At 48.0% G+C, this 72,089-nt stretch overlaps 2 protein-coding genes across 5 annotated transcripts; both read right to left on the reverse strand.

The window, feature by feature from the left end:
* Window positions 1-1,738: 1,738 nt before the first annotated feature.
* On the reverse strand, window positions 1,739-31,054 carry LOC149437944 (uncharacterized). 4 transcript variants are annotated; one of them, XM_089660416.1, is made up of 8 exons: window positions 30,912-31,054; window positions 27,087-27,342; window positions 25,274-25,357; window positions 16,499-16,587; window positions 10,708-10,893; window positions 8,716-8,853; window positions 7,008-7,200; window positions 1,739-2,278 (listed from the first exon to the last, which is right to left on the reverse strand). In XM_089660416.1, the coding sequence occupies exons 1-8, from the start codon at window positions 30,954-30,956 to the stop codon at window positions 1,986-1,988; spliced, it is 1,284 nt and encodes a 427-aa protein (XP_089516542.1). In that variant the 5' UTR covers window positions 30,957-31,054; the 3' UTR covers window positions 1,739-1,985. The 4 variants fall into 4 exon arrangements, with proteins under 4 accessions (XP_089516542.1, XP_089516541.1, XP_089516543.1 ...); XM_089660415.1 differs by lacking the exon at window positions 16,499-16,587 and adding an exon at window positions 22,516-22,604; XM_089660417.1 differs by lacking the exon at window positions 16,499-16,587 and adding an exon at window positions 22,516-22,604 and having other exon boundaries at window positions 30,898-31,035.
* Window positions 31,055-60,971: 29,917 nt separating this feature from the next.
* On the reverse strand, window positions 60,972-65,765 carry SOCS3 (suppressor of cytokine signaling 3). Its single transcript, XM_089660421.1, has 2 exons — window positions 65,614-65,765; window positions 60,972-62,517 (listed from the first exon to the last, which is right to left on the reverse strand). Exon 2 carries the CDS (start codon window positions 62,448-62,450, stop codon window positions 61,851-61,853), a length of 600 nt encoding a protein of 199 aa, XP_089516547.1. The 5' UTR covers window positions 62,451-62,517; window positions 65,614-65,765; the 3' UTR covers window positions 60,972-61,850.
* Between the last annotated feature and the right edge of the window lie 6,324 nt (window positions 65,766-72,089).

Consider the following 72,089-nt stretch of genomic DNA (forward strand, 5'->3'; position numbering starts at 1 on the left):
CACAGGCTGTGAGAAGCTCCTTGGAGAAGCTGGACAAAGAGGACCTGGAGAGGGATGACTAGGAGCTGCCATTGCCGATGGGAGGGGCCCGCCATTGCCGATGGGAGGGGCCCGCCATTGCCGATGGGAGGGGCCCGCCATTGCCGATGGGAGGGGCCCGCCATTGCCGATCTGCAGTTTGTTACAATGTACATAGTGTTTATATTCTCTGTCCTGTACCTCTCTTGCAATCTCTCGGTTTTAAAATATTCAATTAATAAAACGTTTCTTTTCATTTGTAAACATGTCGCCATTTAATAAAAACGCACAACCTCCCTGATCCGTACTTGTCGGTCATCCACCCTCCCATGTATAATTAACAGGTTATAGAGGAACTCCACTTTTGTTGAGATAGAATCCCCCCCCCCCCCCCCCCCGCAGAAGCAGATTGGATCGTGCTTTGCTGGGATTTTTGCCTTCCTCTGGATCAAATGTCGGTGTAGGATTGTAACTTTTTTTGTTTATGGTTGAACTGGATGGGCTTTTGTCTTTTTTTCAGCCAGACTAACTATTTAACTATGGTCCCTTTGCTTCTAATGAGTGGGGACATTTTTGCTTGGCAAAGTGAAGCAGCATCCAGGTTATTACTGTCCTATTGAAACCGCTGTAGAGGGTCTGCCCTTGGGATCTGCACCCTTCAGCGCCATCAGGCCTGAACCCGAGGTGTTGTGGCGTCTTACAGCAGAACATGTCATTAAACTTTATGTTCGCACTATAATTTAACTTCGGCTCTTCTTACAATGTCTGGCTGCGCTTGTACAGGTATGTGCACGCTGCATCTTGTATTTCAGTTCTTGGTCTGTTTTGTTTTTGCGTCCAAACATCAGGGAAGCAATGGCAGGTGTCCCTTTATTTGCTTGTTTTTTGTTTGAAGTTGTAAACCTTGCCGTTCCTCAACCCACATGGAAGAAATACATATTTCAATAAATATATATTTATATATGTTAAGCACAGGGCCAATCATTGCTGTCCAGACTGAGGCTCCAGGGAGAGCGGATCTAGTGAATGTGGGGTCCGGGGAGAGCGGATCTAGTGAATGTGGGGTCCGGGGAGAGCGGATCTAGTGAATGTGGGGTCCGGGGAGAGCGGATCTAGTGAATGTGGGGTCCGGGGAGAGCGGATCTAGTGAATGCGGGGAGAGCGGATCTAGTGAATGCGGGGAGAGCGGATCTAGTGCATGCGGGGAGAGCGGATCTAGTGCATGCGGGGAGAGCGGATCTAGTGCATGCGGGGAGAGCGGATCTAGTGCATGCGGGGAGAGCGGATCTAGTGAATGCGGGGTCCGGGGAGACTGGATATAGTGAATGCGGGGTCTGGGGAGACTGGATATAGTGAATGCGGGGTCCGAGGAGAGCGGGTATAGTGAATGCGGGGTCCGGGGACAGCGCGTATAGTGAATGCGGGGTCCGGGGAGAGCGCGTATAGTGAATGCGGGGTCTGGGGACAGCGTGTATAGTGAATGCGGGGTCCGGGGAGAGAGGGTATAGTGAATGCGGGGTCTGGGGAGAGCGGGTATAGTGAATGCGGGGTCCTGAGTTTAGTAACCCACAAAAAAGCCTGGAAGCTGATTGGTTTCAATGCAGAGCTGCACCAGATTTTGCACTCTCCAGTTTTAGCAAATCAACCCCAAAGGGACAAGAAATGTGTTGAAGGGAAAAAAAAACTAAAAGAAAAAACGAATGCAGCCACCACATCTAAGTAAGTTGCAATATATAATTTTTTCTTTTTGGGTTTAGTGGTTAGTAAAGAAATTCCTTCAAATTGAATACAGAATACACAAAATCAGTGGAATTTTCAGCATTTTCATCCTTTTACAGACAGCGTGTGTGCGCTTATACCCGGATAATGACCGTGGCTCAGATCCAGGAGGAATGGGAAGAGAATGGGTCATGTAGGGACATCGCTCCTCTTTTCTGGGCCTGTCCCAATCTGCCCCGACTATGTTCCTATGCGGCTTCATTGCTGTACTTCCCAAGCACGGATTTCAGCTTCTCTAATGCCCGCTGGGTGTCCTGCGCCGAGACGTCGCGGTGCCAGACAAGGCGCACTTGGCGAGGCGAAATGCTTAGAGCCTTCACCACCACCCCCCGTCCATTTTCCTGCTCTTCAGGGTTCACTGCCCCCAGCTGCTCACATAGCTCCTCTGCCATGAGTCTGCCGGGGAGCGAAAGTAACACCATATTACTCTCCACGCCGGGCGGGTCCGTGAGACAGAGCGAAGAACCCAGTTCCTGCACAGCTGAGGAGGCAAAAAGAGACACAAACCTGTCACATGCTGGAAAAAGTACATGGATGATGAACAAAAACATGTTTGATACATATATTGGTAGAGTCGCACTCTGCATCTTGGCAGGGGGGATTTAAATGGCAGTTGGAAGAGCATCTGGATCTACAAAGCGCCCAGAAGCTTTCTGTGAGCTCATATCTGCTCTCCCCTGGGAAGCATGAATCCAGACTTCAATGGTCTGCTATGTCTTCAAGTGTTCACCAAGCTTCATTGTGTCCTGAGATGTGATTGGCTTGTAAGCGGGTGCCTACAAGATTGGTTACTGCTGGCTAGGAATTCGGGGCTGCCCAGCTAGGGAAGTGTTAACTACGGTTCTGCAGTTTCCCGGGGTTTTTTCTGAGCTCTGCCCTCCACCCTTTGATGAGTATGTAAAGGAGAAGGTGAGAGCCAGGGAACTGCATGGGAGAAGAACGAAGGGTCCAAACAGTAACCACAAGTAATCTCTACCATTTTAAGGGAACCTACCTGCTAAGAACTTTGCCATGTATGGATTTCTACCTGCAAAAGGTATGCCTGGGCAGCCTAGCAATAGATAGTTAGGGACTTGACTGTTCATGGAATGTACTCTTGTGGAGTCTTCAAGTGAAGTGTCTTTTAACCATTTCAAAGCCTGGTCTGAAGTTTCTCTAAAGGGGTGCCCGGTGGTAATGTCGTATGGAAGAGAACAGGGCCTGCTATGCACACATACGGGGTGAAGTGGAGAACATGCCGTTGTTAAGGGAAACAAGCACAAGGCAATGACAATACAGGCAGACATTGGGCAGGAGTGACGGGTCTCATGAATAATGAGGAAAGTGGTTTGCTGCCTCCCTCCCAAGCGGTCGATGACCCAGCAACCGTGAATGGATCCATGTTGCAGAGATACGATCTACAAGGCGGACTGAGTGTATCACTATAAGTGCTCCAGCTCTAATGGACTATTAAAAAGCTTCTAGTGAAGTCCCCTTATCTGTACTTGCCTGGAATTCCCTCTATGTGCTTTAATCGGAACTGTGGCCTGTGGTCCAGTGGCAATTTTTTTCCCTCCTCTGGATCCTGCCACACCGTAGACCAGGATTTCTCATCCATGTTTCCATGGAAACCTAGTGTTCCTCCAGAAGGTTCCCCAAGAGGGTTCCTTGAGCAAGGAACAATTTACCTCTCAGATAAGTTCCAACTGACACCATTGATGTTCTTAGCTATCTGTAAGGGGGTAATTCTTCCCAATGACCTCAAGTGTAAGGAGCATTCTCACTGATCATCAATGTAAGGAGCATTCTTCCCACTGATCACCAATGTAAGGGACATTCTTCCCACTGACCACCAATGTAAGGGACATTCTTCCCACTGACCACCAATGTAAGGAACATTCTTCCCACTGACCCCCAATGTAAGGGACATTCTTCCCACTGACCTCCAATGTAAGGGACATTCTTCCCACTGACCTCCAATGTAAGGGACATTCTTCCCACTGACCTCCAATGTAAAGGACATTCTTCCCACTGACCACCAATGTAAGGGACATTCTTCCCACTGACCCCCAATGTAAGGGACATTCTTCCCACTGACCCCCAATGTAAGGGACATTCTTCCCACTGATCACCAATGTAAGGGACATTCTTCCCACTGACCACCAATGTAAGGGACATTCTTCCCACTGATCACCAATGTAAGGGACATTCTTCCCACTGACCAGCAATTTAGGGGACATTCTTCCCACTGACCAGCAATTTAGGGGACATTCTTCCCACTGACCCCCAATGTAAGGGACATTCTTCCCACTGACCCCCAATGTAAGGGACATTCTTCCCACTGACCCCCAATGTAAGGGACATTCTTCCCACTGACCTCCAATGTAAGGGACATTCTTCCCACTGACCACCAATGTAAGGGACATTCTTCCCACTGACCACCAATGTAAGGGACATTCTTCCCACTGACCCCCAATGTAAGGGACATTCTTCCCACTGACCACCAATGTAAGGAGCATTCTCCCCACTGACCACCAATGTAACGGACATTCTTCCCACTGACCATCACACTACTGTATCATGAGTTGTAGACAATTTTTAGCAGGGGCTCATCAAGACCAGAAAGTTATTTCAAGGGCTCAAAAGGTTGAGAAAGGTTGCCTTAGATCAGAGGTCTCTAAACTTTCTAAACAAAGGGCCAGTTTACCGTCTTTTGGACTTTAGGGGGGCTAGACTGTAGCTTTTGGGAGTAGAAAAGGTCCTGACATCAGTGGGAGGAATTGTGCTCCACCGTTGGTGTAATTTGGAGGACTTGTTCCCCATCATTGGCATCATTAGGAGGACTTATGCCTCATCATTGGTGTCATTGGGAGGAACTGTGCCCCATCATTGGTGTCATTGGGAGGAACTGTGCCCCATCATTGTTGGTGTCATTGGGACAAATTGCACCTCCTCTTTGGTGTCAACGGGGGGAATTATGTCCCATCATTGGTGTCAGTGGATGAAATAGTGCCCCAAGGGTCAGATAAAAACAAGAAAAAGGGCTGCATCTGACCCCTCAGCAGGGGTGGACTGAAAACTCATGGGGCCCCCGGGCAATAGGGGATCATGGGGGCCCCTGTGTCCTTACCCACACTCAAGCCACACCCAAAAAAGCCTATGAAAAAAGCCTATGAAAGGTGCCAGAGGCATCTCATGGGCCCCCAGGCAATAGGGGATCATGGGGGCCCCTGTGTCCTCACCCACACTCAAACCACACCCAAAAAAAGCCTATGAAAGGTGCCAGGGGCATCTCATAGGGCCCCCAGGCAATAGGGGATCATGGGGCCCCTGTGTCCCCACCCACACTCAAACCACACCCAAAAAAAGCCTATGAATGGTTCTAGGGGCATCTCATGGGGCCCCCTACTGACCCTGGGCCCTTGGCAGTGCCTGAGTACCCAAATGTTCAGTCCGCCCCTGCCCCCCAGGCTACAGTTTGGAGACCACTGCCCTAGACTGACAAACCTGTACCCCATCCTTCATCACCCCATAAAATATTCAGGAATCCTTGTTTCTTCACATTTCAGCTTAACAGACATCCTGAGGTGTCCAGTATTCCCTCCTGGAATTTAAATGGCGGATTGGAAAATCTTCAACACCATTCACTCCTTTGTAACCCTTGGGGGAATTAAGCCTGTTCAATATTTTAAAGACCACCATGACTCCATCCCATGAAATATTCTGCTGGATTCAACCGAGACTCCTCCTTACTCATACCTCGTCTTTCTTCATTTGAATCTAGACGCCCATCAAGACCTTCATACCTCCGGCCTGATGTCTCCTTTATTCCTCTCTACAAAGAAACTCCCTAAAACTAAGATGCTCGATAGAATGGGTGGAGAGATTGGGGAAACCTGACAGATCGTGACCAGAGAAACAACTGGAGAGCCATAGGTAAAAATTCTATAAACATTTCATCTCCAGAAGATGCACATGAAGTGGTCCTCAGATGGTGCTCAACCCCTCATGTGTCCTCTCTGGATTGTTTCTGAAGCTTGGAAGGGACCTTGAGTACATCTGGTGATCCTGCCAGCAGGTAGACTGTCTATGGTCGGTCTAACATCTGATCAATGCCGACCTTCACCACCACGGGAGCAAGAGACCTGACGGAGGCAAGGCTTATCAGACCCATCGAAGGTTTCCCCCCATAAATGAATCTCTCTTCTTTACAGCGGCCAAACGATTGTTCCTGGAAATGCTGACGCTGAATACTGAAGAAGTCAAAAGACGAAGAAACTGAAACATGAGTATCCACCCTCTCTTGTTTCCTCCTGAGATTGACTATAGACTGTGGAGTAAGGACTAAGGACCAGGTACTATGAACTATATCCTAAGGACTATGGGCTATGACCTAAAGACTAGGGACTATGGACTATAAACTAAGGACTAGGGATTGAGAACTAGGGCTATGAACTATGACCTAAGGCCTATGGACTAAGGACTATGACCTAAGGCCTAGGGACTATGGTCTATAAACTAAGGACTAGGGACTATAAACTAGGGACTAAGAACTAGGGGCTATGACCTAAGGACTATGGGCTATGACCTAAGGACTATAAACTAAGAACTAGGGACTATAAACTAAGGACTAGGGGCTTTGACCTAGGGACTAAGAACTATAACCTATGGACTAAAGACTATGGACTATGAACCAAGGACTAGGGGCTATGCACTAGCGATTAAGGACTAAAGACTAAGAACTAGGGACTATGGACTATGACCTAAGGATTAGGGACTAAGAACTAGGGGCTATAAATTAAATAATAAGGACTATGGATTAGCGATTAAGAACTAGGGACTAAAGACTAAGAACTAGGGGCTAAGAACTATGGGCTATGACCTAAGAACTAGGGGCTAAGAACTATGGGCTATGACCTAAGAACTATGGGCTATGACCTAAAGACTAGGGACTATGATCTTTGGGCTATGACCTAAGGACTAGGGACTATGAACTATGGGCTATGACCTAAGGACTAGGGACTATGAACTATGGGCTATGACCTAAGGACTAGGGACTATGAACTATGGGCTATGACCTAAGGACTAGGGACTATGAACTATGGGCTATGACCTAAGGACTAGGGACTATGAACTATGGGCTATGACCTAAGGACTAGGTTCTATGAACTACTGAATTTCACAACTATGAAATGTGTTGTGTGCACATCACCCGGCGTCTGCACTCTTACCTTTGGCAAATGTTTTGGCATTTTGGTGATCCAATGTCAGGTTTTCCCGCGCATGTTTCAATGCGACCAATCCAGGGGCTGCCATTACACCAGCCTGGCGCATCCCTCCTCCAAGCATCTTCCTGATTCGCCGTGCGTCTGCCACGAATTCTGCCGTCCCGCCCAGCAGTGAGCCCACTGGAGCCCCGAGTCCCTTAAAACATTGATGAGGAAAAAAAAGTAATTATAATGCGTCAAAAGCGCACCCGGAATGCATCTGGACTGCGTTTTTGCACTCACGTTTTTGATGCGTGTGTAAAAAAAAAAATTCTTGTTGCTAGACAGATTTAAAACACAAAACTCATCAAAAACGCACTGGAACGCACATGTCCCTATTGACCCTTGCACTATGTACATTGCACATATTTCTGACCCCTGCACCATGTAGATTGTCCACCTCGGACCCTTGCACTATGTACATTACATACTTTTGACCCTTGCACCATGTACAGTGCCTACTTGACACCCTGCACTATGTACATTACATACGTCTGACCCCTGCACCATGTACATTACATACTTCTGACCCTTGCACCATGTAGATTGCCTGCCTCGGACCTCTGCACTATGTATATTACATACTTCTGACCCTTGCACCATGTACAGTGCCTACTTGAGACCCTGCACTATGTACATTACATAAGTCTGACCCCTGCACCATGTACATTACATACTTCTGACTCTTGCACCATGTACATTGCCCACCTCGGACACCTGCACTATGTATATTATATACTTCTGACCCTAGCATCATGTAGATTGCCCACCTCGGACCCCTGCACCACGTACATTACATACTTATGACCCTTGCACCATGTACATTACGTACTTCTGACCCTTGCAACATGTAGATTGCTCACCTCGGACCCCTGCACTCTGTATATTACATACATCTGACCCCTGCACTATGTACATTACATACGTCTGACCCTTGCACTATATAGATTGCCCACCTCGGACCCCTGCACTATGTATATTACATAAGTCTGACCCCTGCACTATGTACATTACATACGTCGACCCTTGCACTAAGTAGATTGCCCACCTCGGACCCCTGCACTATGTATATTACATAAGTCTGACCCCTGCACTATGTACATTACATACTTCTGACCCCTGCACCATGTACGTTGCCAACCTCGAACCCCTGCACTATGTACATTACATACTTCTGACCCCTGCACCATGTACATTACATACTTCTGACCCCTGCACCATGTACATTACATACTTCTGACCCCTGCACCATGTACGTTGCCAACCTCGAACCCCTGCACTATGTACATTACATACGTCTGACCCCTGCACCATGTACATTACATACGTCTGACCCCTGCACCATGTACATTACATACATCTGACCCCTGCACTCTGTATATTACATACATCTGACCCCTGCACCATGTACATTACATACGTCTGACCCCTGCACCATGTACATTACATACTTCTGACCCCTGCACTATGTATGAAGCCATAAGTTATAAGCCCCTTCCACGGACAGCACAACTTTGCCACAATATGCGTTTTGCTATTAGCCCCGCCCTCTGCCCCACCCCTATTATCAAAGGTTCCCAGGCATGCCAGTAAGGGGCGGGGCAGTCCATTGCATTCAGCTGACTCTACTGACCGGTTACTTCCTGTAGCATCACTCTGTAGACCGCCATACCTTGGACAGACAGAGGGACACGGAGTCGCAGTATTTCACAATCTCTGCAGGCTCCACCCCCAGCGACACGGCGGCATTTATCAGCCGGGCCCCATCCAGATGGATCTTCAGCCCATAGCGATCAGCGATGTCCCGCACCTACAGGACAGGAAATGACATCAGCGACTTGTAATATTCAAATGTTTGGGGGGTTTTGTAAGAGTTGTCACCGGAACAGGAAGAGAGGGAGAATCCTCCAACGGGGGCGGGGACAAGGAACTTTGGAGAGATTTCCTCTCATTTCCTGTTGTCTTTAGGGGACAGAAAGTGAACAGAAATCTCCCCAATGCCCTATGGAGATTTAAACCCTCATGTAATCGATCCAAATGTTTTCTAAAGTTTGGCTCCAAAAAATGAAAGGAAGACTCTGACAACCCATCAGATTTCAATGGGGAGGAATCTCCTGCTGGATCTCTATACTGACATGGATGGGGGATGGGTGAGGAAGGTAAGGACGCCCCATCGTTGATGGAAATGAAAATGATCGACCTACAGAGGACTGAATTCAAAGACACCCCAAAAATCAAAGTGAAGAAATGATGCAGCAGGCAAGTCCATTGTGCTGAAATGTCATTGCAGCAACTCAGAATGGTCCTCAGTAGTTTGTGTGGCCCCCACGTGCTTGTATGCATGCCTGACAACATCGGGGGAGGGTCCTAATGAGACAAAGGATGGTGTCCTGGTGGATTTCCTCCCAGATCTGGGCCAGGGCATCACTGAGCTCCTGGACAGTCTGAGCTGCAACCTGGTGGCGTCGGATGGACCGAAACATGACATCCCAGAGGAGTTCTATTGGATTTAGGTCAGGTGAGCGTGGGGGCCATTCAATGGTATCAATTCCTTCATCCTCCAGGAACTGCCTGCATACTCTCACCACATGAGGCCGGACATTGTTGTGCACCAGGAGGAACCCAGGACCCACTGCACCAGGAGGAACCCAGGACCCACTGCACCAGGAGGAACCCAGGACCCACTGCACCAGGAGGAAACCAGGACCCACTGCACCAGCGTAGTGTCAGACAATGGGTCCAAGGATTTCATCCCGATCCCTAATGGCAGTCAGGGTGCCATTGTCTAGCCTGTAGAGGTCTGTTGGTCCCTCCATGGATATGCCTCCCCAGACCATCACTGACCCACCACCACGTCTGTCACATGTGCTCAGGGGGAACCTGCTCTCATCTGTGAAAAGCACAGGACGCCAGTGGTGGACCTGCCAATTCTGGTGTTCAATGGCAAATGCCAATCCAGCTCTATGGTGCCGGGCAGTGAGCACAGGGCCCACTAGAGGATGTCGGGCCCTCAGGCCACCCTCATGAAGTCTGTTTATGATTATTTGGTCAGAGGCATTCACACCCATGTCCTGCTGGAGGTCATTTTGTAGGGTTCTGGCAGGGCTCATCCTGTTCCTCCTCGCACAAAGAAGCAGATACCGGTCCTGCTGATGGGTTAAGGACCTTCTACGGCCCTGTCCAGCTCTCCTAGAGGAACTGTCTGTCTCCTGGAATCTCCTCCATGCTTGAGACTGTGCTGGGAGACACAGCAAACCTTCTGGCAATGACAGGTAATGATGTGCCATCCTGGAGGAGTTGGACTGCCTGTGCAACCTCTGTAGGGTCCAGGTATGGCCTCATGCTACCAGTAGTGACACTGACCCTAGCCAAATGCAAAACTAGCGAAAAACAGTCAGAAAAGATGAGTAGGGAAAAAAATGTCAGTGGCCTCCATCTGTAACACCATTCCTGTTTTTGGGGGTTGTCTCATTGTTGCCCATCTAGTGCACCTGTTTCATGAACACCAAAGCAGCTGAAACTGATTACCATCCCCCTCTGCGACTTCCCTGACCGGATCCATATCCCATCCATGGACCATGGACTTGATCCCAGACTCGGATTACAAAGTCCTCCTTTCATGTTTTTGCGCCGTGTGTACAATGGAATGGAAGACGTTGCGCACCTCTTTCATGTAGGAGATCGGAAGGACGCGCCCCCCCATGCGGTTGTGGCTGTTCTCCAGGCAGATGAGTTGCGTCTGTGCGAAATGGACATCCGGGTACCAGTGCTGGATTTTACTTTCCAGGTCTTCCAGGTCCAGACGACCATCTTTTAGTGTCCTCACTGGGCGAGGAAACACTCCCGCCACCTGCGGAAAGAGGGGGAGGGTACAGCAAATAAATCGGATCCGCCCCTCAACTGCCACTTCATCGCTCTGCACCTCTGTACAATTCATCTTAAAGCCGTATTATATCCAATACCAAGAATGCCATCTTATTAGATGTGGCGGCTGCATTCGTTTTTTCCCGAATGCAGCTGCCGCACCTGGTGATCTGGCCAGTAACACCCCTCCTGTATTAGAGCGCCCCCACTCTGGAGGAAGGAGCACAGCAGCATTGTCAGTGTGGGGGAAGGGGAGTGTTTAATGTCAGATCTGACTACAAAGGAAAGCCAGACTCCATGGAATATTTCATCCGCAGTCATAGCAAACAGGTTTGTTCCTTTTGGGTTACAAATTTTCTATAAATAAAAAGCTGAGCATTGTAAGCACCCCTGTCAGTGCGCAATGCTTTATCTCAACCTTCTAACTCAGGGGTGCTCAGCCTGTGGCCCTTAGAGTGTTCTGATGTGGCCCTCGACCTCTAACCAGGGAAGCGCACCTCATATATTCTGCAGGTTTGGTGGACTTTCTGGAAGAGCTCCACACTTGCAGGTCTATGGCACTAATAATGCGCAGGAAAGTCGCAGGGGCACTGCATTACATCCAGGGTGCGGGGAAACCGTAGCACATCGATGTGAAAGCATAGGGGGCTCGGGCGGGATAGTAAAGGCTTGCCTTTTTTGGGGGGCACAGGCCAGGGTTGTGGGGAAGAGGCCCTTGTCCCCATCAACATGGGGGGGGGAGCTGCCCCAAAAGCACACCCCTCCCCATGTTGAGGGCATGTGGCCTGGTATGGTTCGAGGGGGGGCACTCACTCACTCACGCCTCCCTCCTTTTCTGTCCTGCTGGGCTGCATGCTCGGATATTGTGAATCCGGGCTGAATGTTACAGCAGGGTTCCCCGCTGACAGCTGAATGTAAAAAGAATTGCTGGCAATTAAAAAAAGGGTGTGGGGTCCCCTTTAGGTCTGGTGTGGATTTTGGGGGGACCCCACGCCATTTAAAAAAAAAATCTGGCCCTTTTTTTTAATTGCCGGCAATTCTTTTAACATTCAGCTGTCAGCGAGGAACCCTGCTGTCAGCTGTAACATTCATCCCGGATTCACGCTGCATTGTAAGTCACACCACACCGCATTCCTGCGCAAATTACACGCAAATACCTGTGTGGTGAGATTTGAGCCACAGACTTTGTACGGCTGTCACGCCGCACAGGCCGCGAGGAAGGCCGGCAGACATCTTTACTGTATATTTTGTCAGATGTGAGTGCATTCTCTTACTGTACCATATTCATAAAAATAAAATACTGTGTTATCAAGAATTTCTTCTTTGGCTCGTTATTTAATGAGCCCCCCAAGGTGGAGTCCTGCAATATACACACTGTGTTCCCATCCAATTGGTCTACAATATCAGACGTGATGTCCCTGGAGCCCATGTGTGAGGTCTGCTGATCACCTGATATGCTGACGTGTGCCAGATGATTCTCTACCAGGGCGGACTGACCATTTGAGCACTCGAGCACTGCTCGAGGGCCCGGGCTCAGTAGGGGGCCCCATGAGATGACCCTGGTACCTTTCATTTGCTTTTTCATAGGCTTTTTTTGGGTTTGGGTGAGGACACAGGGGCCCCATGATCCCCTATTGCCCGGGGCCCCATGAGTTGTCAGTCCGCCCCTGTTCTCAACCCCTTCACACCAACATCACACAAATATGCATCCTCACAGAACTGGGCTTTTTTCCGGGGTGCCGCATATTTGCGTACCTGTCTTTGTGCATGGCGTGCTCCCAGCCCAAAGAACGCAGTGTCACTGAGAGCCCCAGGTCCAGTTCTAACGATCGGGACCCGGAACTCCCATGATCACTGTGATAGCCTCTGATTGGCTATCACAGTGATCAGTCACTGTACAGCCCGGCTCCCCTTGTTTTTTTCTCTCTCTATGAATGGAGAACAGAGATACATGGTATCATTATATACATCCTATTATACATTGTATCATTATATACATTCTATTATACATTGTACCATCATATACATTGCATCTCTCTAACTCCTTGCATAGAGAGAAAAAAATAAGTTTGTGAAAAAAAAAGATACATAAATAAATATTAAAAAATAAAAGAAAAAAATTAAGAAAAAATACCTAGATCAAGGTTTGATCTAGTTCAGTGCCAGGGTTAGGGTCAAGGTCAAGGTCAAGGTCAAAGGTCAGGATTAATTGGTTTCAGTGTCAGTTACTGTCAGTGTCAGTGTGTTTTAGGTACATTGTATCTCTCTAACTCCTGGCATAGAGAGAGAAAAAAAGTCTGTAAAAAAAAAAGATAAATAAATATTAAAAAATTAAAGAAAAAATAAAGAAAAAATACCTAGATAAAGGTTTTATCTAGTTCAGTGCTAGGGTTAGTGTTTGGGTCAAAAAACCCCCAAAAAACATAAATAATAATATACTATAAAATAATATAAAATAAATAAAAAAAAAGGTTTAAAATTTATAATTTTGGTTATAAACTAATTTGTTTTTTTTCTTTTTTTACTAAAAAGATATCGGAATAAATTTTGGCCAAGATTTATGATGAAATATTATTTATTTGCAAAATTGTATAAGAAAAACACTTTTTTAAATTTTTTTTGACATTTTCATTTACATAGCAAAAAAAAATAAAAATCCCAGCGGTGAATAAATACCACCAAAATAAAGCTTCATCTGTCTCAAAAAAAGGCTAAAAAATTCATATGGGTACAGTGTTGCATGACCGCGCAATTGTCATTCAAAGTGTGATAGCGCTGAAAGCTGAAAATTGGCCTGGGGGGAGGGGGGGAAAGTGTCCGGACTGGAAGGGGGGAAAGTGTCTGGACTGGAAGGGGGTGAAAGTGTCCGGACAGGAAGGGGGTGAAAGTGTCTGGACTGGAAGGGGGTGAAAGTGTCCGGACTGGAAGGGGGGAAAGTGTCTGGACTGGAAGGGGGTGAAAGTGTCCGGACAGGAAGGGGGTGAAAGTGTCCGGACTGGAAGGGGGTGAAAATGTCCGGACTGGAAGGGGGTGAAAATGTCTGGACTGGAAGGGGGTGAAAGTGTCCGGACTGGAAGGGGGTGAAAGTGTCTGGACTGGAAGGGGGTGAAAGTGTCCGGACTGGAAGGGGGTGAAAATGTCCGGACTCGAAGGGGGTGAAAGTGTCTGGACTCGAAGGGGGTGAAAGTGTCCGGACTGGAAGGGGGTGAAAGTGTCCGGACTGGAAGGGGGTGAAAGTGTCCGGACTGGAAGGGGGGGAAAGTGTCCGGACTGGAAGGGGGGGAAAGTGTTCAGACTGGAAGGGGGGGGAAAGTGTCCGGACTGGAAGGGGGTGAAAGTGTCCGGACTGGAAGGGGGGGAAAGTGTCCGGACTGGAAGGGGGTGAAAGTGTCCGGACTGGAAGGGGGGGAAAGTGTCCGGACTGGAAGGGGGGGAAAGTGTTCAGACTGGAAGGGGGGGGAAAGTGTCCGGACTGGAAGGGGGTGAAAGTGTCCGGACTGGAAGGGGGGGAAAGTGTCCAGACTGGAAGGGGGTGAAAGTGTCCATACTGGAAGGGGGTGAAAGTGTCCGGACTGGAGGGGGGTGAAAGTGTCCGGACTGGAAGGGGGTGAAAGTGTCCGGACTGGAAGGGGGTGAAAGTGTCCGGACTGGAAGGGGGGGAAAGTGTCCGGACTGGAAGGGGGGGAAAGTGTTCAGACTGGAAGGGGGGGGGAAAGTGTCCGGACTGGAAGGGGGTGAAAGTGTCCGGACTGGAAGGGGGGGAAAGTGTCCAGACTGGAAGGGGGGGAAAGTGTCCAGACTGGAAGGGGGTGAAAGTGTCCATACTGGAAGGGGGTGAAAGTGTCCGGACCGGAAGGGGGTGAACGTGTCCGGACTGGAAGGGGGTGAAAGTGTCCGGACCGGAAGGGGGGGAAAGTGTCCGGACCGGAAGGGGGGGAAAGTGTCCGGACTGGAAGTGGTTAATGCAAACGGCTTGTTGCCTAGCAATCGTATTTTTACCTTTTTTATCATAATGCATGGCTGCGACTCTAACCACTTGCCAACCACACTATAGCTGAAAGACGGATATAGCATGGTTGCCCAGCAGTGCCACCCACCTGTGCCCATCAGTGCCAAGTAGTTCCACCCACCTGTGCCCATCAGTGCCAAGTAGTTCCACCCACCTGTGCCCATCAGTGCCTTGTAGTTCCACCCACCTGTGCCCATCAGTGCCTTGTAGTTCCACCCACCTGTGCCCATCAGTGCCGCCCAGCAGTGCCAGCAGTCAGTGCCGTCAGTCAGCTATATTTTAGCAGCCATGCATTACTTTGGTGCGACTTTCATTCAACCATAGACTGCAATATAAACCCTCAAAAGTTGTATGAAAGTCGCACCTGAAATGTTATACATGCATTTGTTGTGCGACAGCGACAGTTGTCCATTGCCATTCGTTCGTATCCAAGTTGCTCCCATACAAAGTTGCGTCAAAGCTTCACGCCAAAGTCGCACTGCTTTGGATTAGTACAAGTGTGAATGGAGCCCAAACTTTTATTTTTTTCCATTTTGGATGGAGTAAAGTCAGTTTTTTTTTTTGTTTTTGCTATATGTGTCCCTATTGGGGAGATTTCCCTTCACTTCCTGTCCCATAGCCATAACAGGAAGTGAGAGGAAATCCCTCCAAAGTGAGGGAATCTCAGAGCTAGTGTTCCCATTGGAAAATTTCCCCTCATTTCCTGTTCTGGTGATTTTCTTTCACTTTCAATGGTAAATAGGACAATTAGAGGGGGGGAATCTCCCTATCGGGGGGCACAGACAGCAATAAAAACCTGACAGGGGGTCTCATCCCTCTCCATTCTTTCCAAAACTAAAAACAATTTAGAATTTAGTTGAATTGTAATGCCCATCCCCCACACATATACATGCATAGGTGAGGGAATCTCAGAGCTAGTGTTCCCATTGGAAAATTTCCCCTCATTTCCTGTTCTGGTGATTTTCTTTCACTTTCAATGGTAAATAGGACAATTAGAGGGGGGGAATCTCCCTATCGGGGGGCACAGACAGCAATAAAAACCTGACAGGGGGTCTCATCCCTCTCCATTCTTTCCAAAACTAAAAACAATTTAGAATTTAGTTGAATTGTAATGCCCATCCCCCACACATATACATGCATAGGACTCTGAATGCACACAGTGCGCGCTGGCCCAGCTGTCACCGAGAGCTCCCGGTCAAAGTTTGCAACTGGATGAGATCCCAATCATGTGATCAGGAAGCCGCCTCCCCCTTCTAGCATTAACCCCTCGAAAGGCCTCCAGCATGACAGGGTTAAGCAACCCATCGCAGCCATTTTCAGCACTGCATGGGGAGCTTCTCGTCACGTGATTCCATGCAAGCTCGACAGCCAAAGCAGCGTTTGCAGCATATCCATAAAGCGTGACTGGACGATGACATTAACTTTTTTTTTTTTTTACGTTTAGCCATGGCATTCATTTTTTTTAGAAAAGCGGAGTTCTGCTTTAATGATTTGTACAGAACATGGCCCACCAATCACGGCGCAACGTTTGTAATGTGGTGTCATCACACAAACCACCAGACGGTGGCAGCACACCTCTCACCTGCGCCATGTTCCCCTGCTCATAGATGTACATGTGAGATTCGTCCCCCAGCAGGACCTCGGCCCCTCTCCTCCGACAATGACTCATCACTGAAACAAGACACAAGTCAGAACGGACAGAAAATTTCCGCCTCACCTCTCAGTGTTTAACAAGCTGGATGTTTGGACTGTTTTATTGGGATCCTGTTCACGCTTGTGCAGTTGAATGCAGCGCCCGGCGCCATGGAAAAGGGAAAAAGTAATTCTTTCTTTGCGTCAGAGCTCTGGGGGCAGGATGCGGTACGTCGCCTCTATCAGGACGATTTTTTAGAGGCACAGGATGAGATTCTAAAGGTGAACACTAATATATATATATATATATATATATATATATGTATATAGTCCTTTATATTCCCAAAGGATAGAAATTGCCAAATGCCTCTGCAAACCCAGGTATTACCTTGTAAAAAGTAGCAGTGACATCATCACTGGGTTTTACACAGCCTGTGCAGAGAGCAGAGCTGTGAGAGGTACCCACCCACTACTAGCAGACAGCCACAGGAGGGGGTGGAGACAAGACCAGTCCCCCTGCACAAGGAGAAAGAGCAGAACGGTGGGAGGGACAAACAGGCCTCACCCACTACTAGCAGACAGCTACAGACTGGGCGGAGACAAGACCAGTCATCCAGCCACAAGCAGAACTGTGGGAGGGGCCCAGCAGCTTTAGTCCACCCCTGAGGCGACCACTCGTATGTGTCCAATCCAACAAACCAAGTGGGCATCTGGGACAAAGTCGGGGTTTTCTGGGTGGGAAATGAGAATTTATGGTAAGTAGCAAATATGCTAATTGGATACACTGCTCTCTCTAAGTTAAATAGTTTGGACAATTGTATCTAATTAGCATATTTGCTACTTACCCTAAATTGGGAAACTGAGACTAGGATGATGCATCATTTCTGAAATAACATCACATCTGAGTCTCTCAATGTCATCACAAGTTCCCCCCATCCGTGGAGAGGGAGAGAGAGCAAATATGCTAATTAGATACAATGCTCCCCCTAAGTTAAGAGAGTATTGTCCAAAATCATCATTATTCTTGGAAGCAGTGCATGGTGGGAGGTGAAAGAGCAGAACAGTGGGAGGGGGCCTAATGCCCAGGGGTGCTGCTCCACTGACTCTTCCTCCCTTGCCCAACAAGGTAGATCCATTTGAATCAAGAGGAATTGGGCCCCTCTTGTTTTCCTAAAGGAATTACTCCCGGGCCCCAACTGTATGTGGGCTCCGTGGTTTCTGTTCCAGCCGGTACTAGCCCCCATCATACCAGCAGGAGTACTATACAGCCAAGAAGCAGGAATGATGGCGGAGTGCCCCTACTGGACACTGATAAGAACAGATTTTTGTTTTTTGTCCACGAACGTGCGAAAAACCGTGCAAGTGCAAAACAGTACACAACAATACACAATTGCATGGCCACTTATTTATTTATATTTCTCCCCACTTTTGTGTGTTTTCTTTCTCACAGGATGGTAGGGTGTGGGTCCTCGGGTCTACCCTGAAGTCTAGGGGGAGGATGTGTGGCCTTTCGGTTCCTTCCTCCCCTGTCCCTGGGGGGTTTTCTCTTCGGGAGAGCCCCCTTACCAAGTACTTGGTGGCTGGCTTAGGTTGGCCACAAGGAACGGGGTCTGCCAAGCCTTTTGGCTAGGTCAGTGGTCGGCAAGCCGCAGTTCGCGAGCCACTCTTTACACGCTTTAATGCGGCTCTTGTGTGCCGGGCGCCCGCTCCCCTCCCTCCTCTCGGGCGGCAGGGACTCTGCAGCGTGATCCAAAAAAAAAACAGCCAGGGCAGCGCGCTCAAATGCAATGATTGGCCAGTCTCGCTGCCACTCACATCCTGATAGCCAGTGATTGGCTGTCAGGATGTGTGTAGGCGGGGCAGCGTGACGAACGTGAGGGGAGCTAGGCTCCTCTCACAGTCTGCCCTGAAGACCGGAACGGCGCGGGAACACGGCGAGAGGAACGCGCGGAGCAAAGGTAAGTGAATTGACACAGGCGGGACTTGGCTTACTACTTGCTACTTACTACTACTATATGGGGGATGAATTACTATATGGGGGATGAATTACTATAGGGGGGATGAATTACTATATGGGGATGAATTACTATATGGGGGATGAATTACTATATGGGGGGATGAATTACTATGGGGGATGAATTACTATATGGGGGATGAATTACTATGGGGGATGAATTACTATATGGGGGATGAATTACTATAGGGGGGATGAATTACTATATGGGGGATGAATTACTATGGGGGATGAATTACTATATGGGGGATGAATTACTATAGGGGGGATGAATTACTATATGGGGATGAATTACTATATGGGGGATGAATTACTATGGGGGATGAATTACTATATGGGGGATGAATTACTATAGGGGGGATGAATTACTATATGGGGGATGAATTACTATAGGGGGGATGAATTACTATATGGGGGATGAATTACTATGGGGGATGAATTACTATAGGGGGGATGAATTACTATATGGGGGATGAATTACTATATGGGGGATGAATTACTATGGGGGATGAATTACTATATGGGGGATGAATTACTATGGGGGATGAATTACTATATGGGGGATTAATTACTATATGGGGGATGAATAACTATGGGGGATGAATTACTATATGGGGGATGAATTACGATATGGGGGATGAATTACGATATGGGGGATGAATTACTATGGGGGATGAATTACTATGGGGGATGAATTACTATATGGGGGGTTAATTACTATATGGGGGATGAATTACTATGGGGGATGAATTACTATGGGGGATGAATTACTATATGGGGGATTAATTACTATATGGGGGATGAATAACTATGGGGGATGAATTACTATATGGGGGATGAATTACGATATGGGGGATGAATTACGATATGGGGGATGAATTACTATAAAAACTTATTGAAACTAAAAACAGTGTACCATCCTATGTATTTTCAGTTTTAAAAATGTGGCTCTCAAAATAAATTTCAATCGTGGTTTTGGCGAGATTTGGCTCAGTTGAAAAAAAAGGTTGCCCACCACTGGGCTAGGTGGACCACATGGGAAACTTGTCCCTGTCAGGCGCTTCGTGCCCTGGGGGATCAGGGTAGAGATCCAACCCCTTCGGGGGGTGGACAAACCACACCCCTAAGTGCACTTTTTTGTGTTTTGCACTTGCACGTTTTTTGTGAACACTTACGGGTTTTTTCGTTTTTCGCACTTAAAAAAAAAAAAAAAAATCTGGGAAAAAGTAGGGGTTTTTTTAGGTGGGAAATGAAAAATTTGCATATTTCAGCAAATTTTGCATATCCCACACTTCTATGAGGGCTGAGGAAAGGTATGCAAATAAGGGTGACTGTGATCCTTTGTAATTGGATCAGAACACTCTCCCTAATTTGCATATGCTGAAAAAAAATTAATTAATTACGGGTCTTTTGGTGAGGCACCCCCGCAGGCATTCTCCATAGGGAGCAATCGTGGTACCGATCAGCCTTCGTTTTGCAGGACCTGTTTTTCTTTCTGGCACACTAAGAATACGTGTACAACCGGCCAGGTTTGCCAAAACTGCTATAAAAAGCAGGTCACAAAATGGCAGAGTTGGGTGGCACCTGGTGAGGCAGTGCCCTAAGGTGGCACAAGAAAGGTTGGAAAACTCCAATGAGGCAAAAGATGGCGGTATCAGCAAGACCTTGGGGGTGCAGCAGGCACTGCTCTCCTATGCTGATATGGCACAGGCAGGGGCAGACTGACAACTCATGGGGCCCCTGTGTCCTTGCCCAAACTCAAAAAAGCCTATGAAAAAGGTACCAGGGGCATCTCATGGGGCCCCCTTCGGACCTCAGGCAGTGCCCGAGTTTCCAAATGGTCAGTCTGCCCCTGGGCACAGGGTGTGGTCCCAATAGGAGTTGTGGAGATTGCCTCTCTGGTTCCTCCCGGTGCAGCAGCTGGAGAAGAGGGGGCTATCTCGCCATCCGAGGGTTATGTCCCTGATACTCAGAGGGAGAGGAGGAGGCTAAAGGTCATCGGGAGAAAGCTGTGGAAGAGATGGACCAAAGTTTGTCCCTTAAGAGGAAGAGTCCTAAGTCCCCTTCCCCCTCTGAAAACATCGAGGAGTGCCCAAGTAGTGCGGAGCCTGGAGGTGCTGAGCTGGGACCCGCTGGTGGAGGAGTGAGACTCATCCATAAAGTCATTCGCCAGTTGTGCAGAACAGGTGGAGAACTTCTAGGAAGATGATGGGGGTTCCACAAGTCTGGCAAAGCAAAGTTAAAAAAGCCAGAACCCTCCATGAGAGGTGTAAAAACAGAGGAGGCTGCAAGAACAAGTAAGAGGACAAGGTCCAGAGGACTCACGGAAAGGTCCCTCTTTCGATCGGGACCTTTCCTGATCATGTGACCGCCATGACGGTGAATGACCTTAAAACCCTTCCCCACCTCCAGGATTCTGAAACCCTTAAAAGGCCGGGAGACGCCAGTGCCAAGGGGTTAAGTAAAGAACGAAATAGGGGGGTGGGGGTGTTATTTAAAAATAAGACTTTTAAAGTTAAAAAAGTTTTTCACGTGGTGGTGGGTCGGTGTGTGTTGGTTTATAGGAGGTGGGGTGGGAGGTGTTTGGGGTGTATGGGGTGTATGCTAGCACAAATATACAAGAAATGGTGGAGGTTAAAAGATTAAAAAATTAATTTTTTTTCTTTGGGGGGATTTCAACTGCATTTTGGAGGTAAAAGACAGAACTGAGGGGTGGGTGAGGGGGGAACAGGGGCGGACTGACAACTCATGGGGCCCCAGGGCAATAAAGGATCATGGGGCCCCTGTGTCCATGACCACAGTCAAAGCACACCCAAAAAAAGCCTATAAAAGGTACCAGGAGCATTTCATGGGGCCCCCTACTGACCCTGGGCCCTCGGGCAGTGCCCAAGTGCTCTAATGGTCAGTCCACCCCTGGGGGGGAAGTTGATATATCTGGGAAAGAGTGCTCCCAGCATGGTGTCACTGAGAGCTCCGGGTCCCGTTCTAACGATCAGGACCCGGGACTCCTGATTCCGGGTCACATGATCGCTGTGATAGCCTCTGATTGGCTATCACAGTGATCAGTCACTGTACAGCCTGGCGCCCTTGTTTTTTTTTCTTTCTCTATGAATGGAGAAGAGAGATACATTGTATCGTTATATACATTCTATTATACATGGTATCATTATATACATCCCATTATACATTGTATCATTATATACATCCCATTATACATTGTATCATTATATACATCCCATTATACATTGTATCATTATATACATCCCATTATACATTGTATCATTATATACATCCCATTATACATTGTATCATTATATACATTCTATTATACATTGTATCTCTCTAACTCCTGGCATAGAGAAAAAAAATGTTTGTAAAAAAAAAAAAAAGATAAATAAATATTAAAAAATTAAAAAAAAATAAAGAAAAAATACCTATATCAAGGTTTGATCTAGTTCAGTGCCAGGGTTAGTGTTTGGGTCAAGGTCAGGGTCAAAGGTCAGGTTTTTTTAAAAAAAATTTGGTATCAGTGTTAGTGTCAGTCTGTGTTAGATAAAATAAAAAGACAAAACCGTAATGCGCACTATTGTTTCTGGGCTGTACTACAGGTACAAATAACATACACATATATGGTATCGGGTTAAGCAACCCATCACAGCCATTTTCTGAACTGCATGGGGAGCGCAGCCTCTCGTCACGTGATTCCGCAAGCTCGATAGCCAAAGTAGCATTTGCAGCATATCCATAAAGCGTGACTGGACGATGAAATTAACTTTTTTTTTTAAAATTACGCTTTTTTTTTTTTTAACTCTTAGCCATGGCATTCAGTTTTTTTAGAAAAGCGGAGTTCTGCTGTAATGAGTTGTACAGAACATGGCGCACCAATCATGGCACAGCATTTGTAATGTGGTGTCATCACACAACCCACCAGACGGTGGCAGCACGCCTCTCACCTGCGCCATGTTCCCCTGCTCATAGATGTACATGTCAGATTCGTCCCCCAGCAGGACCTCGGCCCCTCTCCTCCGACAATGACTCATCACTGAAACAAGACACAAGTCAGAACGGACAGAAAATTTCCGCCTCTCCTCTCAGTGTTTAACAAGCTGGATGGTTGGACTGTTTTATTGGGATCCTGTTCACGCTTGTGCGGTTGAATGCAGCGCGCGGCGCCATGGAAACAGGAAAAAGTCATTCCTTCTTCACCTCAGAGCTCCGGGGGCAGGACCAGGGGCGGACTGACCATTTGGAAACTCGGGCACTGTAGGGGGCCCCACGAGATGCCCCTGGTCTTTGGCTCGGCCTTTTGGCTAAGATCAAGTGTAGTATCTGTTCTTATCAGTGTCCAGTGGGGGCGCTCCACCATCATTCTAGCTTTGCGGGGATGATTGGTTGTATAGTACCCCTGCTGGTAGGATGGGGGTCCTGATGGTTAGTACAGGCTGGAACAGAAACCGAGGCGCCCACAGGCTGCTGGGGCCCGGGAGTAATTCCCCCTGGAAAACCGGAAGGGCCCAGTTCCTCCTGATTTGAGCGGATCTACCTTGTCTGGCCGGGGGCCGGGAAGGCAGAAAGTCTGCGAACCAGTGTCCCCTGAGAGTGGTGGGCTCAGGGGTGCTCTTAGTAACAGTTGGGTGTGGGACCCCAACGTGTGAAAAGGCACATGGTCACTGTGTTCAAACACTTTTCTTGCACTGCGCCTCTTGGACCGGGCCTTTTGGCTAAGTTCTGGGCAATTTTTGCTACGGGCCTCAGGGCCTGGCCAGGGCACAATCTGCACGGCCACTTATTTATTTAATTTATTTTTTCTCCCACGTTTGTCACTTTCACTCTTATGTGTGTGTTTTATTTCCTCACAGGATGGAGGGTGTGGGTCCTCGGGCCTACCCTGAAGTCTAGGGGGAGAATGTGTGGCCTTTTGGTTCCTTCCTCCCCTGTCCCTAGGGGGTTTTCTTTTCGGGAGAGCCCCCTGACCAAGTACTGAGTGGCTGGCTTCGGCTGGACACAAGGAACGGTGGTCCACCAGGCCTTTTGGCTAGGTGGACCAAATGGGAACCTTGTCCCTGTCAGGAGCTTCGTGCCCTGGGGGATCAGGGTAGAGATCCATCCCCTTCGGGGGAAGGACAAAGCACACCCCTAAGTGCACTTTTTTGTGTGGTGTTCTGCACTTTTTGTGAACACTTACAGGTTTTTCGTTTTTCGCACGTTCGCGGACTTGAAAAAAAAACAACTGGTGCTAATGCTCACTTCTTGGACTTTTGGCTAAGGGATCAAGTGTAGTGTCTGTTCTTATCAGTGTCCAGTAGGGGCGCTCCGCCATCATTTTTGCTTCTTGGTGAGGATGGTTGGCTGTATAGTACCCCTGCTGATATGATGGCGGCTCTGAAGGTTAGTACTGGTTGGAACAGAAACCGTGGAGCCCATGGGTGGTCACTGCTCCAAACACTTCTTCTGCACTGCGCCTTCTAGGGCTAGGCCTTTTGACTAAGTCCAGGGCAATTTTTATGCTACGGGCCTCAGGGCCTAGCCAGTGCACAATTGCATGGCCACTTTTTATTTGTATCTATTTTTTTTCCCCCACATTTGAGTCACTTTCACATATGTGTGTTTTTTAGGGTGTGGGTCTAGGGGGAGGAGGATATGTGGCCTTTTGGTTCCTTCAGGGGTCTCTCTTCGGGAGAGCTCCCTGACATAGGCCTTTTGGCTAGGTGGACCATGTGGAAACATCAGTCTCTGTCAGGAGCCTCGTGCCCAGGGCGATCAGGGTAGAGGTCCAACCCCTTTGGGGGGGTGGACAAAAGCACACTCCTAGGTGGACTTTTTTGTCCTTATGGAAAGACCTCCACCATGGACTTTCCACACTCCCACTACTTCCAGAGATTGGAAGGGAGACCATGAGCTTCTCTGCTCTATTATGGAAGTTGCTACTCACCTAATACTAGTATTTTTTTGTTTCTATGTTGCTCCATGTTTTTATCCCATGGGCCCTCCCTGCGAGAATGCATGGACCCCTCAAATTTTTTTACTACCTACATTTTATTTTTAAAAATGCTCATAAACAGATTCTTTCATTTCATATTTCCAGCTCATAGACTGATGTTGAAGAAAAAAATGATCATGGGCCAATTAAAATAGTAAAAGGTTTGGAAGTTCTGAAATATTTGTGACTGTGTGTAGACAATAATAAAGGAGTTCCAGAGCAGTATGGGTTAGCCTAAGACACTGCACAAGAGCAGTAGCAGCCTGCTTTGAGGGTGGCTTTGTCTGGCTGAAACCTCCAATAAAGCCCCAGATAAGGGAGAAGTCACTTGTGTTGAGGTACTGAGCTCTGTAAACAAGAGATTGCGAAAGCCATTGAAATATGTGAAATGCAGTGGAGAGCTCCACCTCCTGGCTGTAAGTAAAAACACAAAATAATACATCTGCAAAATGTTACCTGACTAAGCATAATAAAATAAATAAATACAAAACTATTATTTGTTGTTTAAAAAATGCTAAAAATTCTCAGGTCTGCTCTTTTATGGAATTTTCTGACTTAATTCTGTAATTTGCCTGAAGCTCTCCTTTAGCTGGGGAGACTCGTGTGATTTGTTTTTGCCTCTTTACATCTTCCAGCTGCTGCATTGTAACAGTTGTCTGCCATGAAACACGCAGACTTCTAACGCAGCGACCCGACATTGGAGCCTGCGGTCTGCATCTGTACATGATTACCTGCCGTCAGATTGGCCATTGTGCCGGTGCACATGAAGAGCGCGTCCTGCATTCCGAACAGTTGGGCGGCCTGACGCTGAATCTCTGAAAGTAATAAAATATACATTATTTCTCCAATAAAAGGACCTGGAAGGCCAACATGACGTTCAGCAGGGGTCTTCAAACTATGGCTCGTGGGCCCCATCCGGCCCTCAACAACTGTCCGAGAACATATCCCAGCTGGTTGCCAGTGGTCCATGTACTTTGATGAGGACTGGCACATCCATTGCCGGCCAGGGGGGACTTGGATCTAAGGGGGAATTCTTGGGAGTCCTCCTGGGGGCCCTCCTGCACAGGGCTGGGACAAGGGGTGGGTAGGAGGGGCGGCCACCATGGGCTCTGTGTTTTTTTTGCAGGGATGGGGGCACCTTGTGCCGAGATCACTCTGTTACAAGGCTGACAGGAGTAGTGACAGCGGCATCACTCTTGTCAGTTCAACACTGGGAGCTGCAAAGAGAGAGCCAGGAGGAGGAGGAGGAGGAGGAGGAGGAGGTGCGGGTTCTGCACCCCTTTAAGCTCGCACACAATGAACGTGGGGGAGGGGGGGCACAGTTTGGAATCTTTTCCCTGGGCACGGGATAATCTTGCCCAGCACTGTTCCTCTCCTGGATTGACAGAGGGAATCTGATGGGCCCTCCTGGATCCAAGAGGGGGGACTCTGATGGGTCCTCCTGGATGAAGAGGGGGGGACTCTGATGGGCCCTCCTGGATCTAAAGAAGGTGGGCTATGATGAGCCCTACTGGATCCAAGAGGGGGGACTCTGATGGGCCCTCCTGGATCTAAAGAAGGGGGGCTATGATGGGCCTTCCTGGATCTAAAGAAGGACCCTGATGGGCCCTCCTGGATCTGAGGGGGGACTCTGATGGGCCCCCCTGAATTTGGGGGGCTAGTCTGATGGGCCCTCCGGGATCTAAAAAGGGGCCCTGATGGGCCTGAGGGTGGGTTGCAGAGTCTGATGGGCCCTCCTGGATCCAAGAGGGGGGACTCTGATGGGCCCTCCTGGATCCAAGAGGGGAGACTCTGATGAGCCCTCCTGGATCTAAAGAAGGGGGGCTATGATGGGCCCTACTGGATCCAAGAGGGGGGACTCTGATGGGCCCTCCTGGATCTAAAGAAGGGGGGCTATGATGGGCCCTCCTAGATCTGAGGGGGGACTCTGATGGGCCCCCCTGAATTTGGTGGGCTAGTCTGATGGGCCCTCCGGGATCTAAAAAGAGGCCCTGATGGGCCCGAGGGGGGTGTCGCAGAGTCTGATGGGCCCTCCTGGATTTAAGAGGGGGATTCTGATGGGCCTTCCTGGATCTAAGGGGGGGGACTCTGATGGGCCTTCCTAGAGCTAAGTTGGGACTTAGATGGGCCATCCTGGTTCTAAAGGGAGAGTCTGGTAGGGGGTAACTCTGGTGGGCCCTCCTTGGGGGGGGGGGACTCTGACCCTCCTGAATGTAAGGGGAGACTTTACTGATAAACCTGATTTTTTCCAGCCTGTGAATATTTGTAAAACAATGTGGCCCTCGTCCTGGAAAGTTTGGAGACCCCACCACCACTGGTGAGCTGTACGCATTGAACATCTGTATATAATCATCTAGATTGATTTTTGGACCGTGACTGAGCATGCTCACTCACACATGTGGAGACACCATCCAATCATACACTTGGTTTTCTGCAAGGCTCCTATTTATTGGCTGCTGTCAGTGAAATAATAAAGTTCAATACATTTGAATTGATAACATTACAGAATCTTGATTCCTCGGGGGCGGGCGGTAATTAACTCACGGTTCATGGTGGGATCTTCTCCATACACATCGTCCCCAACTTCCGCCTCGGCCATCGCTCTTCTCATCTCAGCACAGGGCTTGGTGACGGTGTCACTGCGGAGGTCCACCACTGCGGCCGGGCCGCCTCTCTGCTCCGTTCTGGTGGTGTACATGGTGCGGATGGATGTGGCTGGCGCTGGGTGGGGCAGAGCGGGGGTGGAGCTTGGCGCTGGTCTTCGCCCCTGAGGAGGATGGAATCCCAAAATTTGTTCAAGCTAGGAGGAAAAAAAAATCATTGAAGTCTTTCACTGCACTGACACAACCCACTGATATGATGCATTACCACGATGCACTGACACCGTGCACTGATACCATGCACTGACACCATGCACTGATACCATACACTGACTCAATGCACTGATACCATACACTGACACAATGCACTGAACCATGCACTGACACCGTGCACTGATACCATGCACTGACCATGCACTGACACAATGCACTGACACATTGCACTGACACCATACGCTGACACCATACACTGACACCATGCACTGATACCATACGCTGACACAATGCACTGATACCATACACTGACACCATGCACTGATACCATACGCTGACACAATGCATTGATACCATACTCTGACACAATGCACTGACACCGTACGCTGACACAATGCACTGATACCATGCACTGACACCATGCACTGACACCATGCACTGATACCATACGCTGATACAATGCACTGATACCATACGCTGACACAATGCACTGATACCATGCGCTAACACAATGCACTGACACCATGCACTGACACCATGCACTGACACCATGCACTGACTGATATAACACGCTGATTCCATGTGCTGATACAAGGCACTGATACAATACATTGATACAAAGTGCTGACGCAATGACTGATACAACACACTGATACCATCTATGTGCTGGTACGATACACTGATATGATGCACTGATACCACAGACTGATACAACACATTAACACAACCCACTGATACTATGCACTGATACAACGCATTTTATAGTGCACTGAAACAACACGTTGCCACAATACACTGGTACAATATGATGCACTGATACCACACACTGATACAATGACACATTGTACTGATACAACCCATTAATAAAAAGCACAGATATGACGCACTGATACAACGCACAGATACGATGCACTGATAAAATGCATAGATATGATGCACTGATACAACACACAGATACGATGCACAGACACCATGCACTGATATGATATCCCTTTTTTTTCCTTTAAACTGTAATGTCCATCTAATATGGGTGTCATTGACTAAAAGTGCGACGTGCCAACGTATCCCCTCAGTGCACGTCGGCAGTGATTGTTTTCTGTGCTTGTGTTGCGTCAGTGTTGATGAGACCCCTAGATAGGAGACCACCCTAGGTAGGAGCCCCACCAGAGAGACCACCCTAGATAGGAGCCCCGCCAGAGAGACCACCCTAGATAGGAGCCCCGCCACAGAGACCACCCTAGCAGGAGCCCCGCCAGAGAGACCACCCTAGATAGGAGCTCCGCCATACAGACCACCCTAGATAGGAGCTCTGCCAGAGAGACCACCCTAGATAGGAGCCCCGCCAGAGAGACCACCCTAGATAGGAGCCCCGCCACAGAGACCACCCTAGCAGGAGCCCCGCCAGAGAGACCACCCTAGATAGGAGCTCCGCCATACAGACCACCCTAGATAGGAGCTCTGCCAGAGAGAACACCCTAGATAGGAGCCCCGCCAGAGAGACCACCCTAGACAGGAGCCCCGCCAGAGAGACCACCCTAGATAGGAGCTCCACCATACAGACCACCCTAGACAGGAGCCCCGCCAGAGAGACCACCCTAGATAGGAGCTCCGCCACAGAGACCACACTAGACAGGAGCCCCCCCAGAGAGACCACCCTAGATAGGAGCCCCGCCATACAGACCACCCTAGATAGGAGCTCCGCCAGAGAGACCACCCTAGACAGGAGCCCCACCATACAGACCACTTTAGATAGGGACCCCGCCAGAGAGACCAACCTAGATAGGAGCCCCACCAGAGAGACCACCCTAGACAGGAGCCCCGCCATACAGACCACCCTAGACAGTAGCCCCATCATAGAGACCACCCTAGATAGGAGCCCCACCATAGAGACCACCCTAGATAGGAGCCCCGCCAGAGAGACCACCCTAGATAGGAGCCCCGCCAGAGAGACCACCCTAGATAGGAGCCCCGCCACAGAGACCACCCTAGACAGGAGCCCCGCCAGAGAGACCACCCTAGATAGGAGCCCCGCCATACAGACCACCCTAGATAGGAGCTCCGCCATACAGACCACCCTAGATAGGAGCTCCACCAGAGAGACCACCCTAGACAGGAGCCCCGCCATACAGACCACCCTAGATAGGAACCCCACCAGAGAGACCACCCTAGATAGGAGCCCCGCCAGAGAGACCACCCTAGACAGGAGCCCCGCCATACAGACCACCCTAGATAGGAGCCCCACCATAGAGACCACTTTAGATAGGAGCCCTGCCAGAGAGATCACCCTAGATAGAAGCCCCGCCACAGACACCACCCTAGATAGAAGCCCCGCCATAGAGACCACCCTAGTAGGAGCCCCACCAGAGAGACCACCCTAGACAGGAGCCCCGCCATACAGACCACCCTAGACAGTAGCCCCGCCATAGAGACCACTCTAGATAGGAGCCCCACCATAGAGACCACCCTAGATAGGAGCCCCACCATAGAGACCACCCTAGATAGGAGCCCTGCCAGAGAGATCACCCTAGATAGAAGCCCCGCCATAGAGACCACCCTAGTAGGAGCCCTGCTAGAGAGACCACCCTAGATAGGAGCTCCGCCATACAGACTACCCTAGACAGGAGCCCCGCCAGAGAGACCACCCTAGATAGGAGCTCCGCCACAGAGACCACCCTAGACAGGAACCCCGCCAGAGAGACCACCCTAGTAGGAGCCGCACCAGAGAGACCACCCTAGATAGGAACCCCACCAGAGAGGCCACCCTAGATAGGAACCCCGCCAGAGAGGCCACCCTAGATAGGAGCCCTGCCAGAGAGACCACCCTAGATAGGAACCCCGCCAGAGAGACCACCCTAGATAGGAGCCCCGCCAGAGAGGCCACCCTAGATAGGAGCCCCGCCAGAGAGGCCACCCTAGATAGGAACCCCGCCAGAGAGGCCACCCTAGATAGGAGCCCTGCCAGAGAGACCACCCTAGATAGGAACCCCGCCAGAGAGGCCACCCTAGATAGGAGCCCCGCCAGAGAGGCCACCCTAGATAGGAGCCCCGCCAGAGAGACCACCCTAGATAGGAGCCCCGCCAGAGAGACCACCCTAGACAGGAGCCCCGCCAGAGAGACCACCCTAGATAGGAACCCCGCCAGAGAGGCCACCCTAGATAGGAACCCCGCCAGAGAGGCCACCCTAGATAGGAGCCCCGCCAGAGAGGCCACCCTAGATAGGAGCCCCGCCAGAGAGACCACCCTAGATAGGAGCCCTGCCAGAGAGACCACCCTAGACAGGAGCCCCGCCAGAGAGACCACCCTAGACAGAAGCCCCGCCATACAGACCACCTCCCAGAGTTACAGTTTTACTATTCAAAGGATAAAAGAAAGATAAAAAGTTGCAGTGCGATCGGACAGATCCGGGGAAAAGAGCGACATTTCCCGGGAGCGATGCGACAGTCAGACAATTCCTAGAAATCCATACGCAGCCGCAACACATCATGATAGAAAACATTGGAAGAGAAAAGAATAGAATAGAATAGAATCTGCTACACGATACCCAGCATCACCTACACAGCGTGGCCTCCCTGACGCGGCTCTCCTCAGTACTGCTGACATTTATAAAAAAAACAGGAATACTTGGATTCTGAACACTCCGAGCCGCAGGGCATTGTGGGCCACTGAGGACTTTGAACCATTTCCCAGCATGCACAGGGGTGACCTGCACTGCTGAGAGTTCTAGGAAGAGAAGGGGGGTGAACCAGGGATGGGGGGAGGGGTGAAGCAGAGCTGCAGCTAAATCGACCTCTCAGTCTATATATAATCGTCCCAACAAAACGGGTGCAGATGTTGCCGCCACTCAGAGCCGCGTCATCTACGTTTACGGGATGAGCCATTCCTTGTACCGGCAGACAATTCCCCTAGCTTCACACCTATGCAAGTTGTATTTGATGCGTTTTGCGTTTGCGTTTTTTTTTTTTCATTTTTATTTTCTTCGCTTAGAAGTAGAAGTAGCGTAGAAGGGCCGGAGCCCCTGTCGGGTGTTTGCTTAGGGTCATGCACAGGATGTGTCACGGGGACCACAGCCAGGGATGGGAAACCCGACATTTCACAGTTGTCACCACCGGCAGGAAATCATCCAACGCTGACGTTTGTTCCGGTGACAACCGAGTGGGTATTTTTGCGTCTCACTTCCTGCTGTTTCTCTAGGACAGGAAGTAGAGGGAAATCTCCCCAGTAGAGTGAAATCTCCCCAGCAGAAGGGAATCTCTCCAGTAAAAGGAAATCTCCCCAGTAGAGGGAAATATCTTCAGTAGAAGGAAATCTTCCCAGTAGAAGGAAATCTATCCAGTAGAAGAAAATCTCTCCAGTAGAAGGAAATCTTCCCAGTAGAGGGAAATCTCTCTAGTAGAGGGGAATCTCCCCAGTAGAAGGAAATCTTCCCAGTAGAGGGAAATCTCTCCAGTAGAAGGAAATCTTCCCAGTAGAGGGAAATCTCTCCAGTAGAGGGAAATCTATCCAGTAGAGGGAAATCTATCCAGTAGAAGGAAATCTTCCCAGTAGAGGGGAATCTCCCCAGTAGAAGGAAATCTTCCCAGTAGAGGGAAATCTCCCCAGTAGAGGGAAATCTCCCCAGTAGAAGGAAATCTTCCCAGTAGAGGGGAATCTCCCCAGTAGAAGGAAATCTTCCCAGTAGAAGGAAATCTCTCCAGTAGAAGGAAATCTGCCCAGTAGAGGGAAATCTCTTCAGTAGAAGGAAATCTCTCCAGTAGAAGGAAATCTTCCCAGTAGAGGGAAATCTCTCCAGTAGAGGGAATCTCTCCAGTAGAAGGAAATATCTCCAGTAGAAGGAAATCTCTCCAGTAAAAGGAAATCTCCCCAGTAGAAGGAAATCTCTCCAGTAGAAGGAAATCTCCCCAGTAGAAGGAAATGTCTCCAGTAGAAGGAAATCTGTCCAGTAGAGAGAAATCTCTCCAGTAGAAGGAAATCCCTCCAGTAGAGGGAAATCTCCCCAGTAGAAGGAAATGTCTCCAGTAGAAGGAAATCTGTCCAGTACAGGGAAATCTCTCCAGTAGAGGGAAATCTCTCCAGTAGAAGGAAATCTGTCTAGTAGAGGGAAATCTCTTAGGTCTGAATTTCGAACATAAAAACATTCAGAAATCGACCAATGTATGGCCGGCCTTAGATTCTCGAACATGATATATTTTCTGCAAACAAAGGCCCTGGTGAATAAAATGGTGTCTGTTACATTTTTTTATGTTGCATGATACTTGTGTGGGTCACTGCATCTCCCCTCCCCCTATAGAGCTGATCCCCGCTCCCTGGCCTACATACATTACCAACCCTCCTGGCTTCTCTGAAGATCTCCCGGGGTTAAGGATTGAGCCCCATTATGTCCTACGTGTGCCAATCCTTCCCCTTGTAGGTCCCAGAGAGTGCTGCTGTCCTCACTCTGTCCTCTGCTCCAGGTCTCCATCCCATCCATGCCTCTCTGCTGAATGTATCCTCCCAAGCCAGCCTGGAGGACCCCCCCTCCCCAGATCTAGGAGACCCCCTCCAAAGAGGAGGGAGGGAGAGAGAGAGAGAGAGGGGGGGGGGGAGAGAGAGAGAGATCAGAACACTCTCCCTAAAGTTCCACTAGATGTCAGACTTTTCCTGAGTGTAGCACTTCATCACAGCGACTAGATGGCAGACTTTTCCTGAGTATAGCACTTCATCACAGCCACTAGATGGCAGACTTTGCCTGAATGTAGTACTCTTCATAGCCAATAGATGGCAGACTTTTCTTGAGTGTAGCACTTCATCACAACCACTAGATGGCAGACTTTTCCTGAGTGTAGTACTCCTCATAACCAAATTTGCACTCAGGAAATTGTGGGATTGACTAATCCCACACTTTTTGAGGGCTAAGCCAAACAGAAACAGAGGGGGATTGATTTAGAGATTGAGATTTTTATTGAGATTGATTAACATTAACCAGTATGGTCAAAAAGTATCCTAATTAGTGCTAGCTAAAAATAAAAGAGAGAGATGCAAATTAGGGTGACCATGGTCCTTTGCAATTGGATCAGAACACTCTCCCTAATTTTCCAGATGTCAGACTTTTCCTAAATGTAGTACTCCTCACAGCCACTAGATGTCAGACTTTTCCTAAGTAGTACTCCTCACAGCCACTAGATGGCAGACTTTTCCTGAGTATAGCACTTCATCAGAGCCACTAGATGGCAAACTTTTCCAGAGTGTAGTACTCCTCACAGCCACTAGATGTCAGACTTTTCCTGAGTGTAGTACTCCTCACAGCCACTAGATGGCAGACTTTTCCTGAGTGTAGTACTCCTCACAGCCACTAGATGGCAGACTTTTCCTGAGTATAGCACTTCATCACAGCCACTAGATGGCAGACTTTTCCTGAGTATAGCACTTCATCAGAGCCACTAGATGGCAGACTTTTCCAGAGTGTAGTACTCCTCACAGCCACTAGATGGCAGACTTTTCCTGAGTGTAGTACTCCTCACAGCCACTAGATGGCAGACTTTTCCTGAGTGTAGTACTCCTCACAGCCACTAGATGGCAGACTTTTCCTGAGTGTAGTACTCCTCACAGCCACTAGATGTCAGACTTTTCCTGAGTATAGCACTTCATCACAGCCACAAGATGGCAGACTTTTCCAGAGTGTAGTACTCCTCACAGCCACTAGATGGCAGACTTTTCCTGAGTGTAGTACTCCTCACAGCCACTAGATGGCAGACTTTTCCTGAGTGTAGCACTTCATTACAGCCACTAGATGGCAGATTTTTCCTGAGTGTAGTACTCCTCACAGCCACTAGATGTCAGACGTTTCCAGAGTATAGCACTTCATCACAGCCACTAAGGGGTCAGAGAGAGAGAATGCAAATTAGAGTGACCATGGTCCTTTGCAATTGTATCAGAACACTCTCCTTAATGTTCCAGATGGCAGACTTTTCCTGAATGTAGTACTCCTCATAGCCACTAGATGGCAGACTTTTCTTGAGTGTAGCACTTCATCATACCCACTAGATGGCAGACTTTTCCTGAGTGTAGCACTTCATCACAACCACTAGATGGCAGACTTTTCCTGAGTGTAGTACTCCTCATAAACAGGTCTTTTGGCTAAGTCCAGGGCAATTTTTGCTACGGGCCTCAGGGCCTGGTCTGTGCACATTTCGGCACGGTACCATTTTTTTATTTTATTTACTTTACTTTATTTATTTATTATGCACTCCCACGTTTGTCACTTTTTTCTTTGCCTTATGTGTGTGTTTTTCACGGATGGAGGGTGTGGGTCCTCGGGCCTACCCTGAAGTCTAGGGGGAGGATGTGTGGCCATACGGTTCCTTCCTCCCCTGATCCCTAGAGGACTCTTCTTCGGGAGAGTCCCCTTGCCTAGTACTGGATGTCCGGCTTCGGCTGGGCATAGGGAACGGTGGTCCACCAGGCCTTTTGGCCAGGAGGACCAAGTGGGAACCTTGTCCCCGTCAGGAGCTTCGTGCCCCGGGGGATCAGGGTAAGCGGTCCAAGCCCCTTTAGGGGTAGGACACAGCACACCCCTAAGTGCACTTTTTGTGTGGTGTTTTTGCACTTGCACTTTTTTGTGAAACACTTACGGGTTTTTCGTTATAGTTGCACGTTTGCGGACATAAAAAAAAAAAAATAAAAGAGGGATGCAAATTAGGGTGACTATGGTCCTTTGCAATTGGATCAGAACACTCTCCCTTCTCGGCCTTTTGGCTAAGATCAAGTGTAGTATCGACCTTGCCTTTAGGGGTGTCCCTGCTTCCAGCTAGGACGTTAAGAACCACTTGCATCTATCCCAGCCATTTGGTCTGTGTGGGGTACTCTCTTCTCGGCCTGGTAGGATCGTCGATTAAATTCGGCTTCACCTGCTTGCTGCTATTGGGTTCGAGGCTTAGCCCCCACACAGAACGAGTTTGTGATCTTCCCCCCCCCTTGTTCACTCTGCGTTACTACCTCCGGGCAGTAGACGCTCAATAGCCTTTTCAAAGGCTAAGCAAGAGTGAAGCCGCCGAGGAAGAAGAAGGAGAAGGAATCCGATCAAGATCTCTGGGAAGCCCTCCTGAGAACTCCTCTGCGACAAGATGGGGAAGAACAAGCAAACCGCGAAGAAGCCACAGAACGCCACCACCGCCCCCGCCAAGATCCCGGGAGAAGCCCCCTCCGCCTCCACCTCCACCTCAGATCGCTCCGGCCCTGCAGACGGTCTCCCTCCACTGGAGCCCTGGATGAAGCAGACAGTCGTGCTGCGGCTGAAAGAAGTGGAAGGCAGAGTCCCGGACATGACCCCGGAAGTCTTCGGGAAGAAAATGATCCTTGAACAAGGATTTAGCAAGGCAGAGACCCTGTCGGTGCAATCCTTCATGAAAGGTATTTTCTTCGTAACTTTTGTTTCTCTACAGGTATGCAGAAGGTACTGGGAGGCAGTGAAGACCTCTGGACCCAACTCCCTCTTCCGCAAGTTCATCGCGAACTCTCCCATTCAAAGGGACGAAAGGTGGATCACGGTATCCATGAGGAACCCTCACGTCCCTGGTAGAGACATCGCCACCTACCTCCAAAGGTTTTGCGTCGTGTTGAAGGACCCAGTCCGGATACTAGACGCCAACGGCTTCTGGACAGGTAAGTGGTCTGTGTTTTGCAGATTGCTGAGAGATCGTCCCGCTGGAGATCTCCAACACCTGCAGCAGTGCTTTTCCCTGGGAGCGTCAGCAGGACTCCTACACTACCCGGATCAACCCCAGTCATGCCGCAGGTGTGGACAGCCGGGGCACGAGGGTAAGGATTGCCATGTGCTTTCATGTAGGTTCTGCCGGTCTGCAGGTCACGAGACCAAGGATTGCCTGAGGTCCAAAACCTGCAACCTCTGTGGACGGTCAGAGCACGTCTACAGAGACTGCCCAGAGAGAAGCAGGACATATGCTGGGGCCCTGAGCAAGGGCTCTGCCGCCAAACCAGCACCACAGAAACCCCCAAAGGACCCAGGTAAGAGGAACCCCCCTCCCCCCACCCCAGCCCCCCCGGACCCTGGTCCCCCCGCCCCTGGCCCTCCTGCCCCCCCCCCCCGCCCCTGGCCCCCCTGCCCCTCCTGCCCCTCCCCCTCCTGCCCCCCCGCCCCTGGCCCTCCTGCCCCTGGCCCCCCTGCCCCACCCCTCCCGGGCCCGGTTCCACCCCCCTCCTGATCTGTCCTCACAGGAGGATTTCCCGCCCCTTCCCCCTGCCACCCCCGTCAGCAGCTCTGCGGCGGGGATCAGGAAGCGGAAGAAGGAGCAGGCTAGTCCGGCGGCGGAGGAACCCTCCTCCGCCACCAAACGGCCTGCTGTCCTCCAGAATGCCGCAGGCCCCGACCCCGTGGGGGAGGACCTCGACACACTGGAGGAAGAGGAAGAGGTGGAAGAAGAGATGGCTCTGACCCGGTCGGGGCCAGATCTCTCCACCGACTTCGATGAGGTCCTCAACGAGGTCCTCAACCAGATCGGACTGAGCCAGGACCCTGGCCAGGCCGCAGAGGTCGCCCCCCCTCCCCAGGGGAGATAAGCACAGCCCCTGCCGACTAACCCCTTCATCTCTTTCCCATGATGGCTGAGATCTCTATCTTTTCCATTAATGTGAGGAGCATCAAGGATGTGTCTAGGAGGCAGACTGTGCTGACCTTTCTTTCCACTCAGCAGAGTGATGTGTACATGCTTCAGGAGTGCGCACTTCCCCCTCTGAGGAGGTACACTCATTTGTCCTCCCAGTGGACCCACGGTCCCTCCTACTGGTCTGGGGGTGGCGATTGCAAGTCCGCAGGGGTAGCGGTTCTTATCAGGGGAGGACGTTTCACTGTTGACTCCGTCCATGAGCTCGTCTGTGGCCGCCTTCTGGTCATAGACGGTTCGTGGGCGGGGGAGCCCGTTAGGCTCATCAACGTGTACGCCTCCCCGGAGAAGAACGCGCGGCTGGAACTTTTCCAAACCCTGCGGACGCAACTCGTCACAACGAGAACAGTAGTAGTAGGTGATTTTAACTGTCCGATAGAGGAGGATGGGTGCAGCTCCAGCATGTACGCAAAACTCGACGCCACCTCGAAGCTGCTCCGGGAGATGATTGCAGAGGCTTCCCTGCGAGACGCAGTGGGATCCGTGGGGCGCGGTTCCGTGAACTACTCATGGAGCCGCCCCGATGGATCTGTGCGTTCCAGGATTGACTTTGTGCTCACCTCCAGGGCAGTCAGGCACCGCGGGTTCTCCATGGTTCCCTGCTTTTTCTTTGACCACAGGGCCATTCACTTTCAGGGAGATCTGGGAGAGGGCTTTGCCCCGGGCCCAGGCTCCTGGAAGCTGAATTGCGCCCTGCTGGACGATGAGGAACTGCTAGAGGAGCTCAGGGAAACCTACGGTGCCTGGCGAGGGGAGAAGTCTTTCTTTCCCAAGGTAAGCGACTGGTGGGAGTTCGTGAAAGTCAAGCTGCGCAGCTTCTTTCAGGCCAGGGGACGCCAGCAAGTGTGTGCCAGGAGGAGGGAACTCAGGAGGCTGCAGCGTCAGCTGCAGTCCCTGCAGGACCTTCATCTCTGTGGCTGGGACGTGAGGCAAGACCTGGAGGACACCAAGAAGAGCTTGAAAAAGCACTTTGAGGAAGAATCCAGGCACATTGTCTTCCGTGCCAAGGTGGAGCATCTAGAGAAAGGTGAGAAGTGTAACTCTTTCTTTTTCAGGAAACTCCACTCAGGACACACTCCCCTGTCTGAGCTACGCGACAAGACTGGAACACTCCAGAAGGGGAAGGAGGCCGTGATGGAAGTGGTCAGCGACTACTACTCCGACCTCTACTCCCCCAAAGAAACAGACACGGCAGCGGCCGACAGGTTCTTGTCAGGTATCTCTAACGCTATTGATCCTGCAGGTTTGTCGGCCACCAACGCCCCCTTGACGTTGGAGGAACTGCACTCTGCCGCTAAATCCTTTAGGCGAGGCAGGACCCCGGGCTGCGACGGTCTCCCAGCGGAGCTCTATGTAGCGCTGTGGGATCTCGTGGGCCCGGATCTGCTCGAGCTGTACGAGGAGATGGTGGTGGAGGGCAAGATGCCTCCTTCGTTGAGGGAGGGGATGATCACGATCCTGTACAAGCGTAAGGGGGAGAGATGTGACTTGAAAATTGGCGTCCCATCTCTCTCTTGAACGTGGACTACAAGATCCTCGCCAAAGTTATGGCGAACAGGTTGAAGGTTGTCATCGGACAGATAATCCACCCGGATCAGACTTGTGGCATTCCTGGCCGCAGGATTGCGGACAGCCTAGCGCTTGTCCGGGACACGGTCCAATACATCAAGGACCGCCGTGTGCACGCGGCCCTGGTCAGTCTTGATCAGGAAAAGGCCTTTGACCGTGTCTCCCATGGGTTTATGTGCAGAGCCCTGCGCAGGTTTGGTCTTGGGGAAATGTTCTGTTCGGTTGTGGATATGATGTATAACGACATTTGTAGTTCCGTGCAGGTGAACGGCTGGAAGACTGACCCCTTCCCGGTCCTCTCCGGGGTCAGACAAGGCTGTCCTCTCTCACCTCTGCTTTTTGTTTGCTGTATAGAGCTCTTCGCCGAATGCATCAGACGGAATCCAGAGATCGGGGGAATCACCGCACCGGGACCAGACAGACGGGAAGTGAAGTGCTCGCTCTACATGGACGACGTGACGGTGTTCTGTGCCAACCAGCGCTCCATCGACCTGCTCGTCCAGACCTGTGAGGACTTCGGCCAAGCTTCGGGGGCAAAGGTCAACTGCGGGAAGTCGGAAGTCATGCTCTTCGGAAAGTGGTTCCTGCCTTCTTCTGCATCCATGCCCTTTGGCATCAAGACAGACTTCATGAAAATTTTGGGAGTTTGGTTTGGTGCCGAGGGCGCAGCCCTGAAGTCTTGGGAGGAGAGACTGGCCAAGATGCGTCAAAAGTTTGGACTATGGAGCCTCAGAGACCTGTCCATCGAAGGGAAGACACTGGTACTCCGCAGCGAGATTCTCCCTGTGTTGCAGTACCTCGCCCAGGCCTGGCCCCCACGGGTCAACACCTGCAAGGCCATCACCAGGGCGGTGTTCCACTTCATCTGGGGCTCCAAGATGGACAGAGTGAAGCGGGAAGTCATGTTCAAGGAACCCCTCAAGGGCGGTAAGGGCGTGCCCGACATCGCCACCCAGCTGAGGGTGTTCTTTGCTTGCAACTGCATCCGCAGAACTTTGCCCAGATGGATTATGGACTCTGGCGGGAACGCAATGTCTCGCTTCTTCCTGTTGCCTCTCTGGAGGTCCCTGGGGTGGGACACTTGGGATAGTTCCATCCCCTACAACTGGGACACTCCTTGGTACTACTTGGATACCTTCAAGTTCATCAGGGAGCAAGGGCTGCAGGGAGTCAAGCCTGACTTGTGGAAGCCAAAGACTATCTACAAGCTCATCCGAGCCAGCGACATTTTGGAGTCGGTTCCAGGCCTGCCTTCAGACACCTGCAAGGTGGTCTGGAGGAATGTTTCTTCCAACATTCTCACCAACAGGCACAAAGACCTGGCATGGATGGCAATCCAAGGGGGGTTGCCTCTCAGGACATTTATGCATGCCAGGAACCTGAGCAGATACAGACACCGCCCCTTCTGCATCATCCACGAGGAAACGTCTCACCACGTTTTCTGGGAGTGCTCATTTGCTCAGGCCCTGTTGGGGGCCCTGGAACCTGAACTCAAGGACTTTGTACCACAGACAGCCATCACTCACTTTGGGGTGTTGAATGGACTATTCTGTGGGACTTTTTCTCTGGAGGACATTGACGGCGCCTGGCGGGTGCTGTGTTGTTTTAAGGACGCTTTATGGTGCGCCAGAAAGCGCCTCATCCACCAGCGGGAGAGGATGTCCATTGAGGACTGCCGCAGACTGATCCTCAGTCTGCTCAGAGACTATACCTTGATGGACTTTAAGGAGGAAGAGGACGTCTGAAGATTTCCCCCTTCCCCCTACTCCCCCTTGCGTGTCTTTGTCTTTTCAATAAAGCTTCGGGCCTGTGTTCTTCCCCCCCCCTCCCCCCCCACACACCCGATGCCTATTGTTGATCGTAATATCCGGTTTTCGTTTTTGCATGCATTAGTATTATTAGGAAACGTAATGTATATTAGGATGCTACAGTTTTTGGGGTAAGCGGCGTTATGCATGACGTGGTGGTCTGGAGATTCGTCCTCGGCACATCACGTCAGGCATCCTACCGCTGAGCGAATGTATTTATTTCAGAATGTATTTATTGTATGCTTGGAACTATATTGCCATGTGGTGCGCTGCGTCGCAGTACAGGGTGAGATGTACCCCGATTACAAGTAACATGTTGTTTTTGATGCTTCTGTAATAAAAGTATCTTTTCAATCAAAAAATAAAAGAGGGATGCAAATTAGGGTGACTATGGTCCTTTGCAATTGGATCAGAACACTCTCCCTAATGTTCCAGATGTTGGAATCTTCCTGAATGTAGTGCTCCTCGAAGCCACTAGATGTCAGACCTTTCCTGAGTACAGCGCTTCATCACAGCCACTAGATGGCAGACTTTTCCTGAATGTAGTACTCCTCATAGCCACTAGATGGCAGACCTTTCCTGAGTACAGCACTTCATCACAGCCACTAGATGGCAGACTTTGCCTGAATGTAGTACTCCTCATAGCCACTAGATGGCAGACCTTTCCTGAGTGCAGCACTTCATCACAGCCACTAGATGGCAGACTTTGCCTGAATGTAGTACTCCTCACAGCCACTAGATGTCAGACTTTTCCTGAGTATAGCACTTCATCACAGTCCGTGAATATGCAGATTAGGTTTCCACCCCTTCCTGCTTACCGACTTCTGGAAGGTTGTATGGTCCTCCAGAGTCAGGAGGAGGAGATAGAGCCACAACCTGTTGGGTCATCCAGCTGACCTGCAATAACCCGACCTCAATCACATGACTCGCACATGCAGATACCGTCCGAATCAACCGCTCCTCCCCAGACCTCCTGCTCTCTAGCTCCCTCCTCCCACGCTCGCCTCCAGAGCATCTCCCATCCTTTGGAACTCCTTACCCCAGTGTGTCCGGTCAGCCCCCACCCTTTTAGGCGATCTTTGAAAACTCACTTATTCAGGGAAGCCGACCCCACCTCCACCTAAGGACCGTGTTTGAGTTGCCTACATCAGATCATCCCCCACAGCTATCGCCTTTTGTACCCCCTTTAGATTGTAAGCTCCATGAGCCGGGCCCTCCTATTCCTTCTGTACTGAAATGTATTGTAATTGTATTCTCTCCCTTTATATAAAGCGCTGAGCACACTGCCGGCACCATGTAAGTCCTGTATAATAATAATAATGACCACCTCCAGGCATCCACAATGATTTACCTGCAGTACACTGCACTATGCAAGTCGCACACTAGAGGGCGCTGCACCCATATCAAACACAAATATGTAGGAAAAAACACACTAAGCCCCTGTTCAGACCTATGCAACGAATTTACCACTTCAAAGTCGCATGACAAGTCGCATCCAGTGTATGTCTAGGGCCCCATTCTAACAGCTATGACTCAAGCTGCAGCGACTTTTAAAAATAAAAAGGTTCCTGCACTACTTTTGTGCGACTTGCTTGCAACTTATATTGAGCTGTATGATTGAAGTCGCATGACAAGGTGCATCCAATGTATGTCTATGGCCCCATTCTAATACCTGCGACTCAAGTTGCAGCAACTTGAAAAAACAAACGTTCCTGAACGACTTTTGTGCGACTTGCTTCCGACTTGCATTGAGCTACATGATTGAAGTCGCAGGACAAGTCGCATCCAATGTATGTCTAGGGCCCCATTCTAATAGCTGCGCCTCAAGTCGCAGCGCCTTAAAAAAGGAAAAAAAAAGATTCCTACACTACTTCCTGTGCCTAGGCACTCCTGATATCAGCGCACTTCCTGTGCCTAGGCACTCCTGATATCAGTGAGCTTCCTGTGCCTAGGCACTCCTGATATCAGCACACTTCCTGTGCCTAGGCACTCCTGATATCAGCGAACTTCCTGTGCCTAGGCACTCCTGATATCAGCGCACTTCCTGTGCCTAGGCACTCCTGATATCAGCGCACTTCCTGTGCCTAGGGACTACTGATATCAGTGAACTTCCTATGCCCTAGGCACTCCTGATATCAGTGCACTTCCTGTGCCTAGGGACTCCTGATATCAGTGAACTTCCTGTGCCTAGGCATTCATGTTCTGTATCCTGATAGCTGTATACCTGCAGTGTGAGATCATCTAAGGCACAGCTGCCCCTGACTGCTGGTCTCAGAAGATAATTGGAGGCTCATTCACTCCAGAATCTGGGTATTTTTCAGTGACACCAGTGTTGTTCCTAACTCCACCCGCAGTGGTGTCACCCTCCTGGACAGACGTATTAATGGCCGCTGATTGGACGGATCACACATGTTTATGTCAGCTGTGGGTGGAGTTCCGCATTGCATCGGTATCTATATAAAGCAGCAGAATGTGTCTCTGGGGATCCCCTCAGGAGCTCCCCACGTGGTGCCAGCACACCGCCTCTGTTAGCCGGGATTGCCAACCACAAAGGGGGATCCCCCAGCAGATCGGGGAAACCCTCCACCCGCCTGGGAGCGGTCACATGACACCATCTATAGATCTTATAGGAGACCTCCACCCAAAAATGTAACAGGAAGGCATGAGAGAGGAGAGAGAATGTCCATCAATGTCCTCGCCTGCTGTGATAGGCTGATCCCTGATCCTGGGGAGCCGTCATCATCCTTCAAGGTTCAGGACACACCCTGCAGATCTGCAGTTTATTTATTATGATGTCATTCTGAGTATTTTTATTGTGTAATTGACTGAAACTGAATTAATATCAGCCTTTTGCAACCATTCTACAGCAGAGCACAGACTGGGAAAGGGAGAAGCAGCACAAGGAGCCAATCAGTTGAGGTGCTGACAAGAAGCGTGCTGACAGGAGGAGAGAGCAGAGTGACAGAGAGATGAGCTCATCGCTGTGCTGCTTCTCCTTTCATTGTCCAATCACAGGCTGGGGGAGGGACAAGACCTGTAAGTGTTACTGAACCGCAGCCAAGGAAAATCGGGTCTCCTGCCCTGCCAGACAGGACTGTGCTGTGTGGCAGGGCTGTGTAAATCCAGGGACTGGATGGACAGGAATATCCAGGTAAAATATCTCCTATATATGGATTCCATCAGTGTGTTTAGCTGTTTGTTCGGAGTTCCGCTTTATTCAAGGACACAATGCAGGTCACGGGTAGCAATGGCGGGTCAGGATCATGTGACCAGACAGCGGAGTGCCTCAGGATCTGCCTATTATCGGAGCAAATATATGTACATGTACCTCACTTATCGCCCCTCCCCCCCCCCTCCATAGAGGCCTATTGTAGAGGATAATGATAGGCGGCATTCGCTCTGATGTTCAGCTGCGGCAACCTGCACATTCCTGCTGCTGCGGCTGACAGCTGTGAGTGGAGAGCGGACTGGAAGAACGCACATGGACTGGATGGAGAACGCACAGGGACTGGATGGAGAACGCACAGGGACTGGATGGAGAACGCACAGGGACTGGATGGAGAACATACATGGACTGGAAGAAGAATGCACATGGACTGGATGGAGAACGCACAGGGACTGGATGGAGAACGCACAGGGACTGGATGGAGAACGCACAGGGACTGGATGGAGAACGCACAGGGACTGGATGGAGAACGCACAGGGACTGGATGGAGAACGTACATGGACTGGAAGAAGTGCATGTGCATTCTACTTCCAGTCCATGTGCGTTCTCCATCCAGTCCATGTGCGTTCTCCATCCAGTCCATGTGCGTTCTCCATCCAGTCCATGTGTGTTCTCCATCCAGTCCATGTGCGTTCTCCATCCAGTCCCTGTGCGTTCTCCATCCAGTCCATGTGCGTTCTCCATCCAGTCCATGTGCGTTCTCCATCCAGTCCATGTGCGTTCTCCCTCCAGTCCCTGTGCGTTCTCCATCCAGTCCCTGTGCGTTCTCCATCCAGTCCCTGTGCGTTCTCCATCCAGTCCATGTGTGTTCTTCTTCCAGTCCATGTGCGTTCTCCATCCAGTCCATGTGTGTTCTTCTTCCAGTCTATGTGCGTTCTCCATCCAGTCCATGTGCGTTCTCCATCCAGTCCATGTGCGTTCTCCATCCAGTCCATGTGCGTTCTCCATCCAGTCCATGTGCGTTCTCCCTCCAGTCCCTGTGCGTTCTCCCTCCAGTCCCTGTGCATTCTCCATCCAGTCCATGTGCGTTCTCCATCCAGTCCATGTGCGTTCTTCCAGTCCATGTGCGTTCTTCTTCCAGTCCATGTGTGTTCTTCTTCCAGTCCATATGCGTTCCTCTTCCAGTCCATGTGCGTTCTCCATCCAGTCCATGTGCATTCTTCTTCCAGTCCATATGCGTTCTTCTTCCAGTCCATGTGCGTTCTCCATCCAGTCCATGTGCATTCTTTTCCAGTCCATGTGCGTTCTCCATCCAGTCCATGTGCGTTCTCCATCCAGTCCATGTGCGGTCTTCTTCCAGTCCATGTGCATTCTTTTCCAGTCCATGTGCGTTCTCCATCCAGTCCATGTGCGTTCTTCTTCCAGTCCATGTGCGTTCTTCTTCCAGTCCATGTGTGTTCTCCATCCAGTTCATGTGCGTTCTCCATCCAGTCCATGTGTGTTCTACTTCCAGTCCATGTGCGTTCTCCATCCAGTCTATGTGTGTTCTCCATCCAGTCCATGTGCGTTCTCCATCCAGTCCATGTGCGTTCTTCTTCCAGTCCATGTGCGTTCTCCATCCAGTCCATGTGTGTTCTACTTCCAGTCTATGTGCGTTCTCCATCCAGTCCATGTGCGTTCTTCTTCCAGTCCATGTGCGTTCTCCATCCAGTCCATGTGCGGTCTTCTTCCAGTCCATGTGCGTTCTCCATCCAGTCCATGTGTGTTCTACTTCCAGTCCATGTGCGTTCTCCATCCAGTCTATGTGTGTTCTCCATCCAGTCGATGTGCGTTCTCCGTCCAGTCCATGTGCGTTCTCCGTCCAGTCCATGTGCATTCTCTGTCCAGTCCATGTGTGTTCTTCTTCCACTCCATGTGCATTCTGCATCCAGTCCATGTGCGTTCTCCGTCCAGTCCATGTGCGTTCTCCGTCCAGTCCATGTGCGTTCTTCTTCCAGTCCATGTGCGTTCTCCATCCAGTCCATGTGCGTTCTCCATCCAGTCCATGTGCGTTCTTCTTCCTGTCCATGTTCTTCTTCCTGTCCATGTGCATTCTTCTTCCAGTCCATGTGTGTTCTTCTTCCAGTCCATGTGCGTTCCTCTTCCAGTCCATGTGCGTTCTCCATCCAGTCCATGTGCATTCTTTTCCAGTCCATGTGCGTTCTCCATCCAGTCCATGTGCGGTCTTCTTCCAGTCCACGTGCATTCTTTTCCAGTCCATGTGCGTTCTCCATCCAGTCCATGTGTGTTCTTCTTCCAGTCCATGTGCATTCTGCATCCAGTCCATGTGCGTTCTCCGTCCAGTCCATGTGCGTTCTCCGTCCAGTCCATGTGCGTTCTTCTTCCAGTCCATGTGCGTTCTCCATCCAGTCCATGTGCGTTCTCCATCCAGTCCATGTGCGTTCTTCTTCCTGTCCATGTGCATTCTTCTTCCAGTCCATGTGTGTTCTTCTTCCAGTCCATGTGCGTTCCTCTTCCAGTCCATGTGCGTTCTCCATCCAGTCCATGTGCATTCTTTTCCAGTCCATGTGCGTTCTCCATCCAGTCCATGTGCGTTCTCCATCCAGTCCATGTGCGGTCTTCTTCCAGTCCACGTGCATTCTTTTCCAGTCCATGTGCGTTCTCCATCCAGTCCATGTGTGTTCTTCTTCCAGTCCATGTGCGTTCTTCTTCCAGTCCATGTGCGTTCTCCATCCAGTCTATGTGCGTTCTCCATCCAGTCTATGTGCGTTCTCCATCCAGTCCATGTGCGTTCTCCATCCAGTCTATGTGCGTTCTCCATCCAGTCCATGTGCGTTCTCCATCCAGTCCATGTGCGTTCTCCATCCAGTCTATGTGTGTTCTCCATCCAGTCCATGTGCGTTCTCCATCCAGTCCCTGTGCGTTCTTCTTCCAGTCCATGTGCGTTCTTCTTCCAGTCCATGTGTGTTCTACTTCCAGTCTATGTGCGTTCTCCATCCAGTCCATGTGCATTCTCCATCCAGTCCATGTGCGTTCTTCTTCCAGTCTATGTGCGTTCTCCATCCAGTCCATGTGCGTTCTCCATCCAGTCCATGTGTGTTCTATTTCCAGTCCATGTGCGTTCTCCATCCAGTCTATGTGCGTTCTCCGTCCAGTCCATGTGCGTTCTCCATCCAGTCCATGTGCGTTCTTCTTCCAGTCCATGTGCGTTCTTCTTCCAGTCCATGTGCGTTCTTCTTCCAGTCCATGTGCGTTCTCCATCCAGTTCATGTGCGTTCTCCATCCAGTCCATGTGTGTTCTACTTCCAGTCCATGTGCGTTCTCCATCCAGTCTATGTGTGTTCTCCATCCAGTCCATGTGCGTTCTCCATCCAGTCTATGTGTGTTCTCCATCCAGTCCATGTGCGTTCTCCATCCAGTCCCTGTGCGTTCTTCTTCCAGTCCATGTGCGTTCTTCTTCCAGTCCATGTGCGTTCTCCATCCAGTCCATGTGTGTTCTACTTCCAGTCTATGTGCGTTCTCCATCCAGTCCATGTGCGTTCTCCATCCAGTCCGTGTGCGTTCTTCTTCCAGTCTATGTGCGTTCTCCATCCAGTCCATGTGTGTTCTACTTCCAGTCTATGTGCGTTCTCCATCCAGTCCATGTGCGTTCTCCATCCAGTCCATGTGTGTTCTCCATCCAGTCCATGTGCGTTCTTCTTCCAGTCCATGTGCGTTCTTCTTCCAGTCCATGTGCGTTCTTCTTCCAGTCCATGTGCGTTCTCCGTCCAGTCCATGTGTTCTCCATCCAGTCCATGTGCGTTCTTCTTCCAGTCCATGTGCGTTCTTCTTCCAGTCCATGTGCGTTCTTCTTCCAGTCCATGTGCGTTCTCCGTCCAGTCCATGTGTTCTCCATCCAGTCCATGTGCATTCTTCTTCCAGTCAATGTGCGTTCTTCTTCCAGTCCAGTCCATGGTGACCATCTGATGGTTGGACAGTTTGGCTGAGAGCACAAGCAACTGTGACAGCATCCTGTACACCTGGAATGTAACTGTTTATTGATACCATTAAGTCGAAGTTCTAATTTAATGCCTTTGATGAGAGAATCCGGGATGTAAATTCTGTACATTGCCATGCAGGACAAACTGTGCAACAAAAGTGACAGTCAGGAGCAGACTGACCATTAGAGCACCCGAGCACTGCCCGAGGGCCTGGGGTCAGTAGGGGCCCCCATGATAAGCCCCTGGTACTTTTTATAGGCTTTTTTGGGTGTTCTTTGAGTGTGGTCAAGGACACAGGGGTCCCATGATCCTCTATTGCCCGGGGGCCCCATGAGTTGTCAGTCCGCCCCTGGTGACAGTTAAAGGCGCTGGACTAACCATATAACACACACAGCCACTAGAGGGCGCACAGAGTGCAGCTGTTGACAAGCAATGGTGTGAACCCCCTCCCCCACCCCGGGGCCCTGTACTGCCACTGATTGCTGTTCTGGCTGCGCTCTGAGCTCCACTCTTCTGTCCCAGGAAACATGGACGCTGTTTTATCATTCATGTCCATTGCCGCAAACAAACCACATGTGCAGCATAACCTCCCCCCAGATGTGCAGCATAACCTCCCCCCAGATGTGCAGCATAACCTCCCCTCAGATGTGCAGCATTACCTCCCCCCAGATGTGCAGCATAACCTCCCCTCAGATGTGCAGCATAACCTCCCCCCAGATGTGCAGCATAACCTCCCCCCAGATGTGCAGCATAACCTCCCCCCAGATGTGCAGCATAACCTCCCCCCAGATGTGCAGCATAACCTCCCCTCAGATGTGCAGCATAACCTCCCCCCAGATGTGCAGCATAACCTCCCCCCAGATGTGCAGCATAACCTCCCCCCAGATGTGCAGAATAACCTCCCCCCAGATGTGCAGCATAACCTCCCCCCAGATGTGCAGAATAACCTCCCCCCAGATGTGCAGCATAACCTCCCCCGGATCTGCAGCTTAACTGCCCCCCCTGATTTGCAGCATAACCCCCCCCCAGATTTGCCGTGTAGCATTTGCCGCAAAGTCAGACGCCGCCTGTTCCTTTCATCGAAGTTTCTATCTGTGATGGAATTGGTGTCGGTGACGTCCTGAGTGGATGGTTGTCACGTCGTGGGGGGGGGGCATTTGGTTGTATTTAGAGGGATTCCCCCGGTCGGCAGCGCCCCCGCCTCCCCACTCTGCGCACGCCCTGCAGCTGGCCGCACAATGAGCGCACACTTCAGGAATCCAGTGTGGAAATGTGTCAGTAAGCATTTGGAAACTGGGCAAGAGCCCCCGGTAACCATGACAACGGCAACACAAACCAGAGAGCCAGCTGAGGAGGGGGGAAATGTTGTAATCCCCCCCCACCCTGTAATCACCCCACCCCACCTCATCCTGCTGGGGGGAGGGGGGTTCTGGGAAAGTGATGGAAACTTACAGTGAATGGTTACAATGTTTCAGTTCTGCTGATGGCGGCCAATCAGATACCCCCCCAGGAGGCAGGAAATCTGATTGGACGACACGAGCAATGTGTTTTTCTATAAGATCCCAATTGTTGCAGATTTGTCGATTGGGGGATTCGGTAAACTTTGCCGTCCGATTTCCGCGTTCGATCCCCAGATTGTACCACTCCCCATAAAATCCTCCATTTCCTACCGCAGGTGAATTTCTGCCCTGATTTGGGGCAAATCGACAAATTTTATTATGATGGAACCCCCCCCCCCATAAATTCGACTTAGCGGTCCCCCCTCCCCCATCCCTGGGAATGCTGTTAAATACCGGCAGAGAATAGGTGCAGGAACTCCCTCTTTCTGAGTCTCCGCCCCCTTGTCTCCGCCCCTACCCACCTCCAAGCACCATCCCTTGGTTCCACCCCCTACCGCCCTCTGAGAACCATCCCTTGGTTCCACCCCCTACCCTCCTCTGAGCATCATCCCTTGTCTCCGCCCCCTACCCACCTCCGAGCACCGTCCTTTGGTTCCGGCCCCTACCCACCTCCGAGCATCATCCCTTGTCTCCGCCCCCTACCCACCTCCGAGCACCATCCCTTGGTTCCACCCCTACCCACCTCTGAGCATCATCCCTTGTTTCTGCCACCTACCCACCTCCGAGCACCATCCCTTGGTTCCACCCCCTACCCACCTGTGAGCACCATCCCTTGGTTCCGGCCCCTATCCACCTCCAAGCACCGTCCCTTGGTTCCGGCCCCTACCCACCTCCGAGCACCATCCCTTGGTTCCACCCCCTACCCACCTCCAAGCACCAGCCCTTGGTTTCACCCCCGACCCACCCCCGAGCGCCGTCCCTTGGTTCCACCCCCTACCCACCTCCGAGCACCGTCCCTTGGTTCCACCCCCTACCCACCTCTGAGCACCATCCCTTGGTTCCGGCCCCTACCCACCTCCGAGCACCATCCCTTGGTTCCACCCCCTACCCACCTCCAAGCACCAGCCCTTGGTTTCACCCCCGACCCACCCCCGAGCGCCGTCCCTTGGTTCCACCCCCTACCCACCTCCGAGCACCGTCCCTTGGTTCCACCCCCTACCCACCTCTGAGCACCATCCCTTGGTTCCACCCCCTACCCACCCCCGAGCACCATCCTTTGGTTCCACCCCCTACCCACCTCTGAGCATCATCCCTTGCTTCCACCCCCTACCCACCTCCAAGCACAGTCCCTTGGTTCCACCCCCGAGCACCATCCCTTGCTTCCACCCCCTACCCACCTCCCAGCCCGGCTTTTTTTATCATTATTTTGTTTCTTAATTTGTATGGAGTTTGTTAATGATAACGAGAAAAGCAGTAAAATAGATCCCCTGCAGCAACAACAGATCCCCCACACAACAACAGACTCCCCCAGCAACAGTGGATCCCTTCCCAGCAACAAGAGGTCCCACCCAACAATGGACCCCACCCTAGCAACAATAGGCCCCCCCAACAATATACCCCATTCCAGCAACAATAGGTCCCCCCAACAATAGATCTCATTCCAGCAACAATAGATCCCCTGCAGCCAGCAACAATAGCATCCCCTCAGCTACAATAGATCCCACCACACAACAATAGACTCCCCCCAGCAACAAGAGGTCCCCCCAACAATAGACCCTATTCCAGCAACAACAGATCCCCTGCAGCCAGCAACAATAGATTCCCCACACAGCAATAGACTCCCCCAGCAACAATGGACCTCAGCAACAATAGGTCCCCCCAACAATGGACCCCACCCCAACAACACAAGGTCCCACCAACAATAGACCCCATTCCAGCAACAAGAGATCCCTCACACAACAATAAACTCCCCCAGCAACAATAGGCCCACCCAACAATAGACCCCACCCCAGCAACAAGAGATCCCCGCAACAATAGACCCCATCCCAGCAACAATAGATCCGCAAAACAATAGAATTCCCCAGGTACAATGGACCCAACCCCAGCAACAAGAGGTCCCTCCAACAATTGACCCCACTCCAGCAACAATAGTTCCCCTGCAACAACAATAGACCCCACTCCAGCAACAATAGACCCCCTGCAACAATAGAACCCACTCCAGCAACAATAGACCCCCTGAAACAACAATAGACCCCACGCCAGCAACAATAGACCCCACTCCAGCAACAACAGATCCCCCTGCAACAACAATAGACACCACACCAGCAACAACAGATCCCCCACACAACAACAATGAACCACCCATAGCAAAACTTCACCCCCGGCAATGAAGGATCTACCCGAGCATCATTAGACCCCCCCAGCAGCAACAACAGACCTCCCAGAAGTCAGGAACCTCTCCCTCAACAGTAGATCCCCCCAGCAACAATATATCCACCACCGGCAACAATAGACCCTCACACAAAAACAGTGACAATAGATCCCCCAGCAGCCTGCATCACTAGATCCTCCAGTACACCCCACACCCCTTGCCATTACATACATTCAGAGCTGGAGGTCCCCCCCCCCCCCCCGCGTTCCTGCTGAAAGAAAGCCCTGAATACTGGGTATGGGGAACATGTGACCTTCTGAGCGACCAATTACCATCCTCCAAATGCTGTTCCATAGACGCGGTCATTAACCCCATACAAGCCATGGCGGAGCAAACACGCCGACTGGATTTATGCTCCTGTAGGTGAAAGAAGCAATGTGGCCGGTGTGGGGGATTTCCGAAAATGCCGGATACCTGGCAGTCTGTGACTTAGAACCTGCTCCTGATCCATACTGAGCTATTCAATATCAGGAGTGGACGGTAAGAAGATGACTTCTTCAGTGCCCTGCTGCTCCCTCACTGTCCAATCAGCAGAAAGGGGCGGGCCAGTGACCAAGCTTTTCTTTCCATGACCACACTGGAGAAAAGGGAGGTCACCCACCTGGCTGTACTACGGGGGGGGGGGGCTTAAATCACAAAAGTGGCTGAACAGAATTACAAAGCCTTCCGCAGGTGAAGGACCTCCCACACGTCGAATGATTTGTCCGGAGGATCGCTTTCACTCCCCACCGAACTAATATATCGGATAAACCCATTCCTGCTGCTTCATCACACAAAACGGGTGTCTCCCTGTTTGTTTCCTTTAAAAAGCAGCCCCAGTAGAGTAGAGAGGCCTGTCCCCTGCCAGCATGATGCAGAGAAGGACCCTTGTTCTGTGTGTGGAAGCAGTGGTCTCTCCGCAGAGGTCCCCACATGGCCCCCGCCCCTGCGGAATCAAAGCTAGAGCTCTCCAATGACAGCTTTGCTGATTGCAGGACTATAGATGTGTCAGACACAAGGATGTGTCAGATCTCGGCAGAGAGGCCGCTGCTTCCACACAGCCAGGATGGAGGAAATGAATGGCGAGACTTCACACACCTCCTTATTGTTACAACCCTCCAGGGTCGGCTCCTCCCCTTCTACTGCTCTGGGAGGTCCGCGCCGCCCTCTACGGGGACTTCACAAAGTGCTGCCAGTAACAGAAAAGTGTTTGTTCGTCCTGAAATCAGACGAATGTAGAAGAACAGGATGTGGTGGGGAAAAAAGGTTGTGTCCTGAGGGGCCCACCAGACGTAGAAGTCAGCATCCCTGCTACATGTCATACATTCATTCACACATTCATTCACTGATGTCATACATTCATTCACTCATGTCATACATTCATCCACCGATTCATTCACTTGTGTCATACATACATTCATTCACCAATTCATTCACTGATGTCATACATTCATTCACCGATTTATTCACTGATGTCATACATTCATTCACTGATGTCATACATTCATCCACCAATTCATTCACTGGTGTCATACATACATTCATTCACCAATTCATTCACTGATGTCATACATTCATTCACTGATGTCATACATTCATCCACCGATTCATTCACTGGTGTCATACATACATTCATTCACCAATTCATTCACTGATGTCATACATTCATTCACCGATTTATTCACTGATGTCATACATTCATTCACTGATGTCATACATTCATCCACCAATTCATTCACTGGTGTCATACATACATTCATTCACCAATTCATTCACTGATGTCATACATTCATTCACTGATGTCATACATTCATCCACCGATTCATTCACTGGTGTCATACATACATTCATTCACCAATTTATTCACTGATGTCATACATTCATTCACTGATGTCATACATTCATTCACCAATTCATTCACTGATGTCATACATTCATTCACCGATTTATTCACTGATGTCATACATTCATTCACTGATGTCATACATTCATTCACCGATTCATTCACTGGTGTCATACATACATTCATTCACTGATGTCATACATTTATCCACCGATTCATTCACTGGTGTCATACATTCATTCAACGATTCATTCACTGATGTCATACATTTATTCACTGATGTCATACATTCATTCACCGATTTATTCACTGATGTCATACATTCATTCACTGATGTCATACATTCATCCACCAAATTTATTCACTGATGTCATACATTCATTAACAGAATTATTCACTGATGTCATATATTTATTCACCGATTCATTCACTTATGTCATACATTAATTCACCGATTCATTCAATGATGTCATACATTGTTTCAACGATTCATTCACTGAGGTCATACATTCATTCACCGATTCATTCACTGGTGTCATACATACATTCATTGATACATTGATTCACCCATTAATTCACCAATGTGATATAATGATTCTCCAATTAATTCCTCAATGTTTTATACTGACCAATTTATTCACTGATGTCATACATTAATTCACAGATTCATTCACTGATGTCATACATTCATTCACCCATTCATTTATTAATGTGATACATTGACTTCCTGATTAATTCACCGATGTGATACATTGATTCACCAATTTATTCACCGATGTGATACATTTATTGCGAAAACAAGCTTTTTTGTGCGTTTTTGAAGCGAAGGGAGACCTATTCAATGATGTTGCTCCAAAAACACGCAAAAAAACACTAAAAAGGCGGCTGCGTTGATCAAGTATGAGCTGGGCCACAAAGTCATTTCTTCCAGACTATTATTCCGATCCTCTGGCTTCAATACTTTGCTGACTCCGGACAGGTGTGCAGATTTGCGTGTTTTTGGATCAGCACCATTGAATGGGTCTTTGTTCGCTCCCAAAACGCGCAAAAATGCTCAAAACGCGGCTGCGTTGCTCAAGTATGAATAGGGCCGCAAAGCAATTTCCTCCAGACAGTCATTCCAACCCTCTGGCTTCAATACTTTGCTGACTCCAGACAGGTACGCAGATTTGCACGTTTTTGGATCAGCACCATTGAATGGGTCTCCCTTCGCTCCAAAAACACGCAAAAAAAGCTACAAATGCGGCTGCGTTGCTCAAGTATGAGGGGGGCCGCAAAGTCATTTCCTCCAGGCTGTCATTCCGACCCTCTGGCTTCAATACGCAGATTTGCGTATTTTTGGATCATCACCATTGAATGGGTCTCCCGTCACTCCAAAAATGCGCAAAAAAACACTAAAAATGCGGCTGCGTTGCTCAATTAAGAATGGGGCCACAAACACAATTTCATCCAGGCTGTCATTCCAACTCTCTGGCTTCAATACCTTGCTGACTCCGGACAGGCGCACAGATTTCCATGTTTTTGGTTCAGCACCGTTGAATGGGTATCTGTTCGCTCCAAAAACACGCAAAAATGCTCAAAACGTGGCTGCGTTGCTCAAGTATGAGCGAGGCCGCAAAGTCATTTCCTCCAGACTGTCATTCCGACCCTTCGTCTTCAATACGCACATTTGCGTGTTTTTGGATCAGCACTGTTGAATGGGTCTTCCTTCATTCCAAAAACGCACAAAAATGCTCAAAACGCGGCTGCGTTGCTCAAGTATCAAAGGGCCACAAAGTCATTTCCTCCAGACTGTCATTCCAACCCTCTGGCTTCAATACTTCGCTGACTCCAGACAGGTACGCAGATTTGCACATTTTTGGATCAGCACCGTTGAATGGGTCTCCCTTCGCTCCAAAAACACGCAAAAAAAGATAACAGCACGGTTGCGTTGCTCAAGTATGGGGGGGCCGCAAAGCCATGTCCTCCAGACTGTCATTCCGACCCTCTGGCTTCAATACGCAGATTTGCGCATTTTTGGATCAGCACCATTGAATGGGTCTCCCTTCACTCCAAAAACGCACAAAAGAACACTAAAAATGCGGCTGCGTTGTTCAAGTATAAATGTGCCACAAAGCAATTTCCTCCAAGCTGTCATTCCGACCCTTTGGCTTCAATACGGCAGATTTGCGCGTTTTTGGATCCCTTTGCTCCAAAAACGCGCAAAGGAAGATCCCGTACCAAATTTTGGACGTAAGCCAAGTGCGTATTTTTGTGCATTTTCCATGCGACTTTTCTCCAATGTTCTGGATGTGCGCGTTCCGCTCAGGAAGCCGGCGGACCAGGAATGACAGCCGGGAAACTAGCATTTTCGGGAAGACGCTCGCCGACGGCAGGTTTTCCGTATTTCGCTCCCGATGTGATGTAACTTCTGTGACCCTCCGAGGTGCTTCCCGGGAGGAATGCGGTTGGAACGTCCGCGGCGGGACCGCTCTACGCCTGCGATGACGCCTCTGACGCAGCGAGCGCGCTCAATGCCGCCTTTCTCCAGACGAGGAGTTTAGGAAGTGTCTGGCACGCCATCGCTGGTTTTACAAGACGTGTTCTTACAGGTGTCGTACAGCCGCCCCCCCCCCCCCATCCCTCCTCCACCCCCTCCGAAATTTCCTGGCACTTCAATAGGAATCTGTGTGTTTCCTCAGTGATCCCGTCGCCCTGGAAACGAGGAAGTGCGTTGGAGGCGGCGCTAACAGGAATATAATTATCCGCAGCGTGACGCACGCAGGCCGCATTCCTAAATGGAGGAGAGGAAGAGACGACTTCCCCGAAGAATACTCTCTGCCAGGCAGTCCGTGGCTGCGACACGCCTGTTAACCCCGCGTGTTACGGGACGCGGCCACAGGTGTGCTGGGAACTGGGAGTCGGGCCTTTAACTCGTCGCTGGTAGCAGCCAATCAAACGTCAGCGTGCTTAATGCCAACCAATGGAAGAGGAATCCTGATTGGTCAACATGGATTTTTTTTTTTTTTACTTACCCCCCGGTCACATCAAGCTCGATTTTGAAGTAATGCGACCTACAGCGATGTCGCACGATTTCAAAGTCGAGGGACCCGCCGATTTCAGGTGCGATTTGCAAGACATCTGACACACAATCGCATCAAGTAGCGCGTGGACGTCTTTATAAATATGACCGCTCTAATTGCGGACAATAGGATGCGACTTGGCGTGCGATTTGCGAGAGATTCAAACCCGCTCACATGCTCGCTTTCCTGATGCAGCAGCCCATTTAAGAGCTCGCTCCTGGGATGGTGTGTACCGTGTTCAGTGAGCCCCGGTTCACACTGGATCCCATTTTTAAGCCCCCAGGTCACATCGGGTGCGATTTGGCATGCGTTTTGCAACTCTGAGCAACAATACAGCTAGGAGTCTCTTAGCAACATCCTAGCAACGTCCCAGGAGTTTTCCACTCAGACTCCTAGCTGCTACTGTTCATCTCCACCATCACAGGAGTTCTCTCTTTCTTTGATTCAAGCCCACTCACATGCTCTTTCTATTTCCTGAAGGTGAATAGTAATAGCTGGGCCTCTCTTAGCAACAGCCTAGCAACATCCCAGGAGTTTTCCACTCAGACTCCTAGCTGCTACTGTTCATCTCCACCATCGTAGGAGCGAGCTCTTTCTTTGATCCAAGCCCCCTTACATGCTCTCTTTCCTGAAGAGCTCGCTCCTGTGGTGGTGAAGTTGAACAGTAACAGCTGGGCCTCTCTTAGCAACATCCTAGCAATGCCGTAGGGGTCTTCTATCCAGGCTTCAGGAGGTACGTAAATGGTCCACACCTATAGAAAGGACATTATTTAAGTTGAATAATGTCCTTTCTATAGATGTGGACCATTTAGGTACCTCCTGAAGCCTGGATAGAAGACCCCTACGGCATTGCTAGGATGTTGCTAAGAGAGGCCCAGCTGTTGCTGTTCAACTTCAACATCACAGGAGCGAGCTCTTTAGGAAAGAGAGCATGTAAGGGGGCTTGAATCAAAGAAAGAGCTAACTCCTATGATGTTGGAGATGAACAGTAGCAGCTAGCAGTCTGAGTGGAAAACTCCTAGGGCGTTGCTAGGATGTTGCTAAGAGATGCCTAGCTATTACTTAGAGAAAGAGCATGTGAGGGGGCTTGATTTGAGAAACAGCTCGCTCCTGTGATGGTGGAGGTGAACAGTAGCAGCTAGGAGTCTGAGTGGAAAACTCCTGGGATGTTGCTAGGATGTTGCTAAGAGACTCCTAGCTGTTATTGTTCACCTTCACCATCACTGGAGTGAGCTCTGTCTCTGATTCAAACCCCCTCACCTACGCTTTCTCTTCCTTGACAAAGTAGCTCTGAGCTCGGCATTTGAGGGCTCGCTCCTGTGATGCAGGAACAGCTGGGAGTGTCTTAGCAATGTCCTTAGCAACGTCCTAGGAGTTTTGCATACAGGCTTCAGGAGTTACATAAATGGCCTACAGACTTTATTTAACAATGGTCAAAGCTGAATGGTTTGTCTTTATAGGCACCCCTTACCTACAACTTTTTTCAGTAAAGATGGAAGGCAATGGCAGCCGAGGCACCATAGAAACCAGTCTGTATGTGACCTCGGAGCTGTGAATCCTCCTTCCAGACACTGGTTGCCGTGGGTGACCCGGACACTCTACCATATATATCACCATGAAATACATGGGTTCAGTGCCGATTCCGCGAACGTGTGGACTTCAGGAAGGATAGAACATAGCGGGGGGAGGGGATAGGATATTCAGTTATTGTGAGTACGAAACGCGTCGCACATTTTCATTTGTAGACACAGCTGCGTGTATGGCCCCAGGGGTTCCTACAGTGCAAAGCTGCAGGCTGCACACATGTAAACGCAGAGTTTTATATCCAATAAACACACGACAGGGCCTCATGTACAATCAGCTCTCTGTGTTCCCCGCAGAAATTCATCACATTCTGCGCAAGCTGATAGGTTGCCATGGCTGGCTGAAATCTATGTAAAGCCAACATTTTTGCTATTGGATGGAGGGGAGAGGGGTAAGAACCCTGCCAGGTTTTTATTATCATCTGTGCGAGCATCAGAATTGGTGACCCTTAATACAGGCACTTAGACCTTAGATCACAAGTTAAAAAAAACCCCAGAAAACGTAGAAAATAAAAAAGGGAAAAAAACAAAAAAAAAATTATAGATATATTATATCTATAGATAGATAGATAGATAGATAGATAGATAATAGATAGATATATAGATAGATAGATAGATAGATAGATAGATAGATAGATAGATAGATAGATAGATAATAGATAGATAATAGATAGATAGATAGATAGATAATAGATAGATAGATAGATAGATAATAGATAGATAATAGATAGATAGATAATAGATAGATAGATAGATAGATAGATAGATAGATAGATAGATAGATAATAGATAGATAATAGATAGATAGATAGATAGATAATAGATAGATAGATAGATAGATAGATAGATAGATAGATAGATAGATAGATAGATAATAGATAGATAGATAGATAGATAGATAGATAGATAGATAATAGATAGATAGATAGATAGATAGATAGATAGATAGATAGATAGATAATAGATAGATAATAGATAGATAGATAGATAGATAATAGATAGATAGATAGATAGATAGATAGATAGATAGATAGATAATAGATAGATAATAGATAGATAGATAGATAGATAATAGATAGATAGATAGATAGATAATAGATAGATAATAGATAGATAGATAATAGATAGATAGATAGATAGATAGATAGATAGATAGATAGATAGATAATAGATAGATAATAGATAGATAGATAGATAGATAATAGATAGATAGATAGATAGATAGATAGATAGATAGATAGATAGATAGATAATAGATAGATAGATAGATAGATAGATAATAGATAGATAGATAGATAGATAGATAGATAGATAGATAATAGATAGATAATAGATAGATAGATAGATAGATAGATAGATAGATAGATAGATAGATAGATAGATAGATAATAGATAGATAGATAGATAGATAGATAGATAATAGATAGATAGATAGATAGATAGATAGATAGATAGATAGATAGATAATAGATAGAGAGATAGATAGATAGATAGATAGATAGATAGATAGATAGATAATAGATAGAGAGATAGATAGATAGATAGATAGATGGATAGATAGATAATAGATAGATAGATAGAGAGATAGATAGATAATAGATAGATAGATAGATAGATAGATAGATAGATAATAGATAGATAGATAGATAGATAGATAGATAGATAGATAATAGATAGATAGATAGATAGATAGATAGATAGATAGATAGATAGATAATAGATAGATAGATAATAGATAGAGAGATAGATAGATAGATAGATAATAGATAGAGAGATAGATAGATAGATAGATAGATAGATAGATAGATAGATAGATAGATAGATAGATAATAGATAGATAGATAGATAGATAGATAATAGATAGATAGATAATAGATAGATAGATAGATAGATAGATAGATAGATAGATAATAGATAGATAGATAGATAGATAGATAGATAGATAGATAGATAGATAATAGATAGATAGATAATAGATAGATAGATAATAGATAGATAGATAATAGATAGATAGATAATAGATAGATAGATAGATAATAGATAGATAGATAATAGATAGATAGATAATAGATAGATAGATAGATAATAGATAGATAATAGATAGATAGATAGATAGATAGATAGATAGATAGATAATAGATAGATAGATAATAGATAGATAGATAGATAGATAGATAGATAATAGATAGATAGATAGATAGATAATAGATAGATAGATAGATAGATAATAGATAGATAATAGATAGATAGATAGATAGATAGATAGATAGATAGATAGATAGATAATAGATAGATAGATAATAGATAGATAATAGATAGATAATAGATAGATAGATAGATAGATAATAGATAGATAATAGATAGATAGATAGATAATAGATAATAGATAGATAGATAATAGATAGATAGATAGATAATAGATAGATAATAGATAGATAGATAATAGATAGATAGATAGATAGATAGATAGATAGATAGATAGATAGATAGATAGATAGATAATAGATAGATAGATAATAGATAGATAGATAGATAATAGATAGATAGATAGATAGATAGATAATAGATAGATAGATAGATAGATAGATAGATAGATAGATAGATAATAGATAGATAATAGATAGATAGATAGATAATAGATAGATAGATAGATAGATAGATAGATAGATAGATAGATAGATAGATAGATAGATGGAATATCCCCCACTATGGGGCATTCACCCGTTAGTTCCAGGGACAGGAAGTGAAGGGCAATCTCCTTTCGGGGACACAAAATGAAAAGACAGGTCTATGTAAAGGTTCTCGATCATTCTCCACTCCATCTTCAACTAAACAAACACAAAAAAGGTTTTCCATGAAACGTAAAATGCAGTTAATGACAACAGTCTTTAGTTCAGGACGGAGTGGAGAGGGATTAGACCCCTTGTCAGGTTCTCAGTGCTGTACGTGTCCCCATTAGGGAGATTCTGTATTTGTCCTGAGAGTGAAAGAAAACTCCAAATGTTGGGTTGTCCCCAGAACAGGAATAGAGGGGAAATCTTCCAATGGGGACACTAGTTTCTGGGATTTCCTCTCCCTTCCTGTTGTGGCTATGGGCCAGGAAGTGAAGGGAAATCTCCCCAAGGGGACACCGGACCCATCAAAAAACCCGTACCTCCAGCCACACATAAACACACGCACACTGAAACCTCACAGTCATTTTTCTTTCAAAAATAGGCTTTTTTTTATTATAAATTACCAAGATGTGTCAAATATAAATAAGTGCAAATGTCCGTGGTCCGTGTCACCCGTGGGGGGACACCGTGTAAACATCCGCGAGGTCCACCTCGGCCTCTTTATCTGGTCCATGGCCTCCTGTGCAAAATCCAATTCTGCATAGAACACAGAGAATGAGAATCGTTCCGTTTTCCGCCAGTCGTGCGACTTCTTCAGTTTTGCCATTTTTTTTTTGTAAAAAAAACTTTTTATTCAATCGTCTTAGCAGTTTTAATCAGAACCTTCTGGAGGAAGAAGGAGCCGAGCCACTTTTGTGCAAAGCTTGATTCCGCTTGGAGGTCGGAATTTTTTTTTTTACTTCTTGTGCATTGTCTCCATGCGTTGCGCCCGGCCCCCGCACTGCCAATACGGATATTCTTCACATATCCCGGTAATGCCCTGCAGTGCGCGCCTCGGACCGCAGCAGATTAAGGCCACGTAGGTGACGGTATAACAAACATCCATCTCACTGTTGTGGACATACCCTGAAGGACAGACGTTCCGTTCTAGGCTTACGTCCGGAGCCGCAACATAAGCCCCTCCCCCCTCTTCCTTTGTCTCACACCCAGCATGCAATGTAAACGGAGGGCAATGTCCACAGTCTCTACGGTCTCTGGGTGCTGTTGAGTATCTGCCTGAGTATCGTCCTCTACCTTTAGGCACTTGGTGAAAAACAATTCGACGCGGTCCATTAGGATATCCGTGTGCCCGGTGCTACTCCCTCCATGGATACCACTCATGCTCCATATTGTTGTAGTCCTGATTGGAGCCTCTCCATTTTATCTCAGGTTCGGTTCTTTGCCTCCATCATGGCCGGCGCGGTTATACGGGAGAGTCATATTCCTGGAGAAAGTCTTTGATGGGCAGAGGTAGCTTTTCTCGAGCTTCGAAGCCTTCCAGTTGTCCATTGACCGCCTTCCTGCAAAGGTGCTGCAAGGAGGAGACGCTGGAGTTCAGCGGCCTGGAGAGAAGCAACGGGACGCGCTCGCCACCAGAATAGATATAATAGCAGCGCCTGTTGCTGTTGGCGGAGTCTTTGGCTGGCATGTAATGCCGGAGGAGTTTCAGCACGCAGTCGAACCTCGGCACCGGTTGCGAGCTGCGTGGGTCAGTCTGTAGGGAGAATCCGCACGGTTCGCATTGAATGCGCAAGTTTTTGGTGCCAGATTCGGTTTTGACGCTGAGGGTGAAGAAGTGGCGGTTGTCGGAGCTGTCCCTGATCAGGAAGGTGCCGGCGGGTTCCGTGCTGAGCAGCAGGTTGGCCTGACTCCCCGTCACCGTGCTCCAATAAAATCCGCTCTCCTGAAGTTTATGGACCGCGCTCAGCACCAGGTTGTACTCGCTGCGAGAAGAGAAGGTCTTGAGCCTTAGGCTTGAGTCCAGCGCCCGGCTCATGCTCGGAAACTTGCTCTGCGTGACCATGACGGTGGGAGCCAGCTTGGCTAAATCTTGGGGAGTCCAACCCTTGGGTGGAAACGGTGGCTGTGACCTGAGAAGGAAAACCAAAAACCATGTTAGTGCATCGTAACAGAGCAAGACAATGAAGATAAAACTCAAATATTGTGTCAGTGCAAAGACCAATTAAGAAGGGTGTTAGTGCCCCTCAGAATGGACTACACCAATAAAAGACCAATGAAGAAGGATGTTAGTGCCCCTCAGAATGGACTACACCAATAAAAGACCAATGAAGAAGGATGTTAGTGCCCCTCAGAATGGACTACACCAACGAAAGACCAATGCAGAAGGATGTTAGTGCCCCTCAGAATGGACTATACCAATGAAAGACCAATGAAGAAGGATGTTAGTGCCCCTCAGAATGGACTACACCAATAAAAGACCAATGAAGAAGGATGTTAGTGCCCCTCAGAATGGACTACACCAACGAAAGACCAATGAAGAAGGATGTTAGTGCCCCTCAGAATGGACTATACCAATGAAAGACCAATGAAGAAGGATGTTAGTGCCCCTCAGAATGGACTACACCAATAAAAGACCAATGAAGAAGGATGTTAGTGCCCCTCAGAATGGACTACACCAACGAAAGACCAATGCAGAAGGATGTTAGTGCCCCTCAGAATGGACTACACCAATAAAAGACCAATGAAGAAGGATGTTAGTGCCCCTCAGAATGGACTACACCAATAAAAGACCAATGAAGAAGGATGTTAGTGCCCCTCAGAATGGACTACACCAACGAAAGACCAATGCAGAAGGATGTTAGTGCCCCTCAGAATGGACTATACCAATGAAAGACCAATTAAGAAGGATGTTAGTGCCCCTCAGAATGGACTATACCAATGAAAGACCAATGAAGAAGGATGTTAGTGCCCCTCAGAATGGACTACGCCAACGAAAGACCAATGCAGAAGGATGTTAGTGCCCCTCAGAATGGACTATACCAATGAAAGACCAATTAAGAAAGATGTTAGTGCCCCTCAAAATGGACTACACCAATAGAATGCCAATGAAGAAGGATGTTAGTGCCCCTCAGAATGGACTACACCAATAAAAGACCAATGAAGAAGGATGTTAGTGCCCCTCAGAATGGACTACACCAATAAAAGACCAATGAAGAAGGATGTTATTGCCCCTCAGAATGGACTACACCAATGAAAGACCAATGAAAAAGGATGTTAGTGCCCCTCAGAATGGACTACACCAATAAAGACAAAAACCAAACACTGTGTTAGTGCAACGTAACAGACTGCGCCAATGAAGACAAATGCAAATACTGTGTCAGTGCACCACGTAATGGACCACGCCAATGAAAGACCAATAAAGAAGGATGTTAGTGCCCCTCAGAAAGGACTACGCCAATGAAAGACCAATGAAGAAGAGTGTTAGTGCCCCTCAGAAAGGACTACGCCAATGAAAGACCAATGAAGAAGAGTGTTAGTGCCCCTCATAATGGACTACACCAATGAAGACCTAAACCAAACACCATGTTGGTGCACCATGAAAGACTGTGCCAATGAAAACAAAAACCAAATACTATGTTGGTGCACGATATAACGGACTGCACCAAAGACACAACCAATGAGAAAGGAACCCAAAAATTTGCATGCCTACTGCATTTCTTATCTACGATGTATGAAAAAAAAAAAAATAAGGCAAACCGCTGCCAAAAAAATGCTCGGCCATCGCCAATCCTCTATTTATATCCCCGGGTCTAAGACCAGCTCAACTTCAAGATTCTAATCCCATAAAACCTCGTCAGCGACATCACCAACTCCGCAGATGGTATTTAGCATTCGAGCTTTCCATGGGCCCATTGTAACCCATAGAAGACGGCACATTCGGCAGGAAAAATGCAGCGTGCCGTCCACTTGGGCATGCCGTGGGAAGCTGAGCCTACGTCTGCTCATGGCAGCAAAAGCAAGTCTGAACATTTCCATCTGGGCAAAAAAAAAAAAACGCAGGAATCCTGAAACAAAAGAGCTGAAAGATCCCACATAGAAGATGGAAGATTTCTCCACCCACTCCTATGAATATCACATTATTCCGGGTTTTACCAAACTCCTCTGCAAACTCCTCTCACCCCATGAGTGCCCCAAGCAACCAGTAACCTCTGCACTATCCGAAAACTCGCCCATTGCCAGAAACTTTTTATTTGCTTTTATTTCTCTTCCTCTTTCCTTCTTTCTATCTAATCTGTAGATTTATCTATAAAGTGTATTATTTCTTTCTTTGTCTCCCTCTAGACTTACAACGTAAAGTTAGTAAAGTACAGCTGATACAATGTTACATTATATATATCATATATACAATATATATACATATTGTTACATTGTAGATGATAAACTTTCCTGGGAATTAATTCTTTCTTTCTTTTGTAAAGTTTCTGATACAATGTTACAGATATATATAAATGACATGCTGTTACATTGTAGATTATATACTTTGCCTTGTCTTTCTTTTTCTTTCTTTAGTAGTTTCTGATACAATGTTACAGATATATATAAATGACATGCTGTTACATTGTAGATGATATACTTTGCTATCCTTCCTTTCTTTCTTTCAATACTATTTATTCTTTCTCTCTCTCCAGACTTGCAATACAAAGTTAGTAAAGTTTCTGATACAATGTTACAGATATATATAAATGACATGCTGTTACATTGTAGATGATTAGATGATATACTTTGCTTTTCTTTCTCTTTCTTATCTGTATTTATAATATTTACTCTTTCTATCCCTCCAGTAAGGTTAGTAAAGTTTCTGATACAATGTTACAGATATATATCATTGACATGCTGTTACATTGTAGATGATATACTTTGCTTTTCTCTCTCTCTCTCTCTCTCTCTCTCTCTCTCTCTCTCTCTCTCTCTCTCTCTCTCTCTCTCTCTCTCTCTCTCTCTCTCATCTGTATTTATAATATTTACTCTTTCTTTCTCTCTCTCTCTCCAGTAAAGTTAGTAAACTTTTTGATACATATTCATATGTATCAAAAACTTGTTGCTAACTACACAATGTTGTATATTTATATAATAGATTTTGTTACATTGTAGATGCTAAACTTTGCGTTATTTCTGCCTCCGGTCTAGACCAATCCGAATGGTTTTTAGGATTCTGAGCCGCTTACCTGATGAATTTTGGTATCTGGAGGAAGACAAAGGCAGTAAAAAAAATATGAGAATATTCCGTGTGAGCAGATTATAATCCAAGGTTGTGCTTCTTCGACTTACAAAATCAGTGTGTAACTCCATGAGATCACACACACAGTTCTTATACAGTAAGAGCTCCTCCCCTCCCCCCAGCCCCCCCTCCCCCCCCCTGGTGGCTCTATTCCTGGAAGAGGTTCTTCCTGTAATGTTAATGCTGTGTATCATACACACACACACACACACACAGCTTGCTGACGGCAGCCTTCCAAATCCTCCCTATTCCTGGCAGGCCTCGCGGCTCAGGCGTCTCCCATTCTCTAAATGGGGTTTCCTTCCAAGAATGGCGGGGACACACACGCTGACCGTGACCGATCAATCATTGTTTTCGCTCAACGACCAGAGAACATGGCGAAAGATTTCCTTTTACAGGAATGAATCCTTCCCGCGGGGCGGATTTGTAGTATAAACGCAGAAAACGAGGCGCAGCGAGGCGATGGCTTGTTTGGTAAATGGTTTGTTTGCCTGCACAGGCTCTTGAAGGATCCTTGCTCCACTTTGCTGGTTGCCGTAGGCGCCGTGGGGATGTTTCGTCTGACTCTCATGGCAACCGGCAAAGTTTTGGCATTCCGGCATTGGTCACGGTGAATCATTGGTAATCCTGTACAGACGCACAAAAAGATATGAATAGAGAACACCCCGTCCAATCACTGAGCCCAGCCCGAGCTGTGTCTCCCCCCCCCCCCCCCCGCAATGCAACCGATCTGCCAAAATGATCAGTGCAACTTCCAGCACAAAAATCCTCATTTAAATATATATAAATCCACTCTGTGCGCACCAAATGGCTTTACATACCCAGATATTACCTTGTAAATGTAGCAGTGACATCATCAATGGGCTGTACATAGACTGTGCAGAGGACAGAGCTGTGGGAGGGGCCCAGAAGGCCCCACCCACTGCAGGAGACTACAGGAGGGGGCGGAAACAAGACCAGTCTGCACAAGTAGAGAGAGCAGGGCTGTAGGAGGGGCTCAGCAGGCCCCACCCACTACAGAAGACTACAGGAGGGGGCGGAGACCAGACCAGACACTCTGCACAAGGAGAGAGAGCAGAGTTGTGGGAGGGGCTCAGCAGGCCCCACCTACTACAGAAGACTACAGGAGGGGGCGGAGACCAGACCAGACACTCTGCACAAGGAGAGAGAGCAGAGTTGTGGGAGGGGCTCAGCAGGCCCCACCTACTACAGAAGACTACAGGAGGGGGCCGGAGACCAGACACTCTGCACAAGAAGAGAGGGCAGAGCTGTGGGAGGGGCTCAGCAGGCCCCACCCACTACAGAAGACTACAGGAGGGGGCGGAGACCAGACACTCTGCACAAGAAGAGTGGGCAGAGCTGTGGGAGGGGCTCAGCAGGCCCCACCTACTACAGAAGACTACGGGAGGGGGGCGGAGACCAAACCAGACCAGCCATCCTGCACAATGAAAGAGAGCAGAGCTGTGGGAGGGGCTCATCAGGCCCCACCCACTACAGAAGACTTTGGGAGGGGGGCGGATACCAGACCAGACACTCTGCACAAGGAGAGAGAGCAGAGCTGTGGGAGGGGCTCAGCAGGCCCCACCCACTACAGAAGACTACGGGAGGGGGGCAGATACCAGACCAACCACACTGCACAAGGAGAGAGAGCAGGGCTGTGGGAGGGGCTCAGCAGGCCCCACCCACTACAGAAGACTACGGGAGGGGGGCGGATACCAGACCAACCACACTGCACAAGGAGAGAGAGCAGAGCTGTGGGAGGGGCTCAGCAGGCCCCACCCACTACAGGCTGCACCATCCATTAAGCTTGCAGGCTTTAATGCATCCATTAAAATAAAAATCTTTAACAATCCATCCATTTAACAAATGCACTTTTTAAATGAATTCCGGTGGAATGCTCTGCAGGCTTGAATGATTCATTTAAAAAAATTTTAAACAATATATTTATTTAATAAATGCACATTAAAAAAAAATTAACTTGGGTGCAATGCTCTGCAGACTTTAGTGCATCCATTAAAACAAATCTTAAATTCTTTAACAATGCCTCTATTTAATAAATGCACATTTAAAAAAAATAAATTGTGGGTGCAATGCTCTGCAGGCTTCAATGCATCCATTTAACAAATGCACTTTTTTATTTTATGAAGGCAGGTGCAATGCTCTGCAGTTTTTAATGCATCTTTTAAAAAAAGAACATTATTTACCAATGCATCCATTTAATAAATGACCATTAAAAAACAAATCTGAATGTGGGTGCAATGCTCTGCAGGTTTTAATGCATCCATTAAAAAAACTCTTTACCAATGCCTCTATTTAATAAATGCACATTTAAAAAAAAATATTTTGAATGTGGGTGCAATGCTCTGCAGGCTTTAATGCATCTATAAAAAAAAGAACATTATTTACCAATGCATCCATTTAATAAATGCCCATTTAAAAAAAAAATCTGAATGTGGGTGCAATGCTCTGCAGATTTCAATGCATCCATTTAATAAATGGCCATTAAAAAACAAAATCTGAATGCAGGTGCAATGCTCTGCAGTTTTAATGCATCCATTAAAAAAACTCTTTACCAATGCCTCTATTTAATAAATGCACATTTAAAAAAAATTCTTTTGAATGTGGGTGCAATGCTCTGCAGGCTTTAATGCATCTATTAAAAAAAGAACATTGTTTACCAATGCATTTATTTAATAAATGCCCATTTAAAAAACAAAACAAAAACGAATGTGGGTGCAATGCTCTGCAGGCTTCAGTGCATCCATTTATTAAATGCCCATTAAAAAAATAAATAAATCTGAATGCAGGTGCAATGCTCTGCAGGTTTTAGTGTATCCATTAGAAAAAACTCTTTACCAATGCCTCTATTTAATAAATGCACTTTTTTTTTTAAATTTTATGTATGCAGGTGCAATGCTCTGCAGGCTTTAATGGCACCCATTAAAAATAATTATTTCCAATGCATCCATTAAAAAAACCTCTTTACCAATGCCTCTATTTAATAAATGCACATTTTAAAAAATGTCTTTTGAATGTGGGTGCAATGCTCTGCAGGCTTTAATGAATCTATAAAAAAAACATTATTTACCAATGCATCCATTTAATAAATGCCCATTAAAAAAAATCCTGAATGTGGGTGCAATGCTCTGCAGGCTTTAATGCATCCATTTAACAAGTGCACTTTTTTTTATTTTATGAATGCAGGTGCAATGCTCTGCAGGCTTCAATACATCCAATAAAAATCAACACCTCTTTACCAATCCAACTATTTAATAAATGCACATTTAAAAAAAATCCTTTTGAATGTGGGTGCAATGCTCTGCAGGCTTTAATGCAGCCATAAAAAAAAAATAAAAAAAAAACATTATTTACCAATGCATCCATTTAAATGCCCATTTTTTAAAAAAAAATTCTGAATGTGGGTGCAATGCTCTGCAGACTTCAATACATCCATTTAAGAAATGCACATTTTTTAGTTTTATGAATGCAGGTGCAATGCTCTGCAGGCTTTAATGCATCCATTAAAAAAAGAACTCTTTAACAATGCCTCTATTTAATAAGTGCACATTTAAATAAAATTCTTTTGAATGTGGGTGCAATGCTCTGCAGGTTGAATGCCTTCATTAAAAAATAATTCTTTACCAATGCATCCATTTAACAAATGCATATTTTTTTTTTTTATGAATGCAGGTGCAATGCTCTGCATGCTTTAATGCATCTATTAAAAAAAGAACATTATTTACCAATGCATCCATTTAATAAATGCCCATTAAAAAAAATCTGAATGCAGGTGCAATGCTCTGCAGGCTTCAATGCATCCTTAAAAAAACCTCTTTACCAATGCCTCTATTTAATAAATGCACTTTTTTTTAATTTTATGAATGCAGGTGCAATGCTCTGCGGGCTTTAAAAAAAATATGAATGTGGGTGCAATACTCTGCAGGCTTTAAAAAAAATATGAATGTGGGTGCAATGCTCTGCAGGCTTTAATGCATCTATAAAAAAAAGAACATTATTTACCAATGCATCCATTTAATAAATGCCCATTAAAAAAAATCTGAATGCAGGTGCAATGCTCTGCAGGCTTCAATGCATCCTTAAAAAAACCTCTTTACCAATGCCTCTATTTAAAAAATGCACTTTTTTTTAATTTTATGAATGCAGGTGCAATGCTCTGCGGGCTTTAAAAAAAATATGAATGTGGGTGCAATACTCTGCAGGCTTTAAAAAATATATGAATGTGGGTGCAATGCTCTGCAGGCTTTAATGCATCTATAAAAAAAAGAACATTATTTACCAATGCATCCATTTAATAAATGCCCATAAAAAAATTTCTGAATGTGGGTGCAATGCTCTGCAGGGCTTCAATGCATCCATTAAAAAAAAAACTCTTTACCAATTCCTCTATTTAATAAATGCACTTTTAAAAAAATGTATATGTATGCAGGTGCAATGCTCTGCAGGCTTTAAAAAAAATCTGAATGTGGGTGCAATGCTCTGCAGACTTTAACGCATCTATAAAAAAAAACATTATTTACCAATGCATCCATTTAATAAATGCCCATAAAAAAAATTCTGAATGTGGGTGCAATGTTCTGCAGGCTTCAATGCATCCATTTAACAAATGCACATTTTTTTTAATTTTATGAATGCAGGTGCAATGCTCTGCAGGCTTTAAAGCATCCATTAAAAAAATAATACTCTTTACCAATCTATTTAATAAATGCACTTTTAAAAAATGTTTATGTATGCAGGTGCAATGCTCTGCAGACTTTAAAAAAAATCTGAATGTGGGTGCAATCCTCTGCAGGTTTTAATGCATCCATTAAAAAAAACCTCTTTACCAATGCCTCTATTTAATAAATGCACTTTTTTATTTTATGAATGCAGGTGCAATGCTCTGCAGGCTTTAAATGATCCATTAAAAAAAATAATACTCTTTACCAATCCTTCTAATTAATAAATGCACATTTTTAAAAAAAAAATCTGATTGTGGGTGCAATGCTCTGCAGGCTTCAACGCATCCATTTAACAAATGCACATTTTTTTTTATTTTATGAATGCCGGCGCAATGCTCTGCCTCTATTTAATAAATGCACTTTTTATAAACTGTCTTTTGAATGTGGGTGCGATGCTCTGCAGGCTCGATGCATCCATTGTTGAATCCCTGTGCGCTGTCCCGGCGTTCGGCTGTGTCAGGCGCCATGACGGGGTTAACGCCGGCCTAGCAGTGGTTGCGTCCCCTCGCCCGCAGCGCCGCGCTCCTCCTGTAACCACACAAACACGTTCTCGTCTTCTGGGAATCGGCTTTGATATCACAGCTGCGGCCTCTTCAGGTGAAATGGAAACCGTGTGGCTGGGGCGGCGGTGGCGGCGGGCCTGGCGCTGGACGACTTTTCCCTGGTCGGGGGCGGGGCTGACCGATGAATGGGGCTCAGTGTCTTCACGGCGGGACGGCGGCACGCACGGCCTCAGATAAACCTGAGAGGAGCGAAGGGAAGAAATGTGAAGGAGAAGCGGAAAAAAAAAATCGAAAAAGTCGGTATGACGTTAGTGGGCCGGGGGGGAGCGCCGCGCATTCCAACGCCAAGGGAAACGCCAGAACGCCGCTCCCGCCTCAGATACAACGCGATTTCCTGTGTCATGTGACCAAAGATTCGATAAAAGCTGACCATACGTTACAATCTGATTGTACAGAGCTCACAATACGTTACAATCTGATTGTACAGAGCTGATCATACACGTTACAATCTGATTGTACAGAGCTGATCATAGACGTTACAATCTGATTGTACAGAGCTGATCATACACGTTACAATCTGATTGTACAGAGCTGATCATACACGTTACAATCTGATTGTATAGAGCTGATCATACACGTTACAATCTGATTGTACAGAGCTGATCATACACGTTACAATCTGATTGTACAGAGCTCACAATACGTTACAATCTGATTGTACAGAGCTGATCATACACGTTACAATCTGAAAGCGTGTTAGGTGAAAAAGGCAGAAAAAAAGATGCCGGGAACGTGCGATCCTACTACACGCAGGTATCAGTGCGGTGCGTTCACACTCCATGCGGTTCAGTTGCTTTCTTCCTGCATCCAAAATGCACAGAAAATCGGTGATATGGCGGTCAATGACATCGTTCACATCAGCGCTCGCAGTTCCGGTGCGTTCCGGGGGCAGAAAACAAAAATAGAACAGGCGGCATTTTTCTCACACAGAACTGGACTGGAAGGTGGTAAAACGCACATGTCCCTATTTCAATTGAAGAAAAAGAGGGGGGAAAATCAACTGAAATGCACAAAAAACGCACCAAAACGCACATGTCCCTATTTAAATTACAGAAAAAAAGGGGGGGGAAATGAACCAGAAAGCTCCAAAACGCACCAAAATGCACATGCCAGTATTTCAA

The sequence above is a fragment of the Staurois parvus genome, unplaced genomic scaffold, assembly GCF_062004578.1.
Source record: "Staurois parvus isolate SC_StPar_1 unplaced genomic scaffold, SC_StPar_1.0 ptg001241l, whole genome shotgun sequence".
Taxonomy (NCBI): domain Eukaryota; kingdom Metazoa; phylum Chordata; class Amphibia; order Anura; family Ranidae; genus Staurois; species Staurois parvus.

What these genes read in the sequence shown, in the direction of transcription:
- SOCS3 (XM_089660421.1), bottom strand. Translation starts at nt 62,450, where the DNA reads ATGGTCACGCAGAGCAAGTTTCCGAGCATGAGCCGGGCGCTGGACTCA.
- LOC149437944 (XM_089660416.1), bottom strand. Translation starts at nt 30,956, where the DNA reads ATGTCAGCAGTACTGAGGAGAGCCGCGTCAGGGAGGCCACGCTGT. An exon ending in AGCAGGGGAACATGGCGCAG is followed by an intron (nt 10,894 to 16,498) that starts GTGAGAGGTGTG and finishes CTCTTTCCGCAG; the next exon opens with GTGGCGGGAGTGTTTCCTCG. An exon ending in TGTCCCTCTGTCTGTCCAAG is followed by an intron (nt 7,201 to 8,715) that starts GTATGGCGGTCT and finishes CAATGTTTTAAG; the next exon opens with GGACTCGGGGCTCCAGTGGG.